We start from the raw sequence: 72089 nt of genomic DNA, 5'->3' as shown, positions 1-72089 counted from the left end.
CACTATCCAAGCTTCCTGGAATAAAACAGAATGCATGTTTAATTTGACCGATATTCTGCCTTTTTGTGCTCAGGAGCTGAAGACAAGCATACATAATGCTCCCACTATTTTCTCCAATAACAACAACAATACTGTGAGGTAGGTTGAGTGTAAGAGTGTGATTTGCCCAAAGTCACTTCAATGAGCTTCTGTGGCTAAGGATGGACTAGATTCTGCCTATTCCTGATTTCCAATATCTTAACCACTACACCATACTGGCTACATTAAAATGTAGATAGGTTTGCCAGTCTTTACAAAATCAGCAAAGAATTCCATAGAATCTTAAAAAGATTAGTGCACATAATGCAAAGTACCTTAGCTCAAGACACCCTCCAGTGGGCAAACTGATACCCTGAATATGCTGGTTTCCAGTCTAGGAAAATAAAATTCTTGAGGCCACTGATTCAGTCAGACATGTGAACTTTGAAGTCCTGTGTGCTTTCAATAGGAAGGCATGTACTTCAAATCCATTGGTATCAGAAGGAGATATTTTGATTATTATTGAAATAGTTAATTAACCTTAAAAAAACAAGACCTAGATTTGGTAGGCTGGTGTTCAGCTTGGCACAATCTCATAAATGGCTAGAGAGCTAACTCAAAAGTAGTAAGTTTCCTTTGAAAATGAATTATGGATGTACTAACCTTATGTTATCATTTAATGAGTTCCCCCCTCCCCTAGGCAAAATTGCCACTTGGAAAAGAATTGGGGATGAGAGAAAGAAGAAACAAGTGATGCACGCGATATGGAACATTATTTTAAGGTTGCAATGATGTTAATTAAATCAGAGGAAGGATGAAAGAGGTGAATATTCTATCTGGCCTATAAAGTGGTGGAAGAGTACTCTTCATGACAGGAGAAGAAACAAAAGTTGTTGATTTTCTCTGCCTGAACTTTAATATTTATAAGTGAAGACTAGGTGGACATTTAGTGTCAACTCAGTCAGGAGGGGTCATCTTGTCAGTAAATGGCATTTTCTGAAGATTTGCACAGCAATGTTTGTATCTTTACATATGGAGCAAGCACCACAGATGGAGAAGATATGCAAAGATACTGCCTGCCCCTTGTAAAGCACCCAGCACAGGTGAACTGCCTGCCTGAACTGATTGGTGAGGATTGCTGATAAGAGGAACTTCAACTTTTTAACCACACTCAACCAACTGGGAGATTGAAAGAGGGGTGGTGGTTAGGAATGACTCCATTCTCTTCTGTCACTTCTCCAAGGCATGTTCTAGGAAGGAAGGAAGGAAGGAAGGAAGGAAGGAAGGAAGGAAGGAAGGAAGGAAGGAAGGAAGGAAGGAAGGAAGGAAGGAAGGACTACTCTTTTTTTTAGCAAATACAATATTTCATTTGATGGAGATAATGGCTACAGTACGATTTATCACATCTTAAAAAATATGGCTCCTAACTTTTTGGTTAGATGATTCATGTTTTAGTGTGGTAATCACTGTTTCTATACATTTCAAAATTTTAATGAAGTATTTTTGACCTTTTTGACTGGACTTTCAGCACTGTACTTAGGCCCATCTTCCTCAACATGGTGCCTTTTGAAAGAGTTGGACTACAAATGCTAATATTCCCAGTAAGCATCCTCAACTATATTTGGGGGAATTTTAATCAAAAACCTTTGAAGACCATCATATTAAGGTAGATTACCTGTGGACTACAAGCTACGTTCTCTATTCTCTATCCTGAAAAAAGTTTTGAAAAAGTTTGATTTATGTAAGAGTTTCCATTACATTACTTCAATATACCTCCATACATATGTAGTTTATTTTTATTCACACTTTTATTAGAATTTTAATTTTTATCTTGACATTTTTGTGTAATCTACAAAGTTAATAGATGAGCAGAGCTAGAGATTTAGAAATTCTATTTTAATTACCTGTTTGTTTCTACAGCAGTGTGCATACTTGTGAAGTTCATTACTTCAGAATAATATTAACTGCATCTCTCTTTTTTTCACTTGGAACTCACCATATTTTCTTTCTTTTTTTTAAATTTCAGTTTAAAATTTTCAGTTGGCTCCTTAAAAGGTTAGTGACCCTATCTAAGTATAATAGGAGGAAAAGACATAACAAAAGTTTACTGTAAAGTACAGCCATTTACTAGAACAGTTACAAAATAAAAAGAACACTATCTTCCAAAGAATTGGGGACTTATCTGTCTAAAATCAAATGCCTAACCTGTGACTCTGTTTCACACAGCTACTGCTCTTTTTTCCCCTGTGTTGTTGAACCATTGCAAATGCAACTTGATGGCATGTCAAGTCCCCCCCACCCCCCACCCCCCAAGCACATACATACCTTAAGAGGAGAAGCAAATACTGGATTCTTTCCCACAGCCTTAAAGCTGCTAGCAATTTGCATGAAATTGAGCAGACTGTAATAATGGCAAAGCAGGAATCAATGAAAAATTGTGAGGATATACATCTACAACCAGACATATTGTGACATCCAGCAATCTGACACTGACATCTCTTCCAGTGATAATGGCAGCTCTTCTAGCACTATTAAATCCAGCAATAGCAGTGGTCTGTTCTATAAATGATAGCTAGCTTTCAGCTGATATGTAGCTGATGCGATAATGTCCATCAATTTGCATGATGGCATAGACAGCCAGAATTAATTGTGCCTGTTTTGTGAACTAAGTAGTTGAGCTAAGTAACTTGATTTCATGGTTTTTTTAAAAAAGTTGTGCTCCTGGGGAAATAAATTGTGACAAACAATCCTGGCTCAAAGTAAATTTTGAGTGTGAATTGATCAAATGGAAGCAACAAAGAAATGTACGCTATTATATGTATACTGTCCAGATAAAGAGGCAGGCACTTCTAAATATGTCTGGAAAAGTTTGAAGTTAGAAAAGTATATAAAAAGAGGCAACTCAGATTTTGAGAGATATGAATTTTCCCTCCACCAATAAGGTTGTTAGTTCACTTTCAGTCACAGATTTTCAACTGCATTCTGAGCCAAAGGAAAAGTCTTATTAAAATAAAGCCCAATGAAATGTCCAAACAGCATATGAAATTTATCACACATAAGATTTAATGCTCCTTGAGACCCCAAACCAAAAACATTTTGTAGCTTTGTGAATACTAACAAAAAAACAACAACAATTGGCTGATGAATTGGGCTGATGATTTATGAAATATATACTAGGATAACTCTATTGGTCACAGGAATTTTTCATTCTTCTTCAAAGACAGACTTGCCTAAGACTGCAGGATTCTAATTTTCTCTATTAAGTCAGATGTGTCATTGTCTAAAGCAGAGGTCCCCAACCTATGGGCCGCAGCCTCTTGGCTGCCAAGCCATATAAGTAGTTGGGCAGTGCACATGCATGTGCGCGTGCTCACCCCCCCTCGTGCCACTGTTGCTGCAAGCGTTGTGTGGGCAGTGGCAGCCCCACTAGTATTGCACGGGTGGTGGCAGCGCTGCAAGTGGCAGGTGAGCCACGATGTGATCCTCACATGGGGGTGGCAGCGCGATCCTTATGCCAGGGGCGGCATCACTGCAGGCTGTGGCATAAACCTCGCCTGGGGGCAGTGGCGCAAGCCTCACTCTGGGGGTGGCATTGCTGCAGGCTATAGCACGATCACGCTGGTGGTAGCATCGCCGCAAGCCTGGAGGCGGTGATGTCACAAGCCTTGCACAGGCGCTGCCATTACTGAGAGCCTCGCATGCATGCTTGCAGTGATGCACATGCTTGCAGCCTGTTTGTACGTGCACGCACATGTGTGGTCACATTCACGTTTATGCATGCGTGCGTAAGGTGCCTGCCCCTCCCTCTCCCACCAGGCTGCCAAAACAAAAAGATTGGAGACCCATGGTCTAAAGTGTACAGATGAGAGCACAGCACCATTGTCATCCCACTTAGGGATTATGAAGTAATTCTACAGAAGCAACATGTTTAAAATACATGTGAAAATTAGGACAATGTATTAAAGTTTAGAAGCAAAAATAGTTTAGTATTTTACAGTACAAATTAGAAAGAAAAATTATTTCATTATAATAAATCTCTGTCCACCTAGCCTGGAACATAGCATTAACCATTTGGTGAAATTGAACTTGCAGTAAAATGTTAATAGTAGCAGAAATCTCATAATTTACAATAGAATGACCACATGCTAATTATCAATTGTCAGTTTACATATCCCAGAAGCTAGAATGATTGGATGCATTATTTTGTTTTTATTGTAATATTATAATAATATAATTGTTGAGAAACAGGTTAATGAAAGTCTGATATCACGGATTTTTTTTTTTTAATAGCATCCAGCTGCATGAGAGTGAAAGCTAAACATAAACATGGAGGCTACAACCTACCCTTTCTTTTCTATTTTTGTATCTCGGGAGTGGACAATCTATTACCCTCCAAATGTTATTGAATTAACCCTCAACAGCCTCAATCAGCATGGCCAGTGATGAGAGAAATAAAGTTCGGTAACATCTAGAAGGCCATGATTCTCCATCCATGATAACATATGTAGGCTTTTTTCAATATATGTTAGAAATTTATATATAAATATATAAATTGAAAGCCTTTAACTATTATAAGAGTGATCAAAAATGTCATACTCCAAAATTTTGAAATACAGGTAAATGGCAGGAGGAACAGCAATCATTGGATGGAGACAGAGAAGTGTTCACCTCTTTAATGGGGCCAGTTCCTTGGAAAAAGTGATGTTTTCCTTTTCTTTGATTATTAAAATTTGTCCCATCTTCATATATTAAAAAAGAGGGTAGGAACATGTTTTGCAATAGAAAAAAAAAGATCCTTAGGAAACTATATTCTTTATTGTCAAATTATATGGTGCTAGGTTGAATCTGCAGATTTACTCACATCCCTAATAAAATATTTTATCAATTGAATGTATTTATTATTGACTTTGCATTTGACTTTTCAAAAATTGCCGTGTCTTCCCAAAATACTTTTCCAGTGTCTTTTTTCTTTTCTAAAATGCAATAATATTTTTTGTTTTTAAATCTGGGATATGATTATTCAGAAATTTTAGATTCAGAATGGATAGGATCTTCCACTTAAATTTCTCTCAAGTAGCTATCACATTCAGGGGAGAGGCAACATAGTTCTTTGCAAGCACACAAACTCTCTGCATCCTGTATGAAATTTAGTATGCGTGTTTCTCTACTAAACAGCCCCATTGCTATAAATGGTATCAATGATATTCTCTGTGAAAGCAACAAAGTTATAGTAAATAACTCCTCCCTCACTGCAAAAACTCACAAACAAAAGCAGGCTTTGGACTGTAACCTGAAAATCCTGAATTTATTTCTATTGTATTTAGAATGCCGTTTTCCTGTAAACATTGAAATTTATGACAAATATCATCCTGTTTTGAACCTACCACCTATAACAGAAATGCTTCTTTCCTATTAGATTTAAGTAGGACAACCCATCCTTATCTTCTTTAGATTAATGTAGTGTTTCACTGATTCGATGCTTCCCAGCTCAGTTGAACCAATTTGGCCATTTCTGAACCCCTGAATCAGACTGCCACATTAAGATGAATGATATCTCACAACTGTTACAACAACAACAACAACAATAATAATAATAATTCAGCTTTCCTGATTTTTAGAACTCTGAATAGCATTATAATCGAGTAGAATCAGTTTGATATTTCTTTATTTATCCAACTTGTATACCGCTCACTTCTCCAAAGGTGACTCTAGGAGGATTTTCCAATTCATATTCCTATTCATCAGTATATTTATTATCTTTCATAATAAAATTGAAAGAAAGAGTAAGGATAGTGCAATTGCAGCTTTTGTGGAAATATGCTATTATTTTCTCCTAATGCAAACCATTCTAAGATATTATTATTGTTTAGCCAGATATCTTCCACTGAGGTTAATTAAAATAAAAACCTGGGCATGTTGGATCATTTATTTATTTTTAAAAGCTACCCACTTTTCTTAAGAAATTCCACTGGATTTACGACCCTCTTCCTATTTATTTTTAAGTATCTATGGAAAGAGAAAGTAGAATTTCTTTAGGTTAAGGTGGCATATATTCAACTGCACTATATCCCTAATGTATAGAGTTTGTCAAAACATCACGATCTATAGACTTTTTGTGCATAAGAGAGGTCCAAAATAACTCTTGTACAATAGTGGTAGATAAATCTGTCCATGCCTGCTTTGCAAAAGTAAATTATTAACAGGCATAGACTGTCAACTTTGAATTAGTTTTATTTTTTTCCCAACAAAGAGTCAAGGTATGGGATTTCTCAGTAAGCTGGCCAAATTTTCTAGATTTGTTTAATTATATAATTTTCCAGTTTATTCCCTTCTCTTTTTTCTTTCCAGAATATTGCTGTTATAATATTAATACTAAATATTTACAGTCTTTTTGTTAGCTTCATATGTATTTAAACAGCTATTCAGTGGGCTCTTAACCAAAAATATAACCTAATGTGATGTCTATCTCATTGTCCCTTCTTTACAATTATTTGTATGAATATTTGTATGGCCTTTTCTATTAAAGCTCTCACAATGAAGAACTATCCTGCTCTTCTTTTAATTTTAGCCACTCATTTTCCTCTTGGACTATTTTTCTGCCACACCCCTCTTGCTAAAGTGAAAGATGTAACTCTTGGTCACCATAGACCTTGTCAAAAATATCTAAGAATATACAAGGAGTGATGATAATTGGAGTATTTTGTTACAATTTCGTAAGTTTCCGCTGCTTCTGTAAGACCATTATTTTTAATACCATGCAAAGATTATTGCATTTTCAAAATTCTCTATTCCTCCATAAATGTTTGAAAACAGTTGCCAGTACCTCTTAACCAGACATTGGGTATTCTACTTTAATACATGTAGAAGACAGTTTAAAAATTGTATATATGAAAGAGAGACTGTTTTAATTAAACTGTAGAGGAATATTAATGTGAAATTCTTTTTCTTTGATGTACTACGGTCCATACTTAAAACCTAAAACTACCATGCCCTGTTAGTGGTTACTTAAGAAACTGAATCTTATTAACATCTTGAAAGCAGCATCACAAATACTGAAAGCAATCAGATGACACTTGTTAACTATTAAAATGTGCTGATCCCATTTACCGTGTTTCCCCAAAAGTAAGACCCTGTCTTACTTTCTTTTGGGCTCTGAAATAAGCAGAAGGTCTTACTTTCGGGGAGGGCTTACTTTTTGCCTGTACCGGCATCAGTACGCTGGGAGTGCATGGGGGTGGGGCAGGGCCTATGCATGTGGTGGAGAAGCAACTCGGTGGCAAGAGTGTGGTGGTGGACCAGGTACGGTACTGGTGTGGTTGTGGTGGGTGGTGGCAGAAAGGGCACCGAGCCTGGTGCTGGGTGAGTTAGCCCAGATCTTCCATGCGACCTCCGGAGCGACCTCCCGCCGCGGGCCTGCTAGGGCCCTTCGCCAGTGGCCACCGGTAAAACCGTGCCACCCACAGCTCTGCCTTTAGGCTGATGAGTGCTGCCAGTCTGCACACCTACTTGGTGCTGCAGGTGCCAGGCTAAGGGCTGAAACTGGTGCTCTTCGGGTCCTGCACCTCTCATACTGGCTGGGCATTTTTGGTCTCTACTGGCTGTTCCTGCTGGATCACGTTCTGGCTGGCCAGCAGCTGCCGATGCCACCATGAAGAAATCTCAAGAAATTAGAAAGTCAGATTGAACTTTTTTTTTCCACAAACACGCGGCGAAGGCTAAGAAGCAAACGGAGAAACGCAATGCAGTTGAAAGACAGGTTAGTAAAATACGCCCCCCGCCACCTACTTTGCCTCCTCAGTTCATGGTGGCAGTAGCCACCAGCCGGGCAGAAGGCGATCCGGCAGGAGCAGCTGCTAGAGGCCAAAAGTGCCCAGCTGATATGAGAAGTGCAGTGCTCGCCAGGGCCTGAAGAACGCCAGATTCAGCCCTTAGCCCGGCGCCTGTAGCACCAAGTAGGCATGCAGGCTGGCAGCACTCACCAGCCCAAAGGCAGAGGCATGGGTGGCGTGGTTTTACCAGTGGCCACTGGCAAAGGGCCCTGGCAGGCCAGCAGGGAGGCGCTCCGGCAGTCACATGGAAGATCTGGGCCAACTCGCCCTGCGCCAGGCAGGAGCAGCCCAGCAGGACAGCCCAGAGCAGCATGGCCAGAGGGCAAAGAGCCCCATGAGGCCAGCAGCACGGGCAGCCAATTGGCAGCTGAATGGCACCCGACGCAGCTGAGAAATTTCCCAGCAGCAGTAGAGCCAGCAGGCAGGGCGGGTGGATGCCAGGGCTTGCCGAGGGTTTGGTTCGTTGCAGCTGCAGGAAAGCAGGAGGTGGGATGGAGAGGGCTGGGCCAGCGGTAGCCGGTTCCACTGGTGGCCTCTGGCAAAGGGCCCTGGCAGGCCAGTGGCGGGGGGCATTCCAGTGGCTGCACGGAAGATCTGGGCTGACTCGCCCCATCCCACACTAGGCTTACTTTTGGGGAAGGGCTTATATTAGGCCCATCTCCTGAAAATCAGCTGGGGCTTACTTTTGGAGTAGAGTTTACTTTCGGGGAAACACAGTAGTTGTTCGTTTGGTAATCTTAAAATTAAATATGTGGGGCTAAATGTGGGAGAGAAGCATAGGAAAAAAGGACACTTCTTCAAGAGTGTTCATCAAACCTTTGACCCAATCAGAGGGATTCAAAACACACATTCTAAAAACAAATCACTCATCTACTATTTTATAGACTTGAATCTTGAGTTCATCTCACTAAGCCAGAATTGTTTCAACTGTGTTTATTGAATTAGCCATCAAAATCAAAGAAATCTCAATGGTTATGATGAGTTATCCCAACCCCAGCATCCTTCATCTACCGTCCTGTTTGCTTTTCTTTCCTTCCTAGACTTTGTCAAAATCCAATTGGCATGAGTGATTATGAGCATAGCCTCCCAAGCCAGGAATTGTGCAAAGCCCTCTCCTCCACCCATGGCTGCCTGAATCCCAAATATACCAAAGTTCTTTGGATGTTCCTCTCTTTTTCTCCAATTTACACTTCCCATCATGTTAAGTTTTGCACTAACTTGGAAAAAAATCCTGCTGATCTGAGTCTGGTTCTGTGTTTCCAAAGATCAACAATGTCTGGCTACCTCCAAATAGCTCTCACCTATTCTTTTTCTTCTTCTTCTTTGGCATTAATTGGAACATTAAGGTCTGAAAGTATCTGCTTTTTGTCACTTCATAAGAATTAATACAGTTTGAATTATCTAAAGCAGTGTTTCTCAACCTTGACAATTTTAAGGCATGTGGACTTCAACTCCCAGAATTCCACAGCCAGCATTAAAATTGTCAAGGTTGAGAAACACTGATCTAAAGCATAGCATGGAGATGATGCTGCAGGCTGTGGGCGGAGGGCCTGGCTGCCATGGTGCTGCAGGGCTGCCTGGGCGATCTGCTGCGGTGGGCCATGCAGGCAGTGTGTGGCCCTGCGGGTGGGTGGGGCAGGGGGCAGGCGGGTGCAGAGCAGGCAGGGCGGGAGACGGAGCGGGGTGGGGGGGGCGGTTTTTGGGCACTCGGTCTCTAAAAGGTTTGCCATCACTGATCTAAAGGAACAGGACTATCAAATGCTTAGAAATTACTGAACATGAATAGATATTATTTGAAAGCAGCTTTAATGTGAGACGTGCTAAGCAAAAATCAGGAACAAGAAAGTAAGGCGGGTGTAAATTAAATTAAAATTTAGTTGCATGTAATGAAATGAATGTGATTTTAATTTTTTTCAGTTTAATTTTACTAATACTATTTGGCCTTAGTCTACATTAATTCATGGCAAAATAGCCCATCTCCTGTTTTCAATTCCAGAGGAAACCATTGATTTAAAATTGTATCAAAACAACCATAAAAAGGAGGCATATTTTTATTCACTAAGCGTAAATTGGAAGCACTCCCAGCATATAGTCTTCCCTAACATAAATGTTAATATAATTTTCACTTAGCACATTTTCATTTTTCCAGTCATTCCTGAAATGCTATCATCAGCAGACTACTCATAGATTTGCTGTGTTAAACAGACATGTGGAGCTCATTTAGCATATTCCTTCAAACTGCACTTTTCTGTCAGATATACATTTCTCTACAATGCACTTTTTTCTACAAAGTTGTTCTTTCAGGATATTGGAAAACGACACTTGTTTTCTGAAACATGGAAACTGATGCCAAAGCATGCACTTCTTTACTAAACAAATCTTGTTATAATCCAGAAAATGGTCTGTCAAACAATTGCTAAGTTTATAAGCATTAACTCGTAATGTAATAGAAAAAAGGAATTGGGCATAGAAGAAATGGAAATACAAATATTGAAGTAAGGGGACATCTTTCCATTTTATTAATTTATTTATTAATAAAATTTAAATGCTGCCCAATCCCTAGGGACTCAGGGCGGCGTACAAAATTAAAACAAGTATAACAATTAAAAATGAATACATTCACACAGCATGTCCCAATCGAATCCCGGCCCCCTCCGGGGACATCAACCCCAGGCCTGCCGGAACAGGAGAGTTTTAATAGCTTTCTTGAAGGCTGGCAAGGTGGGAGTAGTTCGAATCTCGGGGGGAAGTTGATTCCACCACGTCGGAGCTGCCACAGAAAAGGCCCTTTCCCGAGTGCCCGCCAGCCAACATTGTCTGGCCGACGGGACCTGAAGGAGGCCCAATCTGTGGGACCTCACCAGTCTCTGGGAACTATGCGGCAGTATGCGGTCCTGTAAGTAACCTGGTCCTAAGCCATACAACTTCTACATCTGGGCTCCCGGATAATGTGACGAAACCAGCACCTCTCATGTATTGCAGTTCATTGACATATTTACTTAACATGAAATATTATGTGGGCAGGCAGATAATCCTCCATCTCTAAATTAGTTGAGCCGATACCCCCATTCAGCTCCACAGATCAGACAGTTATTTTGATCACATATATGTACATGCTATAGAGCTCTAATGTTAGAGTCCAGTTTAATTCAACCTAGTCTCCATTCTTGTTATTTTACAGACTACAAGGAAGAAGGCTTTGTCCCCATGAATCATTTCCATATGCATCCCCACAGAAGTAGAGCATATATTCAATCTGAAATTTTGTCCCTATTAACATGCATTAGAAATCAATCCCTCTTGGGAGCTGCCTTGTCTGTACAGACAATTCATGGCATAACAGCTTCTACTCGGATTATTCCAGAGAATTTTAAGAGGATGGTAGCCCCATTATAACAAGCAGTTAGAAACCAATTATAGTTTTGGTTTCCCTGTTACCCTGTTGGTAACAGGCCATGTCAATTTCTAAATACAGAGTGCAAAGAGATCTGAATATGATGCTACAGAATGTATTCATGAAACAACAGAATCCATGTCTTTGCTGGTTAAGTTCCTTTTTTGCAACTCTTGTGTAGTGAAGAGTTTTATTTTTGTGTCTGCTACAGTTCCTCCGCTCAACTTTTTGCTCCACTGATCTGGATTAAAAATACTGCCATCAGAGTTGTTATGTTCATTTCATGGGCATGGTAGAGGAAGTTTTATTTGTGTAGGATATTTTGTAAGCTGCCTTCTGAAAAAAAAAATGCTGCTTTGTAATATTTTGTTCTGTTTAGAATAGCTCCAGATATTGGCCAGGAGATCCTTTTGGATCATCTGTATTAGTAGCACTGTAGTTCTTTTCCTCTCTCTCACTAGTTTGTATCTCAAAACTAGTAACTGCATCACCTGGAGATTGTTGTTTTGCTCTTTGAAACAGGTGGCATTGTATACTGTTTCTCAGGCCTTGATCTGGTCTCCAGTGCTTTCTAATAACTACGTGAAGCCACTGGGGAGATCATCAGGAGACTTAGAAAGAAATCTGATAACAATATGCTGATGACATCCAAATCTGTTTCTCTGTAATATTGCCATGTAATAGGCTGGTTCTCTTACATGCCCGCCAGAAATCACAGTGAGTTGGATGAGAGATAATGAATTGAATATAAACCCAACATGGAAATACTTGTGAGTGTGTGTGTATATGTGCCTGTCACAGTTCAACAATGGAAGCAGTTGATTCGGAGCATAGGATTATATTCTCCATCATTCAAAGAGTCTGATTCTCCAGAGTCCCCATTTAGTGAAGAGGAAGTTTTCTCTTGTAGAATCTCATCCTTGAGAGCCGAGGTATCCGACTTTGGCAACTTTAAGACTTGTGGACCTCAACTGCCAGGATTCTCCAGTTGAAGTCCACAAGTCTTCAAGTTACCAAGGTTGAACACCCCTGTTCTAGAGTTAGAAAATGAAAAAGGAGGGCAGGTGGTCCTTTTTTCTTTTAAGCAATTTATTTTCATGGTTCCCTCCTCTGTCAATTTACTTGCTTTCAACACCAGCTTCTTTTAAACCTGTATTCTCAGTGAATGCATGACAATTTTCTCTTCTTTCACTCCATCACTCTTGGTAATGAATAAGGAAGCTCAGAAATGAGACGCTATAGAGACATAGAGACACCTGCACTTAAGATTTTACACTGCCTGCCATTTTGTTTCCAAATTAGATGTGAAGTGCTGGGTATTAGTTTTAAAGTTCTAGTTTCTTCAGAATATATTTTTTTTTTTGATATATCATCAATGAGTGTCTCAAGAAGCTATTTCTCAATAGATGCTCTGGTCTTGTTTAAACTCTTGAGGTTTAAGCAGTCTTTTGGAATAATCCTCTGCAGAATTGGGGAGGGGAACTTTTTCTTTTGTTTGTTTCTGAAAGGCTTAACATACACCCCTACAGAGGGGGGGTTTATCAGTTGACTAGTTAAATCATTCTTCCTGCCCCCCCCATTTGTAGTTTAACTTGATTTTAGGCTATACAATTCTCTCTCGCGCGCGCTCTCTCTCCTCTCTCTCTCTCTCTCTCTCTCTCTCTCTCTCTCTGTGTGTGTGTGTGTGTGTGTGTGTCTAACCTATTGAGAGGTCTTGGTAAATTAGCGGTAAAATGCCTAATAAAAGAAATCATATTATTTATTTATATTGTTTTGCTTCATTAGAGGTCTTGGTCTGAAATAAGCAATATTCTGCACTCTCAAGCAGAGATGAATTTGTCTGTCTGGAGCAAAAGATCATAGTTATAATGATCAAAGTGTCCAATTAATTTAAGAACATAAAAAGGGACATTTTTAACACTGATGTTCTCTGGGATGAGTTGAATCCTCTGTATGATTTATTTCTCATTCAAATTACACAAGCAATAGCCTAAAGCAAAACAGCACTTTTTTCACATTTCTCTTTCTCTCTCAATTCCAAAAGGGATAGCAAAAAGAAAATATAATGCATTCAGAAAATATAATGGCTCATTCCAGTACATGATCACCTTTTTTTCCAAAACAACATAATTTTATTTTTTTAAAACTGAACAACTCATTTCTCTGCAAAGTTAAGATGTCTATATGTTGCACTATAAATCTATTAGGATTACTTCTCAGAACATTGTCCAATTTGGAACCATGGTTAGGATAATAAAAGTTAGAAATAAAATAAGTAAAAACATGAACTTAGATTTTTGGTGTTTGTTACATTGCAAAAAAAATTCCTCATAAATGGAAAGTCTCCATTTTTATGTATTTTATGTATTTCACAATGGGAAAAAATTATGATTATTAGAGGCTTCTATTCCATTTATCTGGAAATATGGGAGAGAATATTTTGTTTTTGTCTGAACCAAAACAAAAATCTTTGCAAGGCACAGTGCAAGTAGTTCTCACTTACTGGTAGCATTCACAATTGGGACTGGCAACTAAGCAGAAAATCATGTGACCACAATGTCACTTCCCATTTGTTTGTCAAGCAAGACATCACTTGACTATGACTTGTGATTTTATGTCCGGGTTAATTCTCTATTAATTCTGCTTCTTGGAAGTTGATTGTAAAGCATGTGAACGATGACCATGTGACTGTGGGATGTTGCAGTGGTTGTAAATGCAAAACCCAGTTGCAAACCTGTTTTTTTTTTTAATACCATCTTGCCTTTGAATGATTGTTAAAGGAATCAGTCAGTAAGCAAGGACTACCTGAAGGTACAATATTGTAATTTTCTTTTTTCCTATTCTCCCTTGGAGAATGAGAAGGAAGGAAATGCACATTGTGAAAGATAGAAGAGTAAGCCATCTACCAATAACCCTACAAAAACTAATGGGTTTGGTTCCTCTGGTTCCTATGTTAGCACTACTGTCCTGTTGTTTCTTGTTGCTTGTGAGAATCTGCTTCCAGTTGGGTGGGCATCTGTATGCAAGTATGGGCCTGCCACCCAGTGTCTAAAAAGGCACAGTGTCTTTATCCAGTACGGCTATAGTTTATTATGTTATGTTGTTCTCTTTGTATGGTTTGTCTTTTAATAAGCCTTCCCAGGGAATTGATCTAGTTCTATTGATTTGTCTATTGGGTGGGTAGTTCAATTTCATGAATGCCTGGTTTAATTCCATCAGATGAGCCTCTGCCAATTGGATCAGAATATAATTTACAGCCTGGCTATAAATAATAGATTTGGTAGTGCGTGCTGGCTGTAAACTGGAAATGTGCATGGCAATCTGAAAGTTTTCTATATGACATGCTGTTTATTTGGATATAAGTAGACAAATTTAGAATACTTTGTTTAGTGACCATTCAAAGTTCCAATGACACTGAAAAAAATGACTTATGACCGTTTTTCACAGTTACGACTGTTGCTGCATCCCCACAGTCATGTGATCAGAATTCAGACGCTTGGCATCTAACTCATATTTATGTCTCAGGGCTATGCGATCTTCCTTTTGCGATCTTCTGGCAAGCAAAGTTAACGAGGAAGCCAGATTCACTTAACAACATGTTACTAACTTAACCACTGTGATTCACTTAACAATTCTGGCAAAAAAAGTCATAAAATGAGACAAAACTCACTTGTCAACTGCCTCGCTTAGCAACAGAAACTTTGGGCTCAGTTGAGGTCATCATTAGTTGTCTAATGAGCTAACTGGGAAAAAAGCTATGGGGAACAAAAAAGCTGAGGGTTGCTCCCTTCAAATGAATCCTTGTTCTTCTTCTTCTTCTTTTTTTTTTGTATGACTTTCTTGGTGGGCTAAATTAGTTCTAATTAAAGTGACCCCATGCAGTGGTTTCAAAATTGGATCAATAGTTTCATTACTTTTGCTCTTTTTTTTTCGCCTTCTGTTTAAAAACATTCAGCATCTCTAATTGTTCCTGTGCAATTAAACTTTCATGTACCGGTTTGTTATAAAGGCATCATCTTTTCCTGGCTAATTTAGTTGCTATTATTCTGAGGCACAGGACAAGTGATTTGTATGCTGAAAATAAGGAAATCTGAGAGAATTGTTTGGTTAAAAAACCCAGCTTCTTGACTAGGCAATAAGCACAGAACAATTTATCATTATAAATTCATGGTAACTATTTTGGAATAAGTGGGTTTTTTTTCCTCAGCAAAGAAGTTATCATTTTTCTTCAAGCCATTGCTAGTAAATAATACATAGTTTAGCCTAATTGGTGTAGGGCTTATTCAGCTTAGATTGTCTGCCAAGATATAGTTTTAATAGTACAAATGTTAAGTTCTTTTTAATTTTACTCTTTAATTTTATAGAAATATACTACAAAGTAATCATAATTGTTGCACTACTGGGGGGGGGGGTGCCATGAGCAATTGGGACTTTTGGGAAATTCCTTTTAAAAAGTGGTATAGAAACTTCTATAAATTTAAAATAAGCAGTTTTCCCCTATACTTTCACTTCCCATACTAAAAAAGAGGTAGGATACGGTTGGTTGTTGGGGTTTTTTGGGGGGGCAAAGCTGTTAACCATGATGGAATAAACTTGATCTTTTACAATTATAGTAAATATGGGAAAGTGTTGGGATGGGAAAACTTTAATATAGTATTTACAGAAACTTTCCTATTTCTAAACTGTGGTTTGAGATAATTACTCAAATATTGTTTATACAGTTGACGTTACCAAATCAGGGGAAAAAAAGATTATGCATTGTATTACCAGTACTATATATAACATATGTGAAGGATCCAATTTTTTTATCAGCTTTAAAAGAACAGTTTGAATATAATTTGACAATATAACAGAGCTTTGAAGATATTTGAATGAGTGTCATATAAAATATTAGTATTTGTTTTCATTTAGACTTCCGGTTCCATCCTGTAGCGATACGGCTGAGGAATGCAGGGCTCTGTACCCCACGATTGATTTTGCCCTGCCAGGAGACCCTAAATGGGTCAAATGTCACCCCAGAGAGATGACAAAGAAGGAGGGACACCCCAATGACTGAAGAAAGACGGCAGTTGATCCACTTGATCTGGGGGACCAATCCAACAGGAGAAAGGCTAGCTGCACATCAGTGTCTAGCCCAAGCTACAAGCAGCCAAAGTCCAAAAGCACGAACCAGAACACTGGTGAACAGTGTGCTTGAAACTGAGTGAGAATGTTGTCTAAGCTCAAGAATTGTTTGCAGAAAAAGAAAAAAATTGACTCTTGGCTAATCTTCTAGGGTGGAATTTACTAGGGTTCAAGGTGACTAAACATTCTGGATTGCAGCTCTGACTGGTTGATAATTGAACCCTGAACAAAAGTAATTGTTATGAAATACTGCTTTCACTGATGCCTTGACAATTGGAAACACATTGGATTACAGAAACCATATATAAAGATAAGAACTATATAAGAGTTGTTTAGATTTTGAGATTGGCTGGTTTGATAAGGCTAATTATAGAGACTATGGTACTGGTGAAAGACTATTTGGAGGGGGGAGACGAAATGGATATTGCAAATTTATCTAAAAGGAACAGGAAATCACACCTAATACACCCCTCTGAAAGATGTAGCCTGGAACATCAGAGATCTACTGGAATAATACTCCAAGATAAGACAAGTACTTTTCAGGAAGAAATGTATGCAATGTTACGACACAGTCAAATGACAATAGTATAAAACCACGATGAGATCAAAAACAACTTTGATGACATAAATGAGCACATCTTCAATCTAAACTTACAATTAAAAAGCTCTCAGAAAATGACAATAAAAATGAACAAATAAATCAGATAACAGAACATAAACTAGAAGAAAGTGACTTAAATCATTCTACAAATGAAGAGAACTACAACTTAACACAAACAGGAAAAAAATCTACAAGATTTTATCACAACAATGAAAATGGAAAAGATATTTTATCCATCAGGACTTCAAAACAAATCCAAGGATAAGAAAGAAGATTTAACAAAATGGATTATGGAGCTGCCAGGAAAATCATCAGAGTCTGGGAGACAAAAAGCATATATCCTATTCAACTTGTCCTCCTCACTCCCAACACTTACAAAAATACAGGAACTTCCTGGCAAGCGGAATATAGTAACTTGGAAAGCTATTTGGCAAAAGGAGGCTAGAGTTAGACTTAAGAGATTTGATTCGACTTACCAGATGGAGTACTACATGATTAAACATTTGTTTGAATATGTTTAAAAGAATAGATAATTTTGGATATAAAGGGACCCTATAGTAAGAGGGATAAGAGATATAAGTAGTATATTATTTTTTACAATATATGAAATGTTAAAATACTGGGATGATGTATGTGAATGGAAAGTTTGGATATTTAAAGGTAATTAAGTTTGAGAGAATTATGACCAAGAAGAATGATTTGAATACTGAAGGGAAATTAAGCTTAAATAAGAATTTTGAAAATAGGACATATAGTGACTTAACAAGATGACTTTTACGAATATAGTTGAAATATAAGCCATTCAGAAAAGATGTTATATGTGGATGTTATAGGATATATAAGTAGTATAGTATTTTATAATATATGAAATATGAAAATATTGGGATGGTGTATGTAAATGAAAAGTTTGGATATTTAGGTAATCAATTTTGAGAAAGAATGGCTTGAATACTGAGGGGAAATTAGGTTTTAATAAGAATTTTGAAAACAGGACACATAGTAACCTAACAAGATGACTTTTACAAATACAATTGAAGTATAAGTTAATTAGAAAAGATGTTATATATGGATGTCATTGTTATTTGTACAAACACAAAAAATGTTTATATCCAACCTTGTATGCATTGAAAATATTATTATATTTATCTAATGTTGACAAAGGAGAATACCATTGGAAGAAAGGAAGATCAAGGAAACATATTATCAATTAATAAATTGATCATGGAATTAGAAATTAATTATTATTGTCTTTTCAAATACATGAACCCAGACAATATGCTATTTACTAAGCACCAAGGTTTGTTATTGCAGAAAATCAATAAAATATATTTAAAACAATATTTGCTTTCATTTATTTTCTCAATCTCTTTTTCCATGAATATTCTTAATGCTGAGTTTTATAACTGATGGATGTAGAATGCTAGAGATGACAGGGGCCTTGGAGGTCTTCTAGTCTAACCCCGCCCCCCAAAAAATCCAGGGCTGGCTGAATCTTCATTACCATCTCAGACAAATGGCTATTCTGCTTTTGTTTGAAAATCAACGATGATGTATCCACAGTTCCAGGAAGCAGACAGTTCCATTGGTTAACAGAAGAGCAACAAAGATGATTAGGGGAGTGGAGGCTAAAACATATAAAAAAAGTTACTGGAATTGGGTATGTCTAGTCTAGTGAAAAGATTGGCTAGGGGTGACATGATAGCAGTGTTCCAATATATGAGGAAAACAACCTATTCACCAAAGTACCTTAAGGCAGGACAAGATGCAATGGATGGAAACTAATCAAGAAGCAACCTAAAACTAAGGTGACATTTCTTGACACCTAGAACAATTAATCAGTGAAACAACTTGCTTCCAGAAGTTGTGGATGCTCCAACAATGGAATTTTTTAAGAGATTCGACAACCATTTGTTTGAAATGGCATAGGGTTTCCTGCCTGAGCAGGAGGCTGGACTAGATGACCTCCAAGGTCCCTTCCCACTCTGTTATTCTGTTATTCCTTCTTATTTCCAGTTTGGTACTCTTTAGCTCTGTCAGCCTCCCAAGTAACCAGACAGGAATAACAAAAGAATGAACGAATTCTACTTTATTATAAGGCGACATTAATCCAAACTTGCAAATCTGAAAGTACAAATGTTCCACTGTCTCTTTTTACTGACTTATAATCACTGATGGATCCTTTCTAAGTTTCTGTCTCTGCCTTTTACCTAGGCTCCTTCACCTTTGATCTGAATCCTTCCTAGGAAGCATCTCTACCCTCACTCCCCCTTCCAGAATCTTTCCTGCATTCCATCAACTCAATTGCGGGGGGAGGGGGACCAACCCAGGGCCCTAGAAAATGTTCTAGGACAGAGTTTTTCAAATTGAGTTCCACGGAATTGGAGACCAGAAGCCACAACAACCAACCAACTTCATTTGAATGCAGCCAATGGTCTGCAAAAAGTTTACAAAAGTTTGGCTATTTGATCAGGGTTTCTGGGATATTTTTTTTTTTTAAACTAACAAGTTTCAAGGCATGAAAGTTTGGAAACTTCTGATCCAGATCCAGAAGTACTCAACAAACAACACTCTTCTAATAATTGTTTGCTACATTCTGAGGGCATGGACATTTTACAAATTGAACACATTACTTTTAAATTTAAGCCACTATCTATGTTTATAAGAGATAGTTTAGTGTAGTAGTTAAGGAATCGGGCTAGAAACTGGGAGAGTTCTAGTGCTGTTAGGCACAAAGCCAGCTCTCTCTTTCTCTCTGTGGCCTAGGAAGCAGGCAATAGCAAACCATTTCTGAAATCTTGCTAGGAAAATGAAGGGACTTGTCCAGGCAATCATCAAGAGTCAGCAGTGATTCAAACACACACATATTCATAGAGATATTTTTTTATTAACAGTTAAATAGCATTTTGTTATGCCCTTATTCTTTACCTCTGAATAGATTTACTGCTGAAACTGCGCCTACCCCATTGCTGGCAATGGGGAAAAAGTTCGGTTACATCGCGCAACATCGCGAGTTTGACATCCCTGCTCTAAAGCAGTGGTTCTCAACCTTTCTAATGCCGTGACCCCATAATACAGTTCTCCATGTTGTGGTGACCCCCAAGTGGGTGTGGCCACCAATAAGAGGGAGTAGGACAGCTAGGGAAAAGGGGAAAAAAATGGCGGACAGCATGGTTTGGCGATCCCCGTGAAATGGTCATTCGACCCCAAATGGGGTCCCGACCCACAGGTTGAGAACCACTGCTCTAAAGGATTCCAGAGAGACCCAATGCAGCCAACCTTAGCAGCCACATTTTTTTTTCAGGCTTATATGGAAGACTGAAAAATGCAGAGCTGTTTTAATAACTAACTAAGAGATGCTGCTCACATTTGCATTGGTCCAGAGGAGCTCTTTGGGAGCATTTTTGAAGCATGCCTAGCCCTTACACATGATGCTATTACCATGGCTGAATGTTTAGATATGTTCATTTGTGGTTGAAATGTTAATTTTAGACCATAGTGAGACGATAGGACTATAGAGATCACAGACTCCATGTTTACAATCAAATTTACAACTTCCATGACTTTATTCATAAATGTATTGCTGGAATTTGTCAGCATTCTCTGAGGAAATGCTATTAGGAGGATACAGTTAACAGCTGCTAAAACAGGAAGCTGTTGTTTTATCACACGTGATTGTATTGTTCTTGCCTCAGGTTACTTTAGAACATAACCAAGTGAGACCAAGAGACATTGTTGAATAGTACAGATCACCCAGTGGTCTAATAATAGACATCCTCTTCCAAAACAAAATGCCAGTATATTCCGAGAACTACAGAATTTCATCTCCAAATAGTATAATAAAGGAACATCTTGAATTGCCTTTACTCTTCAGATTGGGAGGTGATAGCTATCATCTACAGATTTTGATCAAGTTCAGTGTGACAATTCCTACTTGAAGCTGAATTACTGTATAGATATTGAAGGAGTTATTTATGTTACTGAATCCAACCCTTAGATCAGGGACTGGAATCCAAATGGACAAATTCCCAACAATAGCCATTCTCTGCTTGAACACATTCAGCCTTTGCATGAGAAGGGCTCAAAAAATGGCTCAAGATGTTGGTTGCAGCAATACATTCAAAGCCTCACCCTTTCAGTATGTGATATCTAAGATTAACACACATGAAAGTGCTCAGAATTATTCAGGCCAAAAGAATATTTGAAGATAATTAAAAGGTATCATTTAAAAACAGATTAAACTAACAACAACAAAACCCACATTTTTTTCAGGTCTACTAGACTTGTCCACAAATGTTTTAAAAAAGACTAGTTTTTATCCTATTAATGCTGGATATGTGATGATGGAGCCAAGTATGTCTTCAGGGGGAAAGTGTTTTATAGCATGGTGACTGAGAAGTTCTGCTGCCTAGTCTGCTTCTCATGTAGCTCATGAGGAAGCCTTCACTAGAAGTTTGGAGTGGATAGGCAGATTTATCCCAAAGGTACTTTTCTACAAACAACTGGACTTTCTTGATTTTCTTGAATCTGGTTCACTTCTCGTCCAAAAATTTCTTCAGTTCTAATTAACTGGTGGGGAAAGAAAAAGATTTATACTCTTTCCAGTCAGCAGTCATTAAGACTCTAAGGTTTTGAAACCACCTGGGGGTTAATCTGTGTCCTCAGCTCACCTGAATCAGAGTGCAAACGAGTGTGGAATCTCTATAGACACAGGCAGATTTAGTTTGACAAGGCAATGCCGAATGTGTCCTGGAACTATACCATGTAAGGCTTTGAAGGAAATGACTAGATCTTTCAACTAGACATGGAAGCCTACCAGAACTCATGCAATAATAATAATAATAATGTTATTGTAATTTGGCAAAGTTGTACTAGGAATAATCTGGCCACCGTATTTTATTCCAGCTGTAACTTCTAAGTTGTTTCCAAGGTCAACCAGATGTAGAGTGTGCTACAATAGTTTAGGGAAATGGCAATCAGGGCATAAGTTATTTTTGTCAGAATATTTTAGTACAGGTAGGGTTGTAAGTGACACAAATCCATGCTGGCTATGCCTTCCATCTGCTGTGTAAGCAGGAGCTATGAGTCCTCAAGGATTCCCAAGTCATGAGAGCTGCATCTTTCAGGGGGAGTCTAAATCTATCCAGGTTAACCTCTGAGACCAATGTTATTGTACACTTACCAATGAATAGCAACTCCAAGATGACAGTTATTAACTGGTGGTCTGTTAAAGGCTATGTTGAAGTGTATTGTCTCAAGCATTTCCACGATTTTCTAAGAAAATCACTTGATTAAAAATATATATATCCAAGGCTTATTTGACAAAACTTGTTCTTGACAACTCCTTACCGATCTCTACTAATCACTACCGATAGTCCTTGACTTACGATCACAATTGAGCCCACGATTTCTGTCATTAGGTAAGACATTTGTTAAGTGAGCTTTGCCCCGTTTTACGATCATTCTTGCCTGAGTTGTTAAGTGAATCACTGCAGTTGATAAATTAGTAACCCGATTGTTAAATGAATTTGACGTCCCCAATGACTTTATCAGACGTTTGCAAAATGGGATCACACGACTCTTGGATCACGGCCACGGTTGTAAGTATGAACCAGTTGCCAAGCATCTGAAGGTTGATCACATGATCATGAAGATGCTGCAAAGGTTGTAACTGTGAAAAATGGTCATAAGTCACTTTTTATACTCTTGTATAAGGCCGTTGTAGTCCAGCCTTTATCATTCTTCAGTATTCCTCACAGTTAATATACAAGGTTCAGGCAGTTCATTAAGTTTCTTGACTACCCTAGGATAGAAGCAAATAAATGATGAGTCTTCCAAACTCTCCCATCCCCTGGGCTTATAATAACACCGTTATTTCCATGGATATTCAACATTTTCACTTGTATATAATTGTGCCCAGTACTCAGTTTATGTTGGAACGTGGTAAGAAAATATGACATGTGCAAACGTCCAAACTTTTTTCAGCACTGAGCACTACTTTGGAGATTCAAGGTTATTTGAAGTGCCGGCATCATCTTGACAGAAATGGAAGTTGTCAAGAAGCATTAAGATTGGGAAAGTTGAGGATAAGCACTTTCCTTAATAATAGCATTAGGCTGTCACTCAGACCACAGTGGGAATGCAGTACTTTGCTTTTGAATTACCAGGATGTCAGTAGTTGCTTACCACATGCTGCTTTGACTGAAGGAGAAGGGGGTGGAAAAACACTAATCGAAGCATGTCTTTCTGTTAAAACTGAAGAACCCTTTTAAAGGCAATAGACACCTGATAAAGTCATTTGTGCAGCCAATTCTGGCACTTCTTCTGTTTTGGTGCCATCTATGTTAATAAAGACCTCAATGCATCTTACATAGATGGAGGTATTTGCTTTTCCTACCAAACAATCTGATATCTGCCTGACTCGTGACAGGTGTTTTAATTTTGCAGAGATCTCGATCTCTGAGGAAGAGCCTGGGGAAGTTTGAAAGCTTTGTGATTTTTTTTTTTTTTTAAACTATGCTGCGGCAACAAGATTTTTCTTTTTTTTTTTTAACTCTCAACTTGGAAGCTCTCTTAGATGGCAACACATTACTTCTTTATATAGCACATCGCTAACTTGGAGATCAGCAGAAAGAAAGTGTAATTTTTAAAGAAAAAAATAATAGAACCCCCTGTAGTCATGAACATGTGCAGCCAGCCAAACTGAACTATAAAAAAGCATTTCAAAAATAAGAAAAGATGCTGCAGTAACCAAGACTGGACTCCGTAATCTTCAGTGTGCTTATGCTGTTATGTTTCCCGCTGACACATTATCTACCATTCTCTATTCATCTATGGTTTCTTTGAATCGTGAAGCTGTAGACTTTACACCTGAAGTGCACTGCTAATATTCTAGGGGAAGCCACTGGTTCTTGTTGCAAATTCCATGTATAAGACCTTGTGCTTCAACAAAGGCAATTTTTCTTAACTTTATTTTTATAGAGACAAATCCCCCTGGTTTATAACTCCATAATGGTCCCTGAAGGCTTCCTGGAGCAACCACGGCTTAATTGCCTTCCTGAGGGTTGGATTTGCCTTAAATCACAGGGTCAGTAGTGTTCATTGGGATGGCATCATTTAAGAGATAAACAGACCAGGTTTTGGGAGGACCTCTGAAGGTGTCACTAGTCAATCACCAAACAAACCTAATTTCTGACAGCACTTTCAATTTGTAATTGACGATGGATCGCAATTATTTTATGCTTGACAGAATGCTCATTGTCAACGTAAGTCTACATTTTTGTCACACACATACCTACATATTTGTAAACCTTTCCACCTCTAAAATCTGTGCAACACACAGTTATATTTAGTCAATCCCCAGAGCTGTTGATGGGATCTTATAATGAAGCATCAAACACAAGGGACAAATCAAATTTAACCGTGAACCTTCAGTGTATTTTTGATTCTTCACTACAAATCTATAGAAGTATAATTTTGCCTGAATCCAGTTGGTTTCTTATAAAGTAATTCACATGGTACTTTTGAGATGGATAAAATGCTATATGATTTGGCCAACGTACGTAGATTATTTTATTCCTTCTTTTGAATAAATGCAGTACATAATTTCCAAATTTCATCAAGGTACTATTAATCACTATAAATGTTTAAACCAAAATAGGATCTCATCACTGTGCAAAAAATGTATAAGCCCCTAGTTGTTTTGTATTCTTACCTTTGGCTTTATTTTGAGAGAGGTTAATTTATGTTTAAAAATTTAGGGTTCTCAGTGAATAAGAATTTAACTCACATCCTATTTAGAGGAGTTTAGTTTATTTTCTAGCTTTTTCCTTGTACTATACCTAAGACGATATGACTTTTCTTGCCACTTCATATATGTACTGGAATAAATTACCCAGAGGTAATCCTAAGCCTTTCTGTACTCTTGATTCAGATCTAGGAAAGCATATGCCACCAATGTTACACTATTTTGTTAGTTTAATCTCCTTTAAGTAGCCCTCAATTACTTGCATTTTTTACTTCTGTTAAAATTCTCAGGTCCTCCATGTGAGCAATCACTCTTGAAATGTGATTCTTTGATTGGAGTTTATGTGTTTGTTACTTTTTGTTACGTTGTTGTTAATTGCGAAGTCATGTCCGACCCATCGCAACCCCATGGACAATGTTCCTCCAGGTCTTCCTGTCCTCTATCATCTTCTGGAGTCCATTTAAGTTCACACCTACTGCTTCAGTGACTCCATCCAGCCATCTCATTCTCTGTCGTCCCATTCTTCTATTGCCCTCAATCTTTCCCAGCATTAGGCCCTTCTCCAGTGAGTCCTTCCTTCTCATTAGGTGGCCAAAGTATTTGAGTTTCAGCTTCAAGATCTGGCCTTCTAAAGAGCAGTCGGGGTTGATCTCTTCTAGGACTGAACGCCTTGCAGTCCAAGGGACTCGCAGGAGTCTTCTCCAGCACCATAGTTCAAAGGCCTCAATTCTTTGGCGCTCAGCCTTTCTTATGGTCCAACTGGAGAAGGAAATGGCAAACCACTCCAGTATCTTTGCCATGAAAACCCCATGGACAGTACTTTTGTTACTACTATAGTTTAAAAAGCTCCTTATGTGTCATAACTTCCTCAACAACAGCCATTACTTTCAATCCATGCATCATACACTTTATCTACTGCTGAGCTAGGAAATCCTTGGCTACTGAAAATTTTTAAAACACATTGACACTGCATTTTTATTACAATTATTGCAATAATGTTCTCACTATTGCAATCTGACTGAACCTGGTAATTTCCAAGTAATGTCAGCCGGACTTTAAACGCTTGAGCTCGTTTGTCCTACATTTAATTTCTTCAGCATTATATGCCTTTTTTGTATTACAAAAGTTAATTTTAAATTCAAGTCAAAGTGAAAGTACTTTTGCTCCAAGAAGTCTACAGAGTACATGTAGAACAATGGGGAAAAGTTAAACTGTAATCAAATTCACTTTCCCTTTCCTGAATCAATAAAATTTAATTATCTTTGGACTGATCTAGAATAAGCAAATTCTAGTATTTTGTTTATTTTTATACATCCTATACATCCTGAATCTTTAAAAAGTCCAAAAGTTGAAGATATCCCTTTTGGGATTTCCATCAGCAGATTTACACCTAGATATACATCTTTATAGAAAACTATACTTCTATAAAGTGCCATAATATTTTAAAATTCTTGAAAAATTCTGAAGACATGATTCATACAAAAGGTCTTTGTTCTTAGAAGAATATAACTGATTGGAGCATGTCAAGTTATTTTTCATGGCTACCTGCTATAAAAGCTCAAGATCTACTTAATTCAATAGCTCAACAGACTACGTTTCTAGGGAACACCAGTTGCTAATTAAGGGAAGGAAGCAGACTTTGATATGACAGAATCATTTGTCACATAAGAATTTGCTCAAATAAATCAGAAGTAACATTTATTTGTCAGTCTATAATGTAGTCGTAATAAGGGCACAGTTGTTAGTAATTTAAATCAATTGGTGTGACTGTATTTAACCTTCATATCTACTGCAATTCTTTAGATAAATAGGGAATGATAACTAGGGAAAAATAAGTATTTCAATTCCTCATATCAATGATGGGATGGGTAGAGCTGTAGAGGCTCCAGAAGTCTGTACGAAAGTTAGGGGCTCATTTGGACAGTGCCTGTGATGTTGGGGGGGGGGGAGGAATTCCAAGGATGTCAATATTATTGGGGGTAGCATAAGCTTCTACTCCAGAAGCTCCATTCCAAAAAGAAAAGTGAGGAGTGGGGGAGGAGGAAGAAACATTTTTATGTTCTTGTCCTGTTTTTAACAATAAAAAATACCAGATAGTAGAACTCAAACTTGAAAATATAGGATGGAACCAGCTAGTGGTAAAGATGAAGGAAGGAACATATCTCTCTGAGCTGATTTTTGAAATATCATCTGAATTGAGGGGTCCTTGGTGCCCTCTGAGCTTGCTTGTTTTCTTGCACTTTTCATTACCCTAACTAGGTAACATCATCAGTGCTAGTAAGGGGTGTTGTTTGCTGTCTGTTTATATTCTGGTGTTTTGCCTGGCTGGGTGGGTGGGTGGCGGTCTTAGGGAGTTTTTTGGTTGGGCTGTTCACTAATGGCTCTGTGGCAGTTTGTTGATTGGGGTATTGCTTACTTGATTGTTGGCCTGAAGGTGACCTTGGAGTTAATCTATGGTGATCTGAGTGCTGATTACTGGTGGAGAGGTGCTGGAGTCTTTTTCTCTTTTGGGCTGGTTGATTGTCTCTTTTGCATAGTCTACAGATGTTGTTAAAGTCTATGTGTCTGCTGATTGCTGAATTGTCAGAGTGTCAGGCTTCTAGAAATTCCCTGGCATTTTTGGATTTGTCACATTCTCCCAATTAAAACAGACAACAAACAGTGCTCGTTACTAGCACTGATGTTACCTAGTTAGGGTAATGAAACATCTGAAGAAAACAAGCAAGTTCAGAAACCATCAAGGACCCCTCATTTCAACCCTGAAATATTCTCCTTCACTGATATCATCTGAATTATATAAGTTCTTTGAAGAGTTTCATCTGTTGGAACCATGACTCCTAAGTTACATTTAACTTCTTTTTGCAATCATGTCATGTATTTGAGATGGGCAGCCATATAAATCTGTTGAATCAATCCAACAACTAAATAAATTGTGCTAAATCTATTTGCAAAATAAGAAGGCAATGTTGATTATCTGGATATGAATAAAGTATGTTGTGATAGGCAGTCTCACTATAGAAATAATAGGTAATGTCTTATTGATTACATTAAATGGCCTAAAATTCTTGACAAATATATATTCCTTTTAAAAAATAGAAGATTCAGAAGTGGTGCATTCACTTTTCTAATTGTTACCTCTTTCCAACAAGTCTGTTAAAACAGATTTCAGCCATGGATCAAAATATATAAATTGGCAACATCTGCTAGCAATTAGAAATGAAATTGTACTCACAAATAGAAAAAGTAATAAATTGTACAATTTGAATTCCTGACAATCTGAAAAACAACTAACAAAATAGTGCACTGTATAAGTCGGAGTAGAGAACCAAGCAAAATATCCTGGAGTGTGAAGACAGTTATTACAAAAGAAATTTATGAGCAAATGAAGTTTCTCATAGCAGTTCTTAATTCATTAAAGAACATACATTTTCTTGTTTTCTTGCTTAGAACTGATGCAATATTATTGTCACAAGCTTATCTTGTTTTCCTTATTCTTAAATGTTGGCCTGAGGGCAATACTAATTAATATGCATGGCACAAAAACAAAACTGTTGACTAGGAAAAAAAAGCACTACATTTTTGTCCCTACAGAGCTCCTTATTCACTTATACAAATATTGGGATAGCTTTACTTGGGCTAACTTATTTGAAAGAGTCTTGCACAAAATCAAATTATTTTTTCATTGTTAATCATTTTAGCTGCTGATTTTCCTTTTGATTTAAATTCTTTTAATTTTCTATTATCCTTAATGTTTTTATTGTTGCATATCATTGCTATATGGGGACAGAAAGATGAGGGAAGTTTAAAAATAAATAAATAAAGCCATTTTTATTCCATTGTTCAATTAGTATATACAATTACAGACATAATTACAAACATAGAGCATTCAAAACATATTTTAAAGTGCATATAAATAAGAGATGGACAGATGTGGATACTTTTTGTCAGCTCACTAAACCTAATTTATATTTCAATTTGTCAACTCACTGAAACAAATTTACACTTTAATTTTTATTTGATTATACAGATCTTTCGTTAATCAGTCATCAGGCTCTCAAAAAGTCAATTAGTTTTCACACAAAATTTCCCCTTAATTGTGGAAATTTTCACAGCAAATGAAACCAACCAACCAGGAAGAGAAAGCTTGCAGTGCTACTAATCAGTCCTGGCAGGAGTGCATACATATGTGCTTGGGTTCACGCAAGATATTAAGTTATAAATAAAAAGCTTGTTTGATTTTGGCTTGGTTTGTTGTATCAACAAACCATGATTAAGCAAGCTACAGTTTAGTGCAGTGTAGTGCATACCCCAGTCAAAGAAGTGTCAGGAATAGGGGAAGTGGAAATACCCTTTGTATTGTGTATTGTGGCCATGATATTTAAGCTGCAAACCTGAGAATTTATTGCCATGTAAAATAGGGAACAGTGATGAAGGCTGGTAAAGCTCTCAGTATGGACATAATAGTGTAGCTGCTGGCCATTTCTTGTGCATCCGGTTTCTTTAGATAATTTTGGCATAATTGCTCATGGCATTCTATTAAGCTCCCACATTCTTAGCTGGCAGGTAAGTATTTTCTTGCAGCCTTTGGTTAAGGACACCCTCAAAACCCTGTGAAACTTCAATTATCATATAAAATGCTGACATTCGCCTAAGTCACAGGGGTTATCTAAATCAAGAAACTGCTAATTTCTGAGCCGCAGGGAATGGGGTTGGTGGAATCCATGACAGCTTCCTAACCACATAAAGATCAAATGCAGAAGTACCATAACTTTGCAGAGCAGCCAGTTTTGGGCCTAGTCAGTTTCTGCTTATGGGCATTGAAACATGGTGGCTGGTTGCCATTCTCAATTGGGTATTTGGGAGGAGGAGTAACAATCATTTCACAAGAACTGGATCCAAGTATCTAGAAACCAAAGTGGAATGTTTTTACAGACAAAATTAGTCAGAGAAAATAAAACTGTACCCATCCCCCCCAATGAAAGATGTAATATGATTGACCAATTTCAGTCTCTTATCTAGAGTAACTATTGTCAGTCCTTTCTCTTAGAGGGAATGAATGGATAGGTCTCTACCTTGGAAAGCTATGTCCCTACTCCTATCATGTTGTTTTTTTCTCTCTTCAGCCATCACCACCTGCAGCAGCTCTTAACTCCCTTTGCTTCAAATGTTTCTCTTTTCCTGCCAAGAAGAAAATTAAACCCTTAATTACTGTTTCTGGCTCCAAGAGCACAATCCTGACATTAATGCAACTGCATTTTTCGAAATTATTTCCAGAAAGAGTTCATCCTGAGAGTCCTTGCTGCTTTCTGAGCTTAGTTGTTTTCTTGCAGATGTTTCATTACCCAGAATGGGTAACTTCATCAGAGCTAGTCTAGCACAGACTAGCACTGATGATGTTATCTAGTTTGGTAATGAAATGTCTGGAAAAAAAACAAAAAACAAAGCTCAGAGAACACCAAGGAGTTCTCATGTCAACTCTGAGCTACACATATTCTCCTTTATTAGAGTGCATCCTGTCTGTCCTGTTCTATCCTATCCTATATTGTTTCATTAATTCTAAGATGTGGGCTATACTTTTAAGGCAGCAAATTAGAAATAAATCCTACAGTTGTCAATGGAATTTACCATGCATGCTTAGAATTTCACTACTCATGAATAACATTAGCTTGGCAAATGAAGTAGACCTTGAAGGCAATGGCTCAAAGTGAAAGCACGGCAGTTGTATGTGCCCTTGTGGGAATAAGCTTTCATTAATACGTTTTGTTTACTTGCACAGTTATAGACTTCAGTGCTGCATTCCCATATAAACTTACTTGAGAATAGTTTGGGCTTGTCTTAGAATTTTTTCTTCTTCTGTTCAATTCTGTAATTCTCAGAGATAAATTCCTGGTTTTCTTGGCAAGATTTTTCAGAACTGGTTTGCCAATGCCTTGTTTCTATGGCTATGAAAAAGTGACTGGTCCCAGATCATCCAGTTGGCTTCATGCCCAAGGTGGATCTAGAACCATTTCCCAGTTTCTAGCCTGATGACTTAACCATTACACCAAACTGCCTCTCTACCTTAGAATAAACATCTTTTAAAATTGGCTTGTGGTTTTTTTTTTTTTTTTGCCCTCTCAAGCAGGCAGGCTGTTGTACTGTTGTAATATACCAGGATGATTTTGTTATAGCTTTAGCCTGATGGACCTTATGACTCTAGAATGGGTTCCTTCTATTTTCTGAAGTGATTGGGACTCAATGGAGGTTTTTGGCAAATAAGCAGTATGTATGGTGTACGTACTACTAGTTTCCTCTTCCCTTCTATATCCCCCAATGCCAGCTCCCATGTAGTTCCACAAGCTATCTCTATTTCCAATATTCCATAAAAAAAAATTGGGAAGCTACTGAGAGCAGAGAAGAAGGAGGAAAGTGATAGACCTGTTTTTATTCCATTTCTACTTATAAATAAATAAATAAACACACATCACCCTCTCTCGCAAACAACCAAAAAAAAACCCCACCCCAGAGAATAATTTGCAGAACAAGTGGCAATCCATTATTTTAAAGCTTTTATTGTATCATTGTAACTTCAAATGTTGTAAAACAGTTTTCTACCATCTTAAGTTTCTCCTCTGAAAGGAGACTTTCTTCCTTCAGTTTTGTAATAAGTGCTTCTAGAGCTTTAAGCTTGGTTAGGGTTTTTCTCTCCTGGACTTCTAAAAGGGCTATTTTTGAGTGCAGCTTCGTAATTTTTTGCCAGAGTTGTTCCCTGTCTGTGTCTTGCCTACAGTATGAATGCTCAGTTTGTAGCACTTCAAGGCTGCTGCAGCTGTCAAGTACAACAGAGTTTTCTGCTTCCAGGTGGGTTAGTACCTCTTCTGCTGATATAAAGGAACCCTCTAAAAGCAATGGGATTCTTGAGTCCTCTGAAGGAACGATAATGGTGATGACAGACTCCTTATTTCCACTGAGCTGTTCCAAAGCTTGTGACACAGACTGGAGCAATACAGAATTTTCATCCGTTCGTACTTCCACTGAACAATTTGCAATTCGGGGATCAAATTGATCAGATGTAAGTTCGTTCACGGGTACGGGGACCTTACTGAATTCCAGATATGAATCTCCATATTCCAGATGTGTGTCTGGCAAAACTGTGGCTTTAGAACCTGAGCCATGCTCAAAACATGACCGGAGGTCATGAACTGAAACTTGCAAATCTGTAGCAGCAGCACTAAAAATGTTTTTGATGGCCCCATTATTTCCTGGAAAATTGGAACTGGTGGCTCCTGAGTTTTCCATCTCAGATGTTGCCATTGTTTGGTTTGCTTGCTGCTTATTCTGTTTAACACAGTTACCTGAATATGCAGTGCCATCTTTCACAATATTCTGTGATAGTCCCTCTGTTCTTGCTGAGCTGTCTGAATTTGTTCCAGGAATTTTTCGATATAGGCCTCCTTCGGATAAGCTAGTTCCCTTTGGTGAACAAGGTTTAAGAGATGATGTCGTGATGTATGTGCTCATTTCTCTGATACCGTCTATTCTTTCCTCTTGCATTTTCTTCTGGGATTTTCCTTTTTCCTTAAGAAGAAAAAACATTCCTCTTGATTCAGTTGTTACTGATTATGAAATACCACACAATGATTCCTTCTCTTATGGTCCTTTATGGTGTAATGCTGGGCCTATTCATTGAGAAGCAAGTCCTACCATGATCAGTGCCCTTATTCCCTAACAAAAGAACACAGGGTTTCAGCCCTATACAGGTAGTCCTCAACTTACAACCAAGGTTTGTGCTGCTAAGGGAGACAGGTCACAAGAGGGGAATCACATGACACCAAGATACTGCAACTCTCATAAATACGAGTCACCTGCCAAGCATCTGGATTTTGATCATGTGACCATGGGGACGCTGCAACAATCGTAAACAGTCATTAAACGAACGGTTGTAAGTTGAGGACTGCCTGTATTTGCTCTTTTAATTTTGGTCTTTAAAAAGAGTGCAAATAATGCCAATAAACAGCCTTTTATCTGCCATGGTTTACTAAAGAAATTGGATACCAATCTTGAATTATTTTATTAATACATATTACAATAAAAAAACAAATGCAAAAGAGATTAGCTCAAACGTAGCCTGGATTCACATAGCTTTAACATTTTTGTAAGCTCACTTTAGCATTAACAACTGTTACAATACACAAAGATTGAGGGCCACTCCTGATACAGCAGATCAAATTGCTGCTTCATGATAATGACCCCTTTCCTGGAATGTGGCTACCAAGCAAAGACGTTTCTCTCTGAGCCAGGGAGTTGAAGTCCACGAGTCATAAAAGAGCCAAGGTTGCCTACCCCTGACCAATCAGATACTTTTTGGAATGTGCATAATTTGCTCCTCCACCATAGGAAATGAAGTATCAAGTGAGCAACTCAGCACATCATATCAGTCATATTTGAAATTGTAATTATTTTTTTCAGATGCCAATGCACAAAGGCCCATTTATTTAGCCATCTCTTCTGCTGTGCTAAGATTAACACATAAATAGCTTTCATTTCAGTGAACTATATGCTATTTTTAGTAGTCACGTCTTAATGTTTAGATATATTCTAAAGAAGCAGTGTTTAAATTAACTCTTGAATGTAAAAATAGCAAAATTTTAAACCAGGCCAGGTGTTTTTAATTGATTTTTCTCCTATTCAGATCAACTAATAGAAAAAAACCGTGGGTTTTTGTACAATATACTATACAATTTGTTTGTCAAATGGAAATGAAGCATATTTTGGTTTATGTTCCATAATTTACAGTGGAGGGTGTTTTTTTTAACCGACGGTTGACCAGTACAAATCTCAATTTAATTGCATGAGTAGACTGCAGAGGCTTCAAACAATCATCTTGGCATACCATAAATCCTTCTTCTCAATAGTAAACAGAAAAAGTATAAATGAATTAAGAATTTGGACAAATTTAAAATAGAAGACATGTTCTCACTGCCACTGAGACAAATATGTTGATTTTTATTTTTGTTTTTAGCACTGTTCATTTTACTTTCAGCTCAAATTAATTGCATTTTTTCATCCTTTTTCTTATTTTTTACATAGAGCTTAACACTGTTACCTGGTTTTCAGAGGATGAAAAAATAGTTGGCACTGCAGTTGTCTTCAAATATCGAATACCCCATCGCACATCGAGAGAATCTGGTGTAAAATGGTCACTGCAGAGGACCTGATGCTTACTAGGAATCCAAGTGTCACGTTTCATATTCCTTAACCATTTCTCTAATCTTTCTTTATCATGGAGAGGAAATCTGCTTCAAAGAATATGCAAGAGAGAGAGAGAGAGAAAGAGAGAGAGAGAAAATGCTTCAGTTAAGTGCTACCTTGCATTGAGGCTCTTAAAAAACATGTCATACTTAGCAGTAAAGACCTGGGAAAGAGTACATGGCAAGCATGAGGTTCAAAACAAAACAGCCCTTAAAATAGCCATGTCCTCTAGAAGGCTTCATGAGCTTGGTTTGAAGACTTTCCCCATTGTCTGTATGAGCACACACAGCTGCTTCACTGCCAGTACCAACTGAGAACGATTCCTATAATACAGTGGTTCTCAATCTTTTTATACGGCGACCCTGGTCATAAGGGCGCGGCGCGCATGCGCGGCGGCGCCCCCTGGGGGAAAAAATGGCGGATCGCGTTGTTTGGCGACCCCCGTAAAATGGTCATTCGACCCCAAATGGGGTCGCGACCCAAAGGTTGAGAACCGCTGCTATAATAGCTATGCCTTGATGAACAAAAGAATCACTTAAAATTTCAATCGTATATACACTGAGATTATTACTAGAACTAGAACTCAAAAGGTATCAAATCTGATTCATTCCAATTTACCGAAGATTAGAGAAAACAAATTTATGTATTCAAGATGCAAGAGCATTCTGCTCTGAAATTCACAGGACAGCCATTCTAACTAAAAAATTATTGTGGCCTCTCAAGCCTTTATATCTTTTTCTAGGCTATATACTCATAGCGGGGAATCAATCAAAATCTATAAAGCTTCAAGTTCTTTAGGTACAATCTGGGTAGTTCAAGGATTATTTTCACTCACATGCTCATAGAGATAACCTACTCTTTTGTGGTGATCCCAATCTATACCAGGAAAGAATCACCCTGGTAGCACAGTGGTTAGAATGCAATACTGCAGGTTACTTCTGCTGACTGCCAGCTGCCAGCAATTTGGCACTTCGATTCTCACCAGCTAAAGTTGACTCAGCCTTCCATCCTTCTGAGATCAGTAAAATGAGGACCCAGATTGTTGGGGGCAATAGGGTAACTCTGTAAACTGCTTAGAGAGGTCTGTAAAGCACTGTGAAGCGGCATATAAGTCTAAGTGCTATTGCCATTTCAGTAACTGATTTTTACATCCATAAAACCTGAATTTAATTGTGTTGAAGTTGTTTAACACAGTGTTAAGAATTTTAATTTATGTTGAATGTTGGAACTTTAAGCTGAAACAATGTGCTTCTTCTTTTAAACTTACACTTGTTTTAAATTTAAACTTATGGTATATATGAAGATTGTTCTTTTTCCTTTCTTTTTGTAATTTAGATATAAGATATAAGATTCAACTATGTACAATATATATATATGATATATATATTGCATATATATATGCAATCTTCGATCTCCGGTTTTTTTTTGTTTTTGTTTTTGTTTTTTTTTTTAGCTTTCGCTGGTCCTCTGCCAGCGTCCTCAGAGTGGGGCTTAGGGGGTGGGAAAGTTCTTTTTATCCCCTTGCTGATCCAACTGCCTACTCATTGCCCTCGTGATAGGGCCACTCTTCCTGATTGCCTGTAACTGCCTTAACTGTTCCGCCCTCTCTTTCTTGCACTCCAATTTTGTATTTTTCTGCTCTGTCATCCTTGTATTGCCTCCTCCTCCCTGCGCTGTTATTACCAACACACTCCTCAATCCCTCCTCTCTACCCAATGCAAGGTGCCTCCTCCGATTTGACACCACACGAGTCCTGTCACGGAGTTCCTCCTTTTTATTCTCCCTCTTGGGCTGCTGGTCTACCTGCCGTTTTTGTGTTCCATTGCCAGTTCCTATCTCATCTCCCTCCTCCAACTCCCCTCCTCTCCTAACCTGCCGATTCATACACCCTTTTTGTCTTCTGTTGTCCATTCCTGTCATCCTTCCCTTCTCCAATTTTTCCCTTTCCCTAACCTGCCTACTTGTGTACCATTCCTGCCTACCATCATCCTCTCCTATCGCTCTTCCCTTCTCCAAATTATCTCTCCTCCTCTTCTGTTGGTCTCCCTGCTGTTCCTGTTTCCCATCATACCTTCCTATCAACCTTCCTCTCTCAGGTAGTTTGTCTACCCCCTCAGTCTGCCGATCTCCCTGCTGTTCATGTCCTGCCCGATCCATTCCTGTCTCTCTTTGCCTCTTTGTCCCCGGAGATCGAAGATTGCATCATTGAACAAATATGCCCGGGATTCGTATTTTTACAAACATTAATATATATGTTTGTGTGTGTCTTTGGTTATTCAGGTTTTCTCCCGTGTCAAATTGGAAGTGTCTTGGCGACATTTCAACGAAGTCTCATTCGTCATTTTCAGGCTGGTGTTTTCGGCACATTGCTCCTAGAAGCACGAAGCCGAAAACACCAGCCTGAAGATGACGAATGAGACTTCGTCGAAACGTCGCCAAGACACTTCCAATTTGACGTGGGAGAAAACCCGAATAACCAAAGACCTACATACAAACACCCATGAAAACCTCAGAAAACATATACATACATACACACACACACACACACACACACACACACACATATATATGTGTATACACACACCCACACACACATACATATATACACAGAGAGAGTTAAGTCAGAAAATTTGATTCGTTGTTTAATTTTACTATATGACAGAATTGCATCTTATGTCGTTGCTCATAAATTGGAGTAAGTCAGATGCCATTGGCCTCATCAATATTTTTAACATATTTAGTGACTGGGATGTCAATGTTGTGTTTTCAGTTCTTTGCTTATTGTAGTTTAGGTTTCCTAGAAAACTTTTTCAACCAGTAAGTATAAACTCATCCATTTGGACACATATGAAAAAAGACTTTAACAGATGGTTCAGAATTTCTTTCAATATTTCAATGAGATAAATGTGATTCATCTGCATTTAATTTCAAGGCTGATTTATATTTTCTCAGATCATACTATTTTAAATCATTCTATCTCTCTCTCTCTCTCTTTCTCTCTCTCTCACACACACACAGACACACACAGACTATTTGGCTCATCTTAAAAGTTACTAACTGAACCCACTGAACGCTTAAACAAATAATAAGTATTTATTACTAAAGATTGGGATATTTTTCAGCCATTTTACAAGAGGGAATAATGCAAAATTTAAAAGGCAATTTTCTGACCAAACTGGGCCTTTGAAGGTATGAGAACCCCAGATAAAATTAAATAAATTAAATAAATGTTTGGTTTTTATTTGCTTTTAGGAAAAAGTGAAATTAGTTTAATTAGCCGGGATTTCTAAAAAGCAACTTGTCTGAAAAGTGACCCTCGATCACTTCTTTATGCTAGAAAGCCCAGAAGAAATATTGTCTGTAGATGCATGAGCAGACATTGCCCACTGAGAATAATTTTCAAAGCAACTATGCAAGTCTTGCAAAAAATGTGCCTATTTTGACACCTTGGAAATAGTTGCTTCCTTTCCATTTACATACTTTATGAAATCTCTTGTACAGCCCCCCCCCCCGTGTGTGTGTGTGTGTGTATGTGTGTGTGTGTGTGTGTGTAAAACGAGGCCCAAACTCGCTGTGGCAACCCAGAACAGCAGAAAAAGGAAGTAGAGCATCTATACAACACATTCCAACAAAATGGATACCTACATGACTTCATCAAAAAGTCCCCGACCACTCAACCCAATACAGCACAACCAACACAAACCCTAAACAGAATTACATTGCCATACATCAAGAATATCTCAGAAACGGCAAATAGGCTACTACAACCACATGGAATCAGTGTAGCACACATGCCAAGTAAAGCCCTTCAAAACATCCTAAGCAAACCCAAAGACCCAGCAACCCCAGAAGAAAAAACAGGAGTCATCTGCAACATACAATGTAAGAACTGCAACAACCACTATGTAGGACAAACAGTCAGGAGACCGGCAGAATGCATCCATGAACACCAACTGGCAGTCAAAAGGCATGACGAAAATTCTTTAATTTCACAACATATAGAACGATTTAACCATAGTTTCAATTGGGAGAATGTGACAATCCTAGACCAGGCCAAATCCAAAAATGCCTGGGAATTTCTAGAAGCCTGGCACTCTGATAAATCAGCCATCAGCAGACACATAATTAACAACATCTATAGATTATGCAAAAGAGACAATCAACCAGCCCAAAAGAGAAAAAGACTCCAGCACCTCTCCACCAGTAAATCAGCACTCAGATCACCATAGATTAACTCCAAGGTCACCTTCAGACCAACAATCAAGTAAGCAATACCCCAATCAACAAACTACCACAGAGCCATTAGTGAACAGCCCAACCAAAGAATCCCTAAGACCGCCACCCAGACAGGCAAGACACCAGAATATAAACAGACAGCAAACTGCACTCCTTACTAACACTGATGTTACCTAGTTAGGGTAATGAAATATCTGCAAGAAAACAAGCAAGCTCAGAGAGCACCAAAGACTCCTCATTTCAACCCTGAGCTACAAATATTCTCCTTAATTTTAATTTGTTTTAGCTAGCTCATTTTGTCCACAAGGAATTAATTTCAATAGCACAGCTATGAATTAATATATCTCGTTTGTTTACTGAACAAAACAAAGACATATATCTATGGCCATTATTAGTTACACAGTTATTTATGTACAATCAAAATTATATAATCTATGACAGTAACATACAAGCTTCTATCCGCTGATATAAAGAAATATATTTAATATTATCTAACAATTGATTGCTTATTGCACTTAATTATTGTTGTAGGGAGGAGTCTTTCAGATTGCCAGCCCTTGCAACCACTTCTTTATATCCTCTCTTGCTCCACTACTTGTTAAACATGTTACACAAGCAGACATATCTGTCATATTATACAGAGTTAAGATAATGTTTTTATAAATTGGCTCTTGTACAAAAAATGTAATACTGAAATTTATTTTGAAGTCTTATCGTAAACAGAACAAATAAAAATAAGTTTGGGATCAAGTATTCAAGGTAGAGGCATCTATAGCAGGGGTTCCCAACCCCCGGTCCGTGGCATGCTAGCAACCGGGCTGCACAAACAAGTACTCCTTTTGATTGGCATCCCATGTCATATATACATGTATGAAATAAGTGAACTCTGTGAGGTTGCAAAGTTGCTTTTGTATCTCCCCAACACACACACACACACACAAAACAATGGATGATTCTGGTTCAAGTAACAGGCCTTTTAGTATTTCTATTGTTGTGATAATATATTTCTTGTAAGCTGTTCCAAATAAGAATACTTAGATGAATGTTTTCTCAGCTTGTCTTTGCTCTACTAAGTAGAAGCGATTCTTTCTCTGTTCTACACACAATGAATAAACTTATAAGCTTTCCAATCATTTAGGTGAAAATTCTACATCATCAGACAGTGAGCTGCATTTGAAAACATCTTACTTCAATACATCCTAATTCAGTGATGGCGAACCTTTTAGAGACTGAGTGCCCAAACTGCAACCAAAACCCACTTATTTATCACCGGGTGCCAGGTGGGCGTGGCTGTGGTCATGGCACACTGAGTGGGTGTGGCCAAGGTGATTGTGATCACCTTGATGTTGCTCATGGGTAGGGATGCCTGTGGGGGCTGGGCAGGGTTGGGGGAGATCCAGGGGGTCTCTGGCAGGTGGGGCAGTGGGCAGGAGGCTCGTCCTGTGGGGTGAGGCAAGGCAAGGCAGGGGTGCCATTGTCGTAGGCCAAGATGAGTCAGGGGTCACGGTGGCTGCTGCCTGACACCATCAGCCCCTACACACAGAGGCCAGCGAGCACATGGGAGCCGACAGTGTCTGTCAGCAGCCACAGCCTGCCGGTCCCTCAACCGGCGCTCTCTGGAGGTCTGCAGCCTGCTGCCAGCAGTTCAGAGAAGCCGCCTGAGTTGGACGGCTGGCTGACAGCTGAGGTGGTAATGCAGTGGGTCGTGGCCGGGAAAAGGAGAGCATGCGTGGCCAGGAGGGATGGGATGGGGGGAAGGGAAACCAGCCATGCTGGGATGCATCCGGCCACGTGGGACCTCGGCGAGTTAGCAGGCAGCTGGTTGAAGAGGGATAGTTACCATCTCCAGGGCATGGTGTGTGTGCCCATAGAGCAGTGTTTCTCAACCGTGACAATTTTAAGGCATGTGGACTTCAATTCCCAGAATTCCACAGCCAGCATTGCTGGCTGTGGAATTCTAGGAGTTGAAGTCCACATGCCTTAAAATTGTCAAGGTTGAGAAACACTGCCATAGAGAGACCTCTGAGTCTTGCCAGCTGTTTTCCTACTATGTAGCCTAAAACTGATACTGGATGTACTGGAACACAGAAGGATATATTATACTATTTTAAACGATTAGTTTTTTAAAGAGTTCAAAACATTTTTGCTTTTCACTACAAAGGATAACATTTGCAGACAACTAGGTCAGGGCCTTTCAACCTTTTCACAGATTGTACCACTTTTAGGACATGACAATATTCGAGTACCACCAGTGCTGAGCAAGATGTCAAAAACTTGATGACTAAAATAAAGGGAGGGGATTTTGGGCTTTACTGGTTAGACTCATTTGTTGTTATAGAAATGGCTAGTTTATACTATTATGGAAAAAGTAAAAAGTTGAGGTTCAGTGTTAATGTTTCCTTCCTACTGCAACAGTGGAAGTCAGAAGTCAATGCCTTTTCTTTTTCCCTTCCCCCCTTCACTTTCCCCTTTTTCTCTCACCCTTTGCTCGCAACCCCCCCACCCTTTGCTCACAAAAGCTTCTCCCTTGCTCTCATTCACTCTCATTCACTCACACTTTGCTTGCAAAAGCTTGTCTCTCGCTCTCTCATTCACTCACTTTGCTCACAAAAGCTTCTCACTCGCTCTCTCCTTACCACTTTGCTAACAAAAGCCTCTTCTCTCTCTTTCTTTTGTGCTTTTTTTCCTCTCCCTCTCCTGCCAAAACCTGCTCCTTTTATAGCTTTTCCTCTCTCTGCCCTCTTCTCTTCTGGGTGCACCGGAAGCTCTAACCAGCATTCAGCTGCACACACAGATCCTGGGGCTTCTGCTGAGCCCTGCAGCTTCAGCTGATCTCCTCCAGGCCTGTTTGGCGCTGCTTTAGCTTGTTCCCTCCCCTGCTACGCTTGGCTAGGGGGCACGTACCACCTGCCTGGTGCTAAAGTACCACTGGTGGTACACGTACCACTGGTTGAAAAGCCCTGAACTAGAGCATGAACAGGGAAATTAAATATGCCAAATTCTATAATGTGTCTTATGGTTCTTTGACTGTAGCTGTTACTGTAGCTCTGACTGTAGCTATCAGGCACTTCCAATGCCTTTAGAAAGCTTGTAGGAATTTTTCACAAGCACAGCTTGGCTGAGATCATCCTCAATCTGTGACACTGGCAAACAGTAATAAAATCTATCAAAATAGGTCTTGTACAGTGGGGAAACAAATAAAAGAGAGCTGCACATCTACATCATTTACAATTATCTGATGCAATAATCCAAACAAATGATGCATAGCAGGGATAAATAAACAGGGGAGGAAGGCTAAGTAATACTAGTCCAACTGAAAAATGTTTTTTATGAAAACTGAAAGATTTTGTGAAAGAAAGGGAAGGGACAAAGAAGTAGAATGAAAAATTGGTTAAACAAATAATATGAGGATGCTGCCATGCAGGAAAACAAAATATGAAGCTGCAACAACAAAATCATATTGGAAACATGGAATATAAGAAGTATGAACTTGGGAAATCTCAGCACAGTGAAGGATGAAATGAATCAATTACAGGTAGTCCTCGACTTACAACAGGTCATTTAATGACCATTCAAAGTTACAACAGCACTGAAATGACCATTTTTCACTTATGGCTGTTGCAGCATCCCCATAATCACATGATCAAAATTTGGACGATTGGCAACTGATTCATATTTATGATGGTCAGGGTCATGTGATCACCTTTTGCGATCTTCTGACAAGCAAAGTCAATGGGGGAAGACAAATTAACTTAACTGTGATACTAACTTAACCACAGTGATTCACTTAATAACTGTGGCAACAAAGATAGTAAAATGAGGCAAAATTGACAACAAATGTTTCAGTTAGCAACAGAAATTTTGGGCTCAATTATGGCTGTAAGTCAAGGACTACCTGTATACACTGATATCTAAGACACTGTTGCATTGAAATGGCCTGGAATTGGACACTAGCATTTTGTAGAGTAGCAATGTCGGCCTTCGAAAATATATTCATATGCCATGTCTATACCTACAATTGTAAAGGGAATGTTCTCCCTGTGAAAAGAATGTTAGTCATTGAAGAAGCTAGAAAGAGTAATGACATCTTTTAATATTGGTGCTGGATGTAAAACTGCTGAGACTATCATGGATAGCTAAGAAAACAAACAAATTGATGATCCCAGAGGTCACATGCAAGGCACAGATGAATTTGGATACATTACATGAATATGGAGCTCTTTGGGGAAGGCTCCAACTCTGGAAAAGATGGAAAGAAAAAGAAGAGGAAGACACCAGCAGCGAGGTGGAGAGACTCAGAGGTAATGGAGAAACTATTGGAAAACCTGAAGGGCAGGTTGGGGACAGATTCTCCTGGAGAAAATTGACATGGTCACTGATCAGTTGATACCAATTTGATGGCACAAATTAAACTCCCAAAGTAAATATCAGAGATGGAAATGTGTAAACATTTTGCATCAGAAACAAGGTGAATTAGGAATGTTCTGCCCTCTTTCAATTAGCTGATGCTTTAATTGAATATTGTTGCCCCATATCCCAAAGAACAGATGTCTGCTAACTCAGTATATATCCTGAATGTGTATGCCAGGGAGTTTTATAAGGCAGTTGGAAGCCATCAGATTGGGATAAGAATTTTTTTCTAAAAAAAAATATAGCCTTACTGGCGTTCTGGGTAGATATTGAGTGTAACTATTTGGTATGATTAAAGGAATCTGCTTATGGTAAATTTTTATGAGGTAGCCCACATTGCCCCCTCCAACAGATGCTACGATGCCACGCACACTTCTTAAATTAGTAAGCTTTCCTTCCAAGGGAACACCATGAAAAATGTCCCTCCACCTTATTCGTGAAACCTATTTACACGCCAACGTGAGAGTATTTATGTCGGGGATGTGAGAGATTCCCTCCAGCCACCCTGGCCGCGGCACTCACGGGTAAAAGCTGAGCTTTCTCTGGTCTCGGGCGCTCTGTCCCGCTCGGTTCCTGCAACAAGTGGCTGCACAGTACCGAGGCATGGCAAAGACTCCGCGGCGGCCAGCAATTCCCGTCCCAGACGGTCCCCACTGACGGTGCCTCCTGTGATTGCTCATCCGCCCGTAGAGCCACTCTCGTCCACTTCCGCTTCCGGGATTTTACGGCCCTCCTCCTCCTCCTTCCATGTTTTTCCCCCTTTCTCTTTCCAGCCGGAAAGGGCGAGCGTTTGGCGGTGTTCAATCCGTCACTTGCGCGAGGCCACAACAGCCTTCCACGTGCACCAAAGCGGGCAGGCCACGTGCATCACGGCGACCAATCGGGAAGCGCTTCGTGTAGGACCGCCGTTCTGGCTTGGCGCGCCGAGGTTATAAGGCAGCCGAGCGCGAAGCGGAAAAGACGGATCAGCTCAGGACTACGGGACGGAAACAGCGGGTGAGTTGAAGGGATGACGGGGCAGTCGGGGAGGGCAGCCTGCTGGGGTTTTCTGTCCTGGTCGGGGACACGGAAGGGAGCAAGCGGTGGGGTTTTGGCGCCTTCTTCATCTTTCGCCCCCCCTCACAGCAAGCCAAACAGCGGTTTGCTAAATGGGGATTTGAACCCTAGTTTGCCCCACGCTGGGCTCGTCTCAGCAGCCTTCACGTCACAGTCTCTCTTCTTGATATGTGTCTTTTTGTCTTCACACGCCTTTCTCTCTTAAAAAATAACGTGAGGAGGGGAGGCGCCATTAGTGTTCGGGGGGGTGAGGAAAAGGAACTCTGTATGTGCTCAGAGCCCGCTGCCTATATTGCTAGTCATACACTCCAGCTATCAGTCCCAAAACCCCAATATTAAATTGGGGCGGGGCACGAAGGTTAAAGGAAAAATGGTGTTACCAAGAGATCTAGGGCTAGGCTGAAACTCCATACGCGACCAAGCGAGGCTATCGAAACTAGCTTTCCCTCTGGCAGAAAATGTCTTGTGTTTCAAGTTGGTTTCGGATTCTTTTATTTTTTTGTGGGGAGGAAGAAATGGTCTCTCAAGCCAAGCTTTCCCATATATTACATCTACGGGGACAAATGATAGTTGACTGGTTAACAGCTAGTTAAAGGTAAGGGGGAAATGCTTTATTTTAAAATATTACTTTAAAAGCTCACAGATAATGTCACGCATCACATCAAATAAATGTAATGAATTAGTAATCTGTTTAAACCCCATTGAAGAGGTTGAGCCAGTGGTAAAAAAAATGAGGTCAGGGGTTTGGAATCTAGAATGTCTTCAGCTTTTATATAACATGCTGCATGTAATTTGATCTTTTAGGTGAGGTATATATTGTCATTTGGAAGTTTCTGCTCTTAAGAGCTTTTATGACTTAGGAAGACTGGAGGGATAACACTTATATACTCATTTGTCTGCCAGCTCCATATTATATATGGATTTCTGGAAGTTCATAGATATGCTTACCCCAAACTGTCCAGTGGGCTTCTGTTATAATTTATAATAAGACTGAGAAAGCTTTCCTGCAACTTCACTTGCTCTAATATTCTGTTTCTTCTATTCTGTTCTGTTTTATAGAATACTGTATAAGTTTTAAGTTTGAACTACGGTATGAAACACATTTTTCATGATGGTGTATGATCTTTATTTGGTTCAGTGAAAAATTTTGAGATCTTGATAGTTTTGAGTTTATATAGATAAGACAGTCAAAATAGTGATTCAGTTTATGCTTGTGAATTTTTCATAATATTTAAAATATTGTACTCCATGTTCTGATTCTTGCTTGTTCTATCAATCCTCATAGTTATCTAGCTCCCTTGTGCTTTATCTGATTAAACTGTTTTCAGATGATCACTTTACTCTTCCATTAGTGGAAGTGAACTGATGCTGTGTATCTTGCCTAGATTGCACAGTGTGATGTGCAACAGCATTATACTATAAGCCCTTCCCCTTTGGGGCATGTATTCAGTGTTGTGATGTGAAAAAGAGGTAGGGCTTATGTCACTGCTTGCATCATTCAACCCTCCCCTGGCTTCTATCTGCAGATATCAATTTGCATACGTGTACATATACTATTCTATATAGGTTAACATTCCCAAGGTTTTGGAACTTGAAACTGAGTTCTTGAATATGCTTGTTTTTTTCTCTTTCCTTGTGATCCTTTTTTCTTGACCTGGTAACAAAGCTTAAGCTTGCATTTAAAACATTTTAAGAGCCTCATATCTAACAAATAATGACACATTATCTCCAATTGCAAATAAAAATGAATAAATATGCCACCATGAATCCTTTGATAGAAGGATGCTATATAGAAGTAGTACAGAAGCTCCTCCATAAAGTTTATAAAATTAGAACGCTTGATCTTTTGAAATAAGAAACATGCAGGGATTTACTATGTAAATTTTAAAGTTTTAAAAACAACTTTAATATTCTTGTTTTGAAAATGCTCTCTTCATTGTGATTTGCTTCCAACATGACCTTGTTGTATCTGAAAACAATTTTATAACATCTCTTAGCTTTATTGAAAATTGTTCACTGATTTGCTGCCAACATGACACTGTTGTATCTGATAATATAATTATAGCATCTTTTTTGAAAACCATTAAGAGCAATTATAATTGCAAAATCTCAAAATGCTTAATACAGTGTTAAAATGTGGATAAAACAAAATTTGTTAGAAGCAAGACTTAAATAAACTTACTAAAATCTGATGGAATAAAAGCAAATTTGACTTACACCCCTGGGGGAAAAAAACCCCAAAATTTGTGAGGGATGTTGCATTCAAGTAGCAAGAGTCAAATACTACATGTCTGGAACTATCCAACTAAGTGGAAATAGAACAATGATGAATACTTTACCAAGCCTCATATTAGTTGAAGTACTTAATGGCTGAGAGGATTAAAAATTGCTTAGAACTATGGCAGAGCTGCGATAGGCTCCAACCATGGAATTCAGAAGTGGATGAACACAAAACTGTATGCAACTTCTGGATGTCTTCAAAGTTGTATCATCAAAAAGAACAGTTTGCGGGTTTTCTTTATATGTTTGCTTGTTTTTTAAAGGGCTGCAGTGGGTGCTTTAAGTCTGGTTAGTTTAAGACACACATTTTTTTTTTAATTTCTCAAAGAGCAGAAAATAGCATCCCTTCTTTAGACATAATGTCAGTGTAGTTGAGTCGCTATAGGGTATACATGACCAAAAAAAAGTTATAATCTCTCATTGCCCAACCCTGTCTTTGTTTAATGATAATCATTACTCAGAACCATTGCAACCTCAACATTTGATTGAACCTGATTGGAATATTAAGACAACCTACAACTGAACTGTTATCACTCATTCTTAAGAACATGACGACCATAATTATTTGCCTTCTCCAAAATATATATTTCTAAATTCCAAGCAGATTTTATGTTATATTTGACTGAAACAGGTTGCCTGCTTTCATTATTATTCAGTCTAATGTAATTACACGGATACTCTGAGAAATCAGTCTTAATTCGTGTTTTATATGAATAAGGTGTTCAGTAGTTCAGTCTACTATTAGGTTGGTATCATCTATTTATATTAAATGGTAGAACATTATAACTAGAGTTCTTTTCTAGTTTGTGCATTCAGTATTTCATCTCGAGAGGGCCCTGGTAGAAAGGAGGAGGGAAAGGTTGATAAAGAGGTAACTTGTTTGTTTCAGTCTTGCCAACTGAGGTCTCCTTACTGGCAACAACAACAACAACAAAAAGGCATGTGTAGGCATATGTAGTAATTTGCATGTATTATAAATAAGCAAGGTATTAATGAAGATATGTGCCTGTGTACAGATTAAAGTTGTAATTAACAAGTTTTTACCTCATAGCATTATCTGCATGTTGACAATTCAAAAGAATAAAAAAGCAGTTAAAAACAGCATCGTTTTTATATCAGTGATTTATATCATTGCTCTGCTCTGTTCCATAAACTCAGATTAGTTTATAGCATTTCAAAAATATGTTTCTTTGATAAGGAAAAAACATTTCCTCTATTTAGATAAGAAAGCAAAACAAAAAATAACAATATTGAGAAAAAAAAGTATTTTTTCTTAAAATTAAACTCAATATAGCAGTATTTGAGAACTTCTAGTTTGTAGATTAGAAATAAATGACTAAAAAGCAAAATTCTAGAATTCCCTTTTTAAACTTTTACATGTTTAATTGTTAGTGAATATAAGGAAAAAGATGTTCCTGGAGTATCATAGAGAGGTAAAGATAATTGTATAAGCCGTTATCTCAGTTTTCTATTGGAGTAGCAGCATTTCTTCTTACAATAAAGCCAGAAGTTTAACAATGACTTTTGTCAGCTCTTTCTGTCTCTGATTTTGTATGTATAATCAAGGTAGTGTTACAGGTTCTAAGTTAATATGCTGAAATCATATGATATTTCCTTGATTCTGTTTCTTATGTGAAAATACTTTCATGAAGATAATTATTTTCAGTAGGAATGGAAAAATTATAGGAAATGTGGAATTTTTAGTTATTGAGAAACTATTATAAACATTAGAGAGCTAAAATTTATTCCAATGTGTTTAGGCTATAAATAATATAATCCTGTCAAAGTGAAAGTTGACTTATTTATTTTAATAGCAATTTTGGGAAATAATCTATTTTTAATTAAACTACAATTTTTAAAAATCATTTTGAAAAGGACTGATTTTTTAAATTTATGAGAAGTAAAGTATCATGATGAAAAAGCCTTCCCGTATTTGTGAAAATGGATATGTCAGTCCTTTGAACTCTGTAATGTCTGAGATTTTAACAGAAAAGTAAAAAATAAGGAATCCGGAATGAGTTCCTTCCAACACGTTAGAGAAATAGCTGGATAAGGAGTTAACTTGAAAACAGAAGAATCATTTTTCATTTTTCCCCCTTAGGAGTCCTACCATGGCTACTACACAATCAATTTTCATATTTGCACTTTGCGTTTTAATGATAACAGAATTAATACTGGCTGCGGAGAGTTATTATGACATTCTAGGAGTTCCAAAAAATGCATCTGAACGCCAGATTAAAAAAGCATTTCATAAACTAGCAATGAAATATCATCCAGACAAAAATAAAAGTCCTGGAGCAGAAGCAAAATTCCGGGAAATTGCAGAAGGTAAGCTGAGTTCTGCTACAAATTAATTAATTGTAACATTTTCTTCTATTGAGTAGAAGAACAGGATTAGATATATTTATTCTATTTTATTTGAGGAAGTTCCCTGATTTAGATAGTGTTGCTACTTATGCAGGATCTGCATCCTTTTGCTATGCAAAGATAGTAATAGATGAACAAAAATCTTAATTTCCTCTTTTAGGAATAAAGGTACTTTATGCCAACATTATCACTCTAATTATCTTTGGAATATACTTTGCATATGTTTTTAGTGTGGATATTCTTTTTAGAACTATTTTCACAAATTGTTGTAGCCATAGATAAAAAACCATTGCAATAAAAATATGTGTATAAAATGAGAATGGTAGCTGGGAGAGTTAAACATAAAAATTTAGAGAAGCTTTGAACATTTTGAAAACTCAAGACTAGTACCAGTACTATTTTATTTATTGTTTGCTTAGACACAAATGCAGTACAAGGCTTATTTTTCCCCTATAGCAACAGTCCTGTTAAGTAGATTGGATTGGGAAAATATGATTGTGTAAGCTAAAGTTGTGTTTGAACCTAGCTGTCCTCACTCCTAATCTAATATTTTAACCACTAAGGTTACAAGAAGAGTTTAGCCACTCCATTTTATTTAATAGAAAAATATGGGTATAGAAAATTTGTCTGCAACATGATTTTTCACAACTTTGAATAAAATGATATATCTTTGTGGGGTCCAGCTTATCTAATTATATTACTGCAGCATCTATGACTTTTGAAGGCTGATGGGGAAAAAAAATCCAAACCACTGCTTTGACCACAAAAAAGAGATACCTGTCTATATTGTGAAAAAATAGGAACTGACATAGCAATTGATAGTGGGTCACTCTCTGATTCTGCAAGTAGTGTGGAAAAAGTATTTTCTGCAATATGGAGAACTCCCCTGCTAGCCAATAGAAATTACAGAAAAGATGGACTAGTTGATCTGATTTTGGCTCTTTGATCATTCTAATATTGATAAGCATACAGTAAAGCAACTATCCAGTCCACCCTTTCTCATTCTTTTTTACTCTGAGGAATCCTGGAAATAAAGCCTCAGGTCTCAGAAAATCCCTGTATAAGAAGATTATATCTATAGTTCACAGAAGGCTGGCAGCTAAGTTGCAGCACATAAGAATTCTTATCAGTGCAAGGGCTAGCATTCTGCAGCAAAGAAAATTAAATATTTTTTTCAATCATGATTTGTCACATAATCCGTGTTGAGAAAGGTTGATCTATTCTTTAAGATTCTTATGTCTCTCTCTTTCACCTGAGAATTTTTAAAGTTGAATTGATCAAGGCACCCTTATATATATATGCAAAGACCTGTCATGTATGTATTTACATGATTTTAAAATAACTTGTTTTATTTTTTTACAGCATATGAAGTTTTGTCTGATGAAAATAAACGTAGAGAATATGATCAGTTTGGAAATGGAGATGGACGACGAATGAATGGAAACCCCTTTCAGCACTCATTTAACTTTGATTTTGATCGCTTCCTTAAAGACTTTGATTTCTTTGGTGAAAGGTCTAATGCAAAGAAAGACTTTGAAAATCATTTTCATAGTCAACAGGAGGCTGAGAGGAGACAAAGACATGCTTTTCCAGAATTCAATTTTGGAGGGGGACTGTTTGATGACATGTTTGAAGATATGGAAAAAATGTTTTCATTTAATGGGTTTGATAGCACACAGCGGCAAACGATGCAGACTGGAAACAAATTCCATGGCTCTAGTAAGCACTGCAGAACTGTGACACAGCGCCGAGGAAACATGGTGACCACATTCACAGATTGTTCCGGACAATAGTTACTTTGCAGTTCCTTTTGCTCTATGCTGCCCTTAGTTTCCTTTTGGCTCTATTCTTTGCTGCTGAAGCACAGAGGTTCTGCAAACCATGAATTTGTAGTTTAATCACTTTAAGTGCTGAAGGTATGTTGTAGCTAAACTGATAAATATTACAAGTGCAACAAAACAAGATGGAATGACTAACTTATTTCTTCGGCTGCATAGAATGTGCATGTGGAGAAAATCTCCATATGACAGTGTTAGATTGTAATAACAGAAGCAAGGTAACCGAATTACCTCACTGTTCACTTTATATTTTACACTCAGCAAAGTGTTGATTTAATAGTATACTAGATAATATTGTCAGGCTTCTATTTCTAGAAGTGTTAACTGGTGAGTGTTTGTGTGATTCTATTCTTTATTAGCACAGAATTTACGATGTAATTCTGTGTTACATTAACAGTAATAACTTACAAATACAGTAATATATTGAAATATGGTATATTTTGAATTGCATGATTTGATTTAACAAAACTGACATTTCAGATGTAAAAGAGCTTTGAATTGTACAGGTTTGTACACAGACATGTATTTAAAATGTGTATATAAACCCTGCTGAAACACTTTTAATCTTTCAGATTGTTTGAAAGTTCTTCAGATATTGGGTTGAGTGGGGGGTTGAATTTTTGGTAGTAAAAGTGCCTTGCAAATAAGGTAAGTTACTGTTTTATTTACTGTATTCAGTTGCACAAAATGCTGTAATACTGAAGAATGAAACTATGCCATGCTGGATTAGAGGCAGTACTACATAATGGTACAAAATATTTCAAATTCAAAATAATCTTTTAGTTCACAAGAAGTATTCTGCTATTGTTTCTATCATACACTACTGGAAATATTTCAGGCTTCACACAAATTAAGACCAAAATGGTGGCTTTTAGTTTGGAACCCTTTTGGAGTAACCAGAACACCATCAAAAATGGTTCCTATAATGTTGAAATGGTTCGTTTCAAATTTGAAATTGCTATTTTAAACTTAAAATGAGATGTTTCACATTTGAAGAAGTTTGAAATCATAATGTTTTATATTCTTTTGCAATATTGCTGTCTAGCTGAAGTGATTATATTGAGCAAGTGACAGTTGAGTTCTCTCCTTTAATCATGGCACTAGAGAGGTGTGGTTGCTCAGTGGCTTAATGATGCTGGAGAAGGTCTGTAGTCCGGTGGTTCAAGTCGTAGCTCCACGTGACAGAGCGAGTGCCCATTTCTTGCCTCAGCTTCTGCCAACATAACAGTTCGAAAGCATGATACATGCAAGTACTGTAGATAAATAGGTATCACTTTGGTGGGAACAAATGCTACTTCAAGTGGCAGTATGAATTCAACTGGTACTGGGCCTGCCTGAATGCGATGCCCAAATGCAAAGTGACATTGGTGCTAGAAAAGCCCCAGATGACGCTGCAGAATGCTGTCAAGTCCTAGGAGTGGAGCTAATCTACCCCTGTGGTGCACTTGGATAATTTGTGAGCATGAACAGAATGGATTGCAATTGGCAGCCGAACAACTATTTTGTAATAGCCCTGGAGTCTCCTGGTTAATGTAACATTGCCATATGCTAAATGAATAAATATCATGCCACTTGATTAACAATGGCACCTGCTCTGAATTTCAAGCCTCCTGCATGACTGCATATTGTAAAAATAAGAAATCTAAAGAAAAAAAATAAACTACTTGGTCACAGGCTAAATTTTTTGACGACTTGAGAAAATGATCGTCCCACATACATGTTACCATTTATTGAGTCTTATCAGTATGAAAGAAAACTGTTCTGTGGTATTAATGTGGATGCTAGGAAAAGCCTTCATGGATTAGTACTTCATTCTTAGCTGGTAGATGGGTTTTCTGCAATATGCTGTAAAAATATAAGACTTCAAAAATCATTTTTTGCTTTAGTTCTGCTATATGTATAAAAACATTTTCCTTGAGAATAATGGATGACTCCAATTTCCTTCTCTACCTTGGTAAATAATGAGTATGCTATTATAAGTGGTAAAGCACCATGGATATAAAAGTTTATCTTTCACTATTTTAAGTCAGTCCTTTCATAATGTTCTTATTGGAGAAAAAAGATGCTGAACATAATAAATTTTGGGGTTTATTCTGTAGAGTTTCAACATATTTGTGTTGCAACTGATTAATTAATCCAGTTTTAAGAACTCAGTAAGATTCTGCAGCTAATTATAGAATTATAGACATTCTATTTGTGATAGGAAATTAGAATGTTTCGCATCCAAGGTCCAGCCACTGACAAAGCAGGCACTTTAATTGCAGCTGATACATTTTTAATGAAATTTTGTACTGCCATGTTGTTGACTTTGGAACATGATGTATCTTTTCAAAACAAAATTGCAGAAAGAGAATTGACGCTGTAATTGTGTTCCAAGTATTTGATACAACAAAAACTACTAGATCTTTAGAAAAGTTCAGTATAAATAAATGGATTCTGCAAGATACAATCTGGGTCGGTTACTGGGACCAGAGGATTTGTCTTCCGAGCTTTTGGACTCATGCTGGAGCCCATCTTCAGGGGAATTCTCTCTAGCAGAGTTCTGTGTGTGATATTTATAGTGCATTATAATGTATTTATAATATAGTATAATGCAGTGATGGCGAACCTTTTAGAGACCGAGTGCCCAAACTGCAACCCAAACCCCACTTATTTATTGCTGGGTGCCAGGTAGGTGTGGCCCACTGGATGGGCGTGGCTGTGGTGGTCATGGCAGATTGGGTGGGTGTGGCCAAGGTGGACGTGATCACCTCAATGTTGCTCGTGGGGAGGGACGCCTGTGGGGGCCGGGCAGAGTTGGGGGAGATCCAGGGTGTCTCTGGCAGGTGGGGTGGTGGGCAGGAGGCTCGTCCTGCAGGGTGAAGCGAGGCAGGGCAGGGGTGCCATTGTCACGGCAAGGTGAGCTGCTGCCTGACACCATCGGCTCCTGGACAGAGGTCAGCGAGCGCATGGGTACTGGGATGCATCCAGCCCGGCGAGTTAGCGGGTGGCTGGTTGAAGAGGGACAGTTGCCATCTCTGGGGCATGGTGCACGTGCCCACAGAGAGATCTCTGAGTGCCGCCTCTGGCACGCGTGCCATAGGTTTGCCACCTCTGGCTTGTGTTTCACATTAAGGGCACTTAATTCTCCCCTTTTTATGTATTTAATGCCTTGCTCTATACAGGTAATCCTTGACTTCTAGCCATTCGTTCAACCACCGTTTGAAGTTACGGTAGCATTGAAAAAAGTGACTGACAACCAGTCCTTACACTTAACAACTGTCACAGCATCCATATGGTCAAAATTTGGGTTCTTGGCAACCAGAAATTCTGGTCCCAATTGTGATCATAAGTCAAGGACTATGTGTACTAGGAGGCTTAATGGAAATAAACTGCTGTTCGGAAGTTACGCTTTTGAAAGGAGAAGGAGGTGGTGAGAATTAAAGGAGATGTGTTAGTTATGTGTCAAGTGGGTGATGTTCATGGATGTATCTACTTGTTCTGCACTAACAACAGATGGTGTCCTTGCAAAATTCTCTCAAGTTTATATACCCAGATTTCTTTAAATCTGGATCACTTAAGTACTTGGAGTCTGTGATTTTATTTGGCAGTGATATGACTGGATCTCTGAACATATTAAATAATTCCATTTCAAAGATTGTGGCTAGGGAAATCACTATTTAGAGATGCTTGTTAGGCTCCTTTCTGTTCATTTGAAGCAGGAATCTTACCACTTTATAATGCCCCCCCCCATGACTGCAATCCATGTGACAAAATATATTTAAGGAAAAAAGAGTATTATGGATGACGCTACTAATTAATCTCATCTAAACCTCCTACCACTGCTAACTCAAGTTTTTGTGTTCCCCAGTACTAGAAACCATCATTTTTTATTTAGCTTTCAATAGCAGCATTGTTTGCTGCTTTTATATTTGACATATTTACACTGAGTGCTACTTTGGAAATTCACGATTACTGAATTGTCAATAACATCTTGGGAGAGATGCAACTTGTCATGAAGCCTGAGGATAGACCCTTTTTAAAGTAACAGCATTAGGTTGTCATTCAGATTAGAGTGGGAATGCCAGAACTCTTCTTCTGTGAATTACCAAGATAGCTTGCTTACCACCTGCAGCTCTGACTGAAGAGGGAAAAACATTGCCCATCAATAGGTAAGAAGTTTTATATTTATTGGCATTTGAGTCGTTATTTGCGCAATTGATATTTACTGCTAAACTTTAGTTCAAGCCTGATCTTTTTGGGTGGCAACCTTGAATGCATTTTGCAAAGATAAAAGTACGGTATCAACATTGCTGCTTACCACACTTAGTAAACTGCAATAGATGTTTTATTTTTTATATACAGTTCTACTAGAGAGGAGAGCTTGATATTTGCTGTGCTTAAATATATGCTTAAGAGTTTCTTTCTGCTTTCAGATGTTCTAAGGTAAATGGTTAAAATTCCTTCTGTTGTAATTTATTTTTTTATATTGTATTGGTAATATTTATGTGTTTTTCTTGGAATGGTGAAGACATGGCTGCTTCTTGAAACTATTGGAACACTACAGGCCAACGAATAGTTAGTATATTACTAAAGTGATACGAGCACAACATATAGAGTGTTGGCAACCTTGCCTCTCTGCCATCAGTTCTTCTCTTGATTTTATTTTGTATTGCCCTTGACAGAATTCTAGTATCTCATGATGAATTAGCCTAGTATTTCTCATCTTTAAAATGTTTCTTTGGCTGAGAGCCATAAAGGCATTTTCAGGCACAAGCTGGATTTGTTTCTCTTTCATATTATTCATAAATCATTTCTAACATAATTATTTTTAAAATCTATTTTAACTTTGACTTTGTTATACCACAAATATCCATGCCATCCACACATTCAGGTCACGTTAATCTTACTTTAAAAGCCTATTTCTCATCAGCATCCACTTTTTCATCCAAATCAAACAGCAAGCTGCAAAATACAACTTCAAATCAGGTAAACTCAAATTTTGTTACTCTGTCCTATAAGTAAGAATTCTGATAATTCTTGTATTTATTTCCTGAGCTAGTTTACCTCAAAGGACTGAGTAACTCCCAAGTTACTACATATGGACGTAGTGATTCCTTCATGTAAGTGGGATCCAAATCACCTAGGATTTTATTATGGAATAATAAGCACCTTGAATTAGAATGTGTTGCTGACAGTCTTTTAGTGAGCCCACTTAAAAAAGAAAAATACTTCTATGCCAGGGCAAGCATCACTTCTCAAACTGATCCCTCACCTCTAGATACAATCTATAAGGAAAAAGAAATTCAGCTTTTTCTCCTGATGTGTAACAAATTCCATTATTTTACACTTGGAAAAAAAATGGATGCTTTTCTCATTTTGCTTCTGGTACACGACCAGCAGGAATGTTCTAAAATACAATCCGTCAGAACCAAAGGAAAATATATTGAATGCTGAGATGATACACTGGTTCAGCTCATTTGTTCTGATTTAACAGTTCAGGGCAAGACCAAAAAGACAGCTAAGGGAAATATGGCCTGGACCTCTCCTTCCATGCTGTTTATTTGGAATTGAGGAAAACGTGTCTTGTATTTTTCCATTATATTTCTGAAGAAAAATAGGTCTCCGAACATGCAGTAGTTTCTTAAACCATATTCAGCCATTCTTGGACAGCTAGTGCCCAGCAGTAATTTTATTCTGGGAGAGACTATCTTACAAAATGCAGTTGATGACACAAAGCTGTCATTGATGTAACAGATGTAGAGTAGAGCTGATGGAAAATCTATCGAATCTGATGAAAATCAGATTGCTGAACTGAAAGGTTAGAGCTTTATTGCAATAATTCGGTATAGTTCAGATGAAGTTGGTTATAAATATGACTTTTAGCATTCAGGTGGATTTAAGAATAATATTCCCCCCCCCCCAGGATATCAGTTATCAACCTCAAAGCCTTGTAGTTTGTTATTTAAAATATGAAATAGCCCACCATGACTCAGATGCTGTATACATATATGTCAGAACTAGGGAAACCAGGGGTATTTTTGCTGACAGATCATTAAAAATCAGTTTATGCTTTTATATCCTACTATTGCACTCTGTTGTATAATTGCCCTTGGTATGTTTTTTTTAAAAATGAAATCCTTCCAATTTCACTATTAAAATCTCCCCTAATTCTCTAAACTCCTGAAAAATAGGGGTAAGAGAAATCCTAGATTTAGCCATCCTGTGAGCTGAGCTCAGGACACTTATTTACAAGTCTAGACTAAAAATGTTGCCAATTCCTCATAACACATTTTGCAGTGACACATTCAGTTTTGGTTTATTCAATACAATTCAATAGTACGGAGTTAACCCTGGTTTCATGTGCTTCCGGTTGCCATCTCTCTGATTAGCCCACCTCACAGAATGGTTATTATGAAGAGAAGAAGACATCCTCACCAACAACTACAGATATCTTGAATCCCCAAAGAATGATGGCATGTAACTAGAAGTAAATATTTCCATCCTTTATATCACTAAAGTAATTAGAGACTTACTCTGCTTTCCTCATTTTCTAATTTACAACAGAATGTATTCCCTGGAAAAATTCCACAAATTGTTGGAGATTAAGATGACTCTGCTACCATGGACAACTCTTGATGTACTTCAAATGTTTCCACTTTATAAAAATCTTTTGTGTTCTGTTCCCAACCTGTGTTGTGAGCATCTTGCAGATCTATTTCTGCTTCAATGAATTTTGACAGCAGAAATCCCTAGTGTGAATTTTGGATGCTTTTAATAATATATTATTTCCAAAATATATAGAATAAAACCCAATTGCGCAGAGATGCTACAGTCTCCAGTAGCGTTGCAATTTAAAAGCAATCAATAAAGATGTCTATCTGGATGATAAGAGAGGGAGGGAGAGAAGGAAGTCTGGTACCTTTTCCACCTTAAAAGACAATCTTTTGTGAACTACAGTTTGCTTCATGAGATGCCTAGGATTTAAATTAGGGTTAATGAAGAAAGGTGGCTATGCACATATAGGTTACATGCATATCTTATCAGATTACAAGTACTATATGTTATCAGATCACAAATGCAATGTCATATAGTGCTTGTAATTAAAAAATAATTGGTAACAGTGTCCATCCACTGCAACTTTCTTCAAACTGGTATAATTAGTTTCTTTGTCTAATGTTGGTGCTTCTGTTAGCAGAATGTTCTTCAGGTGCTTCTGTCTTGATAGGTTACTTAACAATAAAAAATTTAAAAGACACAAAAAGGCTAGTGTAGTAATACTATTACATATTGGAAGGTATTTATTTAGTGCTTCATGTAAATTATAGCCGTTATCTCTTAATAGGCATCCATCCATACAAATAAGAATATGCCTTTATTGCTATATTTCTTCGGGGGGGGGGTGCATAAATAATCACTGTATTTGTATCTGAATGGGAAATGACCAGTTTATGGATCAATAGGTTCTGTAAAGCTGATTTAAAAACAAGACAAGAGCAGTGCCAGCAAAAGATGGGGAAGATAAGAATCTTTATAACACTAGGGTGACGTTTAAATAGTTGAATATGTTCTGCCAATATTTCTCCTTATATATTTAGATACACTTATATTTCTTTTATTGGTCTTTCCCACAGCTTATCAGAAGCCTTGTTTTGAGCTTCCCAGGCACAGTGCCAAATGGCAGGTCCTTGTTGATTCCTGATTTGGGAAATTCCAGCTTTCAATCGAATCCTTTGCTTTGCAGGAGGAGAAATGTATTAGCTTATGGTGGCAAAAAAATAAAAATAAATAAAAAATCAGAAGGTGTCTTGTAGTGCCTTTTCTGACTAATACATTTTTATTAAAAAGCATAATTTGTCAAAAGCTGCAGCTCACTTCACTGGATGCTTAGAGTGAAAGATGTAGTTTGCCCAAATATATCAACAAGTGGGTCCAGTTTGTTTTTCCAAATCAGCCAAGTGTTGCTCCATAGGATGTGATAGGAATTGATCAACCAGCTTGTCGCCTAAGCCTGACATGCTGAGTTGAGAAAGAGTGTCTGGCCCAAAATCACCCAGCCAGCTTTTATGACTAAAGTGGGATTACAATTCAGAGTCTCCTAGTTTCTGGCCTAATGCCTAGGACAAATTGGCTCTCAACTTTTATGGATTTATATTGCCTTCAAACAGGTCATTCAATGACAGAATAGAATAGAATAGAATAGAATAGAATAGAATAGAATAGAATAGAATAGAATAGAACTGGAAGGGACCTTGGAGGTCTTCTAGTCCAGCCCCCCGCTTAAAGCAGGAGAACCTATACCATTTCAGACAGTATAGCCTCTTCTTGAAAATCTCCAGTGATGGAGTGCCCATGATTTCTGAGGGTAAGCTGTTCCACTGGTTAATTGTCCTCACTGTTAGGAAGTTTCTCCTTAATTCCAGGTTGCTTTTCTCTTTGGTCAGTTTCCAACCATTGTTTTTTGTCCTGCCCTCTGGTGCTTTGGAGAATAGTTTGATGCCCTCTTCTTTATGGCAGCCCCTCAGATACTGGAATACTGCTATCATGTCACCCATGTTTCTTCTTTCTAGCCAAACCCAAGTCCTGCAGCTGTTCTTCATATGTTTTAGTCTCCAGGCCTTTGATCATCTGACCTTTAGATCAACCAGTGTTAATGAACTCTTTCCTTCTTACTTCATGCTGTTCAGTTGGTCATTCAGTAATAACACCAACACATGGCACTTGATTTCCCTTTCCCTTTCAAATAGCCTTGTACCCTAAAAAAAAAAAAGTTTTCTTCAAACTTTTGATGTAACTTCAGTTGGAATTTCTTTGTCATTTAAATTGAAATAATAGCATATAGCCCAAACCATACTCTGAACAAAACCAACTGTATTCTTGAAGAAAAATGATTCTGTACCTTGATTACAAACAAACAGGTGTATTTTTAAAGTTTAATGAATATTTTCTTTGAACTGTTCTTCATTTTAGAGTAAGGAGTACTATGGTATCATTCCTCCAAACTGTAATAGTGGAGCAGAATATGCTAATTTCTCATGCACACAAAGGCATAATAAAAACAATTTAATTCTTAGTGCCACTCATTTGGGTGGTTTACAATAAAAAGTAGTCATTCCCATTGAAATCCTTGAATCCATACTCTTAATTTTAGATTAAGTGTCCTCATTTTAATTCTGAACTAACAGATTTCCACGCTCCACCTGGTGGTAGAGCATTAGAACTGCAACAGGTGTCTGCCCAAATTGTTCCCTAATTCCTGAATGCTATTTTAAACCTTCCATCAGAAACCAACAGGCTGTAGGCTAAAACTTGAGTTTGCTCCCATCTATAGGGGCATCTCTTTCATCAGAGTTCAACTTCTGCCAGATTTTCTCCTCTTCCATCATAAACTGAATATTTGGGTGGCTATTATTCAAATGTATTTGAACTCAATGTACTGAGTTCTTTTTCACCATGATTCCAGATCATGAAGGTATTATCCACATACCAAAACCCAAGTAGATGCTTTAAACATTACCCACGTGGTCACCTCATTTACAACCCTCTCATACATGCTCTTTCCAATGCAGTTGTTAAAGGAATACATGGGCTGTGAAGTGGAACACGGGATGAGGCACCCTGTGCTTCACTCCCCACCTTCCGAATCCCCTTATGCCTTGGGCCTTCTTCCCTCTCCGCCCCCTGCTCCTCACCCTGCATTGCTCATCACACACTTACCTTTTAAATATCTCCTAAGCTGCAGCGCTTGGGCTAGGGAAGAAAAGCAGTTGCTTTGTTGTTGGGCTGCGTGGTGTGATCTTGGAAGAGGCCATCATTTCTCTGAGTGGCCACAATTCAATTAGGCCACTTAGAAAATAGCAACCACTTCCAGGATAGCGCTGCACAGTTTTGCTTCTCTAACCTGAGCTTTGGAGTTCTAGAGATCTTCAAAAGGTAAGTGCGTGATGGGTGATGTGGGGGTGAGGAGGAGGGTGTGGGGTCTGGTGGGGTGGGAAGCAGGCTCCAAATCTGTAGGGACTGGTGGGGAAGGTGGGGTAGGTGGGTGGTGGTGCTGGTGCTACAGCAGTTGTAAAGGCAAATATCCATCAGGGTGCTGCACCAGTCATAACTTTGGGACTGCATAGGGGGAGTGGGAGCTCTGTAACTTTGAAGAGTTGCTATGCAACCAGTTGTATGTTGGGGACTACCCGTAAACCAGGGGTGTCAAACTGCCAGCCCGCAGGCCAGATGCGTCACACTAAAACCGCGCCCACCCCATTGCCGGCAATGGGAAAAAACTCACGATACATCGCGACACGTCACGTGATGTTGCGAGTTTGACACCCGTGCTGTAAACTATACAAATGTTCCTAGAGAAGATGCGTAACAAATATTGCCTATGCAGAAAATGATATTTTAAAAAAAATCAAAATCAAATAATAAAAAATAAAAAAACAAATAATATTGGCTGCTCTTTATCAAGGATGTCTTAGGATTAAAGTATGAGGTTTGCTGATCCCCTCATTGTTGCCGGCTCCCTCACTCCATTAGATAGGCAAGTATGATATTTTGATTTGTATGATTTTGACATTGGACTAAAGCAGCAAAATTAATTGTTTAGCGAATGGATAATGCAGTTTCCTAATTTTGCTTTAATACTATGGCTGGAGTTTGTGACATGTAGAGTGCCCTCTTGTGATTAATAACCAAGTAACTGGGAATAAGCTGCTTTACTGCAATATGTTTATGGACTCTACACAAGGATATGCTTGTGGTTATTTGAAACTATTATGAGGTTTCCAGCAGAGGGCAACAGCAGATCACATTTCTTTGAGACTTTAGGCGGATTAGCCCTTTGTATACATCTTCTCTACTATTTTGTGACTTGAGTATCGCTTTTCTATCCATTTACCTATACATTGAAAATCCCCTACCAAAACCATTGAGATGAAAGAAACAACTACTTCAGGTAACTATTCTGGATCTTGATGCAATGTTCTTGATGACTGATCAGCAGCTATTTAACAGGAATTCCAGGTAGAATTTAATTGCTTGTTTTCATATATATATATTGCACACTTCAAGTCAGCATATTTTCCTAAATAAAAATTTTCATCAATGGAAGTATAGTTAAGAGAGCTTCCTTATTGGTTCCAAAAGAATAAAACTCTAGTCAGAGGCAGACTTTGGGCCAGTCATTCTCTCACAGCCCAACCTACCTCACAGGATTGTTGTTGTGGGGGAAATAGGAAAAGGAAGGACTAACAGATATGTTCACCACTTTGAGTTGTTTTATTACTTTTGTAAAGGTGGAATATTAAATAATAATAAATATCTAAGGGGAAATCTAGTACATTTTCATAAGCTGCACTCTGAAAATCTAGGTAGGCTGAGATCTTGGAATTTCTTATTGAAGATGATGCTAACAGGGACTCATTCATTAGAAGAGTGGGGGCTCACTTCATCTCTGGAGGTGACCTGTTCCAAAGGGCAGGGGCAACAGGAGAGAAGGCCCTCTTCCTAGAGCCTACCAGTTGAAAATTTTTAATTGACATGATCTGCAGCATGCCCTCCTTCTCTGACTGGGTGGGATGGGTCAATGTAATGAGTCAATTCCTTAAGGAACCTAGTCCCCTGCCATGAAGGCTTTAAAAGTAATAAAAGCTTGGACCCAGAAGCAAACTAGCACCCAGTTCCAGTTACCTAGCAGAGGTGTTATATGCACCATCCTAGTGGCCACTAAAACTGCTTGTGCCACTGTATTCTGCATAGTTTCAGTTTCCAGAAAGCTCTTCAAATATAGTGCCATTCGAGAAATGAGTAGGGAATGAGTGACTGAAAGGAGGGCTTCTCCATCAAGGAATGGGCTTAACTGGCACACAACCCAAAGTTGAGCAAAGGCCCTCCTGGCAATAACTGCCACCTGTTCCTCAAGCAGGAATTGTGAGTCTGGGAGGACTCCCAGATTATGCACCACCCTATCGAAGACCAAATATGGTAAATCCCCAGATGCGGCCGAGCCTCTAACCACAGTCACTCTTACCAAAGTTCAGTTGAAGGACGAGGGATGACATGATGGCAGTGTTCCAATATCTCAGGGGCTGTTACAAAGAAGAGGGAGTCAAGCTATTTTCCAAAGCACCTGAAGGCAGGACAAGAAGCAACGGATGGAAACTAACCAAGGAGAGAAGCAACCTAGAACCAAGGAGAAATTTCCTGACAGTTAGAACAATTAACCAGTGGAACAACCTGCCTCCAGAAGCGGTGAATACTCCAACACTGGAAGTTTTTAAGAAGAGATTGGACAGCCATTTGTCCAAAATGGTATAGGATTTCTTCCCTGAGCAGGGGGTTGGACTAAATGACCTCCAAGTTCCATCATCATCATCATTATTATTATTTAGAATAATCTAGTCCTCTATAGTCTCCCAAGCACTGAAAGAGTACATCCATAGCATCACTTACTTCACCCAGGATGGGGATATACACCTGGATATCGTGTGCATACTGATGATACCTCATCCCGTAGTGATGGATGATCCCACTCAGCATGTAGATGTTAAAAAGAATTGGAAAGAGAACCAAGCTCTGTAGCATCTCCCAATCTATATCAACTGCATCAGATCTAGAGGAAGGTGAACCAGCATAAGACTATGCTGCCCATTTCCAGCTCCTGGAGCCACCCCAAAAAGATATCATGATTGATGATATTGAAAGCTGCTGAGAAGTCAAGAAGAGCCAGGATGGACACACTATTCCCATTCTTCTGCCACCAGAAGTAATCCAGGACTGTAAGCCTGGGGAACTCCATAGCCTCCAGCGGCTTAGGCAGGGAGGTTCCTACACAGCAGAGAGCTGAGAGCTGGAACACAATAGTGGTATTAAACACTTGGATGTCTTCCCAGAAATGGCCTGATCTCTATCTCCCATTGAAATGTCCCATGCCCATCACCACCTGAATATACTGACTTGGCCTAAGCCTCACCAATATACATCCCCCCAACACTGGTCTCCTGGCTCCCCTGACTAGGGACCCCTCCATCCTTTTGTATCACTTAGCCACCCTCCTACCAACTGCAAGGTTAACAGCAAGCCGCACAGTGCTTTAACTCTTTCTTCTAAGCACCATCAGGGAGCCCAAAGCTGCTAACTCTTTACTACTTTGATTGGCCTCTCTCACTAACTGGCCAGGTAGTGCCCAACCCACTACTCCCAAATTCCCAATGTTCACTCAAGAACCCACTCAAATCGAACACAATCACTCCACAGACCACACATGTCCAACAATCACAAAACTCTCTCCCTCCCTCTCTTACACACAAAGACACAAAACAATCTCCTGCAGGACTGACAGTAAAAGGCTCTCACCCTTTTACACATGAAAGACATTGACCATATCCTATCACAAAATCCTGCAAATAAGATAAAAAAATTTACACAACAAATCTCCATTTAAGAATTTTTATATATGCTGTCAGATTTCTTAACAATGAATGCTTGGAAATTCTACTACTACCACAAACCACAATACTAACTAGTTATTATTATTGTTAATCATTTTGGACTGTGCAGTGAAATCCATCTAATTAGACTTTCTTTTTCAACTGCTTTGAATGAGATAACAATTCTTTGTACCATTTTTGATGTAAAGTTGTCTTGACACATGCCTCCTTCTTGAATATAGATTACACTCTGATCTTTGTTCCTTTAAAATTAAATTTGTGGATGTTTGTGGATTGGGTAGGTTGTCCAGTGAGTAAAGAATATAAAGACACCAATTAATGAAAAAAGATATCAAGATTTAGGGAAACGTATACTTAATTACCCAGGAGTCTTTTTGCCTTAATTACATTCACTTTTCTCTTTGCCTTTGCTTACGTTCAAGGAGGTTGTGCCATCTACTATTCTCCAAATTATTTGCTGTATCATTCACAGTAACCCAAACTTGTGGGTTTTCTGGTGCAGTGTGTGTGTGTGTGTGTGTGTGTGTGTGTGTGTGTGTGTGTGTGAGAGAGAGAGAGAGAGAGAGAGAGAGAGAGAGAGAGAGAGATGGTGGTTGTCATCAAAACGGAGAAGAAATTGTGGCGTTTATTTTTTAGGGTTGTGATAGAAACAACGTTCTATAAATTCTTCTCAAAAAAATAATTTTACAAGAAATTTTACCAACTTTTCTGATCTATGTATGATGTCATTAATGTTTCAGGCAACCTAACTAGAGGAGTATGGAGATAGGCTTGAAGAAGGAATGTGACACACACACAAAAAATCAACCCAGAAATAGAAGAGACACTTAGGGAGAAATTAAAGATTTCCCTACCTTTATTCTCTTTGTACAGGGAGAGAGGAAATGTCAGGTTTTCAAGATTCTGTTATTATAATACCCTAAAAGAGAATTACAGTCATTCTTACAGTATCCGTTTCCTAGCTAGTCTACCTCAAAAGACTGACAATTGCAGAATGCTTTCAGGTACTATTATAAAACCATAAAAAACAGGAATTGGATTTTTCATGAGAGCATTTCGAGGAGTATGGCATTTTTCGAAGAATAGGCTTCACCATATTTTTTTTTTGCATGAAATTCTTTATGAACTGTGGATTTTCTCATTAACATATTAACTTTCCTAAGGATTGTATCTGACCCGGCTTGAGATTTTCATTTTTTAGTCCTGCAATGAAATTGAAAAGATCTTTCTACTGCAGGCACATCACTGCTTGCAGCAGCCATCCCAGGTTTATGTGTTTTATGTAGGATCTATGGCTGGAATAACTATTCTGTCAAAAATGAATTGTAGATCACCACCATCTATCTTAACGTTATACAAGGAGTTGTCTTGCAAAGCCTCTCAGATTATGCCTGCAAATGAATACAGGACAGGGAAAAAATAATGTCCTGTTAATCTATGATAGATGATTTCTGCCTTCCTTCCAGTATCAGCAAGACAAATGGCTTTTTGATTGAAACCAGGTTTTCAACCATGTAAATCTAAGGAAATGGCAACATGATTTCCACTTTCATCATTTTTAACCTCTACCCCCAGCCTTTATGGGTACAGGAGATCCGTCTTCAGATTTCTTTCCTAGAGAAGAACATATATTTTACCCTCCCCAAATGCATTCTAGCTCTGCTATATGAACACCTTTAAATATATATTTCTTAACATTTTGCATTCCATTTTTTGTAATGCCTTTACATGTATAATGTTGTTTTTTTTTTTTAAATTAGAATATGGGCCACCAAATTCAGAAAATGTTGAATCCATTTCAGAACATTCATTATTCTGGGGAACGTAAATTAGGTTGGTTAATATTAAAAGAATTTTGCCTCCATTTCTATTCTTGCTATCCTGGCTACTGTTAAATGGAATACTGGTTACTGAGTGTAATAAAAGATTGACTGACTATCTTGGCTTCAGTATTCTTTCTGACATTCCCTTTTCTTCAAAATGCCAGAACTTCAGATGCAGATTTGCTTTTAATATGATTCACATTGGACAATGTCAAGAGACAATATAACATACATTATCACATACTGTATGTCCAGCCCCTTACGTACAAAATGAATGTTATATAACAGACTAATGAGAACCTAAACTAATGTATTTATTGCATAGGAAAAAAATAACATTAACCGTAAAGACCTTAACTTTGGGAGACTGATGGTTGGCATTTTCTTCTTTCCAACAAAAGGGTTTGCAAATCAAAAGTACAACAGGTAGACTTCTACTATGAGGCTGAAGTCTGGAATTTGGGGTTAGGTTGATTGGCAGAAGAGGTTTAGGCTCAACCCTAGCAAGGCCAAATAGCTGTGTATTTGGGGGCTACCTGGATAATCTCTAATGCAGGGGCTATGAACTGTGAAAGGGCTATAACTCAACAGTAACAATTACATACTATATTTTGCATGAAGAAGGCCCTATTTTCAAGATTGTAATGTTTCATTCTCTACAACATCCTTCATTCCTTAGCCAGCATAATTGCTGGAGGAGATGAAAACCTCAGAATTTCAACAGTGAATTAGATCCTTTTTCCTATTAATAAACGTAAGCATGATAAATGCAAAGTTTAATACCCAGTCTATTTTAATCATTTGTCAAGTAACAACATTCAGGTTCTCCACTTGTAGAATCAGACATTCCTTGCAAAGCTGGATATTGTAGTATGATAAAAACAGGCATGAATGGTTTTAGAACTGACATTTGTTTTCTCAGGCTTAAAAGTTGTAGCCACTTGCCTTTTTCTCAAATCCCATGAAGCAACCAAAACTTGAAAGATGTTTTTGATACAGCAGTAGAGAAAATTAGAAAGCACTTCTGGCCTTTCCCCTTTTTTTTATTTCTGCCTGAATGTTTAGTTTTTGTTTTAATTGTATGAGGGCAATTTGGAAATAAACCTCACATGTGTGAGAAATAGCGGGGATAGTGACACCCGTCCTATGGCACCGTGTGCAATAGTTCAGCAGGCAGTGAGGAGTGGAAGGAGAAGGTTGTGTTGCAGTTGATTCATCAGCTAACTCAACTGAAAATGAACCCTGCCTACAAATGTGAAGTATGTGCAGTAATACAATTCCTGTGTGCAAAAAAACATTTGGCAGCTGCAATTCATCATGAACTCTGTAATGTTTATGGACTAAACATGATGAGTGAAGGTGTTGTATGTCAATGGTGTTGCATGTTTAAAGATGGACGAACTGACGTGCATGATGAGGCAAGAAGTGGCCATCCATCTGTAGTCAGTGATGAACTCATGCAGGAAATTGACAGAAAGGTCTGTGAAGTCCGTCAGTTCACGATATCTGCACTTTCATTACACTTTTTCCAAATTTCTTGGACTGTTTTCTATGAGGTAGTACCAGAAAAATTGGGATACTGCAAGTTCTGTGCTCGTTGGGTACCAAAACTCCTTTCTGAGGAGCACAAAATACACCGAATGGGTTCACGATGCTCTTACAGGGTGGCTTCATTCCCAGGCAGGAGATTTTTTTTTTTTTTTTTTGCAGAAGGAATTTCAAATCTTATAAAACGTTATGACAAATGCCTCAATTTGAATGGTGATTATGTCAAAAAGTAATGTAATGTTTTCTAATGAGTACATTAAAACTTTTGTATCTGCGAGTGTCTGTCATTGATAACCAAAAGGAGGTTTATTTCTGAATTGCCCTCGTATATGTCACTCAGAGTTACATGCAAGCAAGATGAACAGCTATATAAATTCAATGAATGAATGAATGAATGAATGAATGAATGAATGAATGAAGTAGTCTGTCATTCTGGCTAAAGCTACTTCATAAACAGTAGCCAAGAACAAGATATCTATATTCTCACAGTGTGATAGCTTTGGGAATGGCAATTCCACATCTGAAAGTGAAAATTTTGATAAACAAAAGCAGAATGTCTTAGGGGAAGTGAAACTATAAGTGTCAGGGTTATAAAATAATCAGTCAGGTTTTAAGTTACCACAGTAGCTGTGGGGAGGCACCATGTTGAATAGTAAATATGCCCTGCTATTTACTATTGTCATCAAAGTTTTCCTTTGGGTTGTATTTAGAGGGCTGTGGACTCTGTCAGTGGTCATTGGAATTAAAAACAGAGTGGATCATTTTAGCAATAAAGATGAAGGCAAAGGGTTAATGACCAGCTAAGAATTAATGACCAGCTGGGAAACCTGAAGGCTTAAGATTAAAAGCAATTTGTGCACCAAGGTCTGTATTTTGACTATTTTATTTGAGGTTATAATAGAGGCACACTTCCCAGGGCCCTCCAGAGAGATCTTTCATTTAGAGTTTATTAGGCAAACAGTCACTGATTTGATTCATTCCCCATATTCCTTTTTCAAGGACTTTTATGGCCTGCTGAACTTACATTGGCCCAGAATTCAAATATGTGCTGTCCCTTGGGTAGCTAAGGACATTCCTAATACTATTTTCGTTTTTCAAGCTGTTCCTTTTATGCCAGTCTCCTGAGTGCTCATAGATAAGAGAGAAATCTTCCTCCTTTTCCTCCTCTTTTAAGCCAAAACAAAAAAAAGGGGGGGGGAATGAGGGGAGCTGGAAAAGGAGGTGAAAATGAGTAGTAGGCTCCAGTAAAATAGACTATGCTTGTTTTGAATGGCCTCAGTAAAAATAATGTGTGGGCAAGCAGGCTGAGATTAATTCATTAAATTAAGAAAATTGATGGACTTAATCCTAAGGCCTCTTTGGGAACCATGAAGCTTTGAATCCAATGATCTAAGTTCTCTTATGGTTAGAGCACACTCCATTTGGAGGATAAGCACCAACAGAAACATCATTGGCTACTAGATGTCAAGGCCTCCAGCAAACTATTTTGGCACTAGTAGGACTGCACTCAGAAACATTAAAATATTGGAAAAATATTGTTTCTTTCTAAGAAGAGAACGATAATGCAAAAACTACAGGGAGATTAATGCAGTACTTTGTTGAAAACGATGGAATGTCAACCATGGTTTGTGCAATAATTATTGTTTCTCTATTCTTCCTCGATAAAATGTACATTTTATCGAGGAAGAATAGAGAAACAATAATTATTGCACAAACCATGGTTGACATTCCATCGTTTTCAACAAAGTACTGCATTAATCTCCCTGTAGTTTTTGCATTATCGTTCTCTTCTTAGAAAGAAACAATATTTTTCCAATCATCAATCACAAATCCAGTTTTTACACCCATGTTAATGTCACACAGCCACCCTGTAAGCATATCTCTGCCATCGTCCCGTTGTTCCATCTATACATGCAACCTAACTGTTGTTAAATAATCTCACAACATTTGTTATTTTCCATCATTTTTCCCTTGAACATTAACATTTATAGTATTTGTTTCAGTTTCAATTGTTGCCATATTCCCACACAAATCTTTATAATACCCTTATGATTAGAAGTCATTGGAAATGTTTATGGTACCTGCTCCTATAACATTTTTATTTTGGCATTATTATTCTCCTGGCTCCTGGCTCCTGGCTCCTGGCTCCTTTTAGATTGGAGAAAAATACACAATCTCTCTTCCCCTCAATACTACATAAAGCCTACTAACTCTATACAACATCCAATAGAAGAACAGGGTGTGAACAGACCTGAGCTGCAAGTTTCAATAACCAGATGGCAGTAATGTGTTTATATGTTTCTTCCCTCCTGCTCCCATGGCCCTTAGTGGTCATGTTGATGTTTTTCAGCCCCATCTGACATATGAATGAATAAGGGAATTATGAATAGAGAATGTTAGCTTGAGTAAGAAACATCAGTTCAAAGTGGGAAACTCTTGTGTAATTATTGTGGTGCATGTACCTATCATATAACATAAATATACATCTGATATTCCTGCCTTGTAATCCTGCCTTGTAATGACAGGCATGATCAGGTATTCTAAATTAAATTTAAAATTAAATTTTAAATTTCTCTAATAGCTTTCATTTTAAAAAGCTAGCAAGAATGATGCATGTGTTGTGCTGACATGAGTAAGGTAGATAATGTAATCCGTATCTTCCTCCATCTTATTTAAAACCCTGACATGAAAGCCTCAATTAACCATTATGGGGAGTAGAGGTCAATAGCCACCAAGAGACATATGAATCAGAAGATGTATGATAGGCCAGTGTAAATCAGTCCCCAACTAAATAAAATAGAAGATACAAGAGTATCTGATCCAATCTGAACTTGCATTTCTAGATTTGCAAATTGATGTGGGAAATGGTCTGGGGCTCACAGCTCTGTGATAAAACTAAGTCACATCTGAGGCTCTTGGTCTCTGAAGCTGCTGGATACTGAGGTTAGCAGGTCAGGTTAGGGCAGGGGTAGGCAACCTTGGCTTTTTTATGACTCGTGGACTTCAACTCCCAGAATTCCTAAGCCAGCCATGCTGAGGGGAAAGGGAGAGGTTTTCAAGCTGAGCCATGCTGGCTCAGGAATTCTGGGAGTTGAAGTCCACGAGTCATAAAAGAGCCAAGGTTGCCTACCCCTGGGTTAGGGCATAGAAACATGGGGGTGCCTGCAGACTAGCAGCTCAAATGCTACTTAAGCATTTCTCTTCTACTGAAGTGATATATAACTACTAAGTTCTATCTTTTGGCAGGGAGCAGGTAATCTTTATACAAGCTTGAATGTACAGGACAAGAAATAGGTAATCATGGCAGGATGGAGAATAGGCAATTCACTATTTTTATTTTTTTGCATTAAAATCAATGAGACATTTGCTAAATTACATAAAGGATATTTGAATATATTTTTAGAATTTGGAGGAAGGACAGAATGCTAAAACTTTAAGCTTGAGAAATGCAGCACATTATTAATTTTAATCAGTATATATTAGAAAACTTAAAGTTTTACGTATTTCAATTGATAGATGGGTTATATGTCACCAAGTTAGTTTCATCTCTTAGCGTCCAAACACTAATTTTCTCTAGGAGGCTATATTCCTTACTTTAACATTTCAGGTCTTCCAATTGTGCCCACATCAACATGGCAACCAAGCCATATTTCAGTATCAACATTTTAAAGAGATACAACTGAACCAACATTTTAGCACCAATTAAAATATTTCTTTTAAAAAATAAATAAACATGATGTTCAACCTGATCATCTCTAGACACAATAGCCTGAGGTAGAATGAACACCCTGGATGAGGAAAAACACTTTCTAGCTCATATATCAAAATACTTTAGCCGTGTGATTATTATAGGTTATCAGAGGTTACAAATTGAAATGGTCAGAAGGGCATATAAGGACTAGTTCACCAGCCTGAGGGTTGCAATCCTGAAATCTTTCATTTACATTGATACATCAGTCTCTAATGAGTGAAATTTGAGGAAAACAAAGAATAGCATGTGTTGCGTCCTTCGCGAAATGGCAAGACACGAGAAGCAGTTGTAGTTCTCAAGACTTCTTTATTCTTAGTTCAGCATACAGTTGGAAGACGCCGGCAACGCCCAAAACTCTTGGCCTCTTATATAGGCCATTCCCGGGTCAATCTGCAACTTTTGGCGTACCAGCACTTGCGCATGCGCACAAGTACTGGCGACAGCCTGTCTGGTCCCAGGCAACTTACACCTGCCCGGGACCGTTTGCAATGCCCCGAGCCTGCTTGCACAGGCTCAGGACATAACACCCCTTCCCCCCGGGTTAAAACTATTAACCATGCCATAGTAACACATGACCCATTGCGAGTGTAGTGCCATATTACCCAATGCCAGGTATTACTTTTGCTTCCATTAGTCTAAGTGTTCTGTTCCCTCTGTTAACTCTGTTTTGCCAATAGAGTTACAAAATCTTCTAAATACTTAGGAGATTTCCTGGCTCTCTGTGACCTCCTAACTTCTGGGTACCTGCCAAGTACCCCTTGACTGAGGGGTGATGCGTGCCTGTCCCCCTTGTTTTGCCTTGGTGGTTCCCAAGGACTGTGCTCCAATGCCTGGCCTGCTTGCTTGCCCACCGGGCTCGTCAGGCCAGGGCTTCTTTCTTTGTTTGACCTGGTTGTCCTGCCTTGCTGCAGGCTCTCTGGCCCCTCTAAGTGACTGTCACTGTTGGGCGATTCTGTAGAACCTCCAAGGTCCATCCAAGACCTGTCAGGAGGTTGTCTGTCCCCTGGTTCCCGTTCTGTCCCCAGGCTTGTGGGGTTTTCAGTACTATCCCAAAACTCAGTTGTCCCCTGAGTGAAGTCAGAGGTGTTGTAGTCGGGATTTGGTTCCTTGACCACCTCCCTGTATGTTTGCCCCCTTCTAGGGACAGGGGTAGTGTCGGGCCAACTAGAAGGAGTGTGTGCCAGCTCTCTTGCGGGAAATGGTTTATTGGGATGCTCCCAGGTATCCTCCCTGACTGGAGTATTGTGTGATGCGGTTGGGTAGTGATTATGCCCCCGGGGTGACTCCCTGGCTGGAGTAGGCGTTGATGCCTGGTATCTAGTTGGGCTCCTTCCTGTTTGGAGCACTCGCGGAATCTTGAGATGAGCCGTTTGTGGCTTCCTCATTGATAATGGGCAGCAGCCCATGCCCTTCCCCTT

The 72089-nt window shown here is 38.4% G+C and overlaps 2 protein-coding genes across 2 annotated transcripts; one reads left to right on the top strand and one right to left on the bottom strand.

Moving 5' to 3' along the window:
* Nucleotides 1–31248: 31248 nt before the first annotated feature.
* THAP5 (THAP domain containing 5) lies at nt 31249–43293 on the bottom strand. Its single transcript, XM_039320462.1, has 3 exons — nt 43110–43293; nt 33796–33985; nt 31249–32267 (listed from the first exon to the last, which is right to left on the bottom strand). The coding sequence occupies exons 1-3, from the start codon at nt 43265–43267 to the stop codon at nt 31260–31262; spliced, it is 1356 nt and encodes a 451-aa protein (XP_039176396.1). The 5' UTR covers nt 43268–43293; the 3' UTR covers nt 31249–31259.
* A 157-nt stretch (nt 43294–43450) lies between these two features.
* On the top strand, nt 43451–50697 carry DNAJB9 (DnaJ heat shock protein family (Hsp40) member B9). The gene is made up of 3 exons (XM_039320463.1): nt 43451–43583; nt 48025–48251; nt 49653–50697. The coding sequence occupies exons 2-3, from the start codon at nt 48035–48037 to the stop codon at nt 50081–50083; spliced, it is 648 nt and encodes a 215-aa protein (XP_039176397.1). The 5' UTR covers nt 43451–43583; nt 48025–48034; the 3' UTR covers nt 50084–50697.
* The last annotated feature ends 21392 nt before the right edge of the window (nt 50698–72089 follow it).

This window comes from Crotalus tigris, unplaced genomic scaffold (genome assembly GCF_016545835.1).
Source record: "Crotalus tigris isolate CLP2741 ecotype Arizona unplaced genomic scaffold, ASM1654583v1 scf7180000023639.2272817, whole genome shotgun sequence".
In the NCBI taxonomy this organism is placed as follows: domain Eukaryota; kingdom Metazoa; phylum Chordata; class Lepidosauria; order Squamata; family Viperidae; genus Crotalus; species Crotalus tigris.
Note: the sequence above shows the minus strand (reverse complement) of the source record. Positions and strands in the feature narration are given on the sequence as shown.

Excerpts from the sequence above, each read along its gene's own strand:
- THAP5 (XM_039320462.1), bottom strand. The coding sequence starts at position 43,267 with ATGAGCAATCACAGGAGGCACCGTCAGTGGGGACCGTCTGGGACGGGA. Across the intron at positions 33,986-43,109 it reads AGAAAGCTCAGCTTTTACCC|ATTTCCTCTCCATGATAAAG; the intron begins GTGAGTGCCGCG and ends TCTTTGAAGCAG. Across the intron at positions 32,268-33,795 it reads TTTCATCCTCTGAAAACCAG|GAAAAAGGAAAATCCCAGAA; the intron begins GTAACAGTGTTA and ends TTTCTTCTTAAG.
- DNAJB9 (XM_039320463.1), top strand. The coding sequence starts at position 48,035 with ATGGCTACTACACAATCAATTTTCATATTTGCACTTTGCGTTTTAATG. Across the intron at positions 48,252-49,652 it reads ATTCCGGGAAATTGCAGAAG|CATATGAAGTTTTGTCTGAT; the intron begins GTAAGCTGAGTT and ends ATTTTTTTACAG.